General features: G+C 44.0%; 1 protein-coding gene across 1 annotated transcript; it reads right to left on the bottom strand.

The window, feature by feature from the left end:
* Positions 1-15,642: 15,642 nt before the first annotated feature.
* On the bottom strand, positions 15,643-67,554 carry LOC124716788 (1,5-anhydro-D-fructose reductase-like). Its single transcript, XM_047243336.1, has 6 exons — positions 67,480-67,554; positions 59,339-59,506; positions 44,048-44,248; positions 36,327-36,583; positions 19,615-19,774; positions 15,643-15,744 (listed from the first exon to the last, which is right to left on the bottom strand). Exons 1-6 carry the CDS (start codon positions 67,552-67,554, stop codon positions 15,643-15,645), a joined length of 963 nt encoding a protein of 320 aa, XP_047099292.1.
* Between the last annotated feature and the right edge of the window lie 4,535 nt (positions 67,555-72,089).

Here is a 72,089-nt window from a genome sequence, read left to right as displayed (position 1 = left end):
TGAGAATGCGCTAGGTGACGATCAGTTTGGCTTTAGGAAAAGTAAGGGGACGAGAGAGGCAATTCTGACGTTACGGCTAATAATGGAAGCAAGGCCAAAGAAAAATCAAGACACTTTCATAGGATTTGTCGACGTAGAAAAAGCGTTTGACAATATAAAATGGTGCAAGCTGTTCGAGATTCTGAAAAAAGTAGGGGTAAGCTATAGGGAGAGACGGGTCATATACAATATGTACAACAACCAAGAGGGAATTATAAGAGTGGACGGTCAAGAACGAAGTGCTCGTGTTAAGAAGGGTGTAAGACAAGGCTGTAGCCTTTCGCCCCTAATCTTCAATCCGTACATCGAGGAAGCAATGATGGAAATAAAAGAAAGGTTCAGGAGTGGAAATAAAATACAAGGTGAAAGGATATCAATGATACGATTCGCTGATGACATTGCTATCCTGAGTGAAAGTGAAGAAGAATTAAATGATCTGCTGAACGGAATGAACAGTCTAATGAGTACACAGTATGGTTTGAGAGTAAATCAGAGAAAGACGAAGGTAATGAGAAGTAGTAGAAATAAGAACAGCGAGAAACTTAACATCAGGATTGATGGTCACGAAGTCAATGAAGTTAAGGAATTCTGCTACCTAGGCAGTAAAATAACCAATGACGGACGGAGCAAGGAGGACATCAAAAGCAGACTCGCTATGGCAAAAAAAGCATTTCTGGCCAAGAGAAGTCTACTAATATCAAATACCGGCCTTAATTTGAGGAAGAAATTTCTGAGGATGTACGTCTGGAGTACAGCATTGTATGGTAGTGAAACATGGACTGTGGGAAAACCGGAACAGAAGAGAATCGAAGCATTTGAGATGTGGTGCTATAGACGAATGTTGAAAATTAGGTGGACTGATAAGGTAAGGAATGAGGAGGTTCTACGCAGAATCGGAGAGGAAAGGAATATGTGGAAAACACTGATAAGGAGAAGGGACAGGTTTATAGGACATCTGCTAAGACATGAGGGAATGACTTCCATGGTACTAGAGGGAGCTGTAAAGGGCAAAAACTGTAGAGGAAGACAGAGATTGGAATACGTCAAGCAAATAATTGAGGACGTAGGCTGCAAGTGCTACTCTGAGATGAAGAGGTTAGCACAGGAAACGAATTCGTGGCGGGCCGCATCAAACCAGTCAGTAGACCGATGACAAAAAAAAAAAAAAATAAATCGTACCGAAACCTTGAAAGCATACACACCAGACGCGATTCACAATTTTGGAGCTTCTCCAGTGGTTGAGTTGGCAAGTATCTTTGCTATGATGTCACCTGACGACTAGAATATGCAGAACCCCGTCATGCTGGAGGAACCGCCGTCAGTGCTGGCCTGGCCGCCGCCGCATGCAGAGTCCGCCGCGAGTGGGACCCGTCGGCGGCCGGTCGTCGCTGTAGCTTGTGAGTGAAACACAGCCATCCAGCTATGGAAGCTCACATTAGGAAATCTGCGTTGAAAGTTTCGTTCCCGTTCAGACATGACAGGCCGAAATTTTGTGAAATCGACAATTGGTTGTTGGGAAACATAGGTTTACAAGATGATGACTTTCACGGTTTGTTATATGATATCCTTGGTAATTCAGTGTACGTTAAAGTGAGATACGTTGAAACTTGTACCTGGATTATGACAAAAACAGGCGGTGTGCTGAACTTTCTTCATTCCAGTGGTGAATCTAGTTCAACTGCGATCAGCTACGCTGGTTTAGGGTTGCGATCTGTGGGCATGTTCAATCTCCCATTTGAACTGAAGTTCGATCTCATCAAACAAGCGTTAACGCCTCATGGAACGGTTTTGCAGGTTACTGGTGAGAAATGGACCAGCAATAAACATTTCAATGTTGGTAATAGTATGCGAAATGTTGGTATTGATCATCATAAGCATATCCCGTCGTATACTGTGGTTCAAGGCTTCAGAGTCTTAGTTGTTTATGATGGCCAATCAAGAACTTGCGTAGTATGCGGATCCATGATCATCTAAAGGCAACCTGCCCCCGCGTCAAATTTTTACGGAGGGAAAACCAGGCACTCTCTTCAGCAGGCGATGTGCGTCATCAACAGAAACCGTCGTATGCGGAGACCTTGTCAGCCCCATTACAGGAATCCGGGAATGGGCAGGGCCCTGACACATCCAATCACGGAGAAAATGAAGGAAATCAGGATTCAACTGGACATAGCGTACTGCCAACTGAACAGAGTTCAACGGTTACCCTGCCAAACTGTTAGAATCAGGCCTCTCCAGGAGATACTAATCCCCAGACCTTAAACGGTGGCAAGACACTTGAAAAAGAAATTACTATGCCTGTTACACATCCAGAGGTACCACTAAGTTGCTATCCCAATGCCATCATTAGGTGGTGACATGCTAGTTGACGACGACTCAAACCTATGAAACTTCCAGGCAGATTAAAACTGTGTGCCCGACCGAGAATCGAACTCGGGACCTTTGCCTTTCGCGGGCAAGTGCTCTACCATCTGAGCTACCGAAGCACGACTCACGCCCGGTCATCACAGCTTTACTTCTGCCAGTCTCTCGTCTACTACCTTCCAAACTTTACAGAACCTTCGCAAGAGAGCTTCTGTAAAGTTTGGAAGGTAGTAGACGAGATACTGGCAGAAGTAAAGCTGTGATGACCGGGCGTGAGTCGTGCTTCGGTAGCTCAGATGGTAGAGCACTTGCCCGCGAAAGGCAAAGGTCCCGAGTTCGAGTCTCGGTCGGGCACACAGTTTTAATCTGCTAGGAAGTTTCATATCAGCGCACACTCCGCTGCAAAGTGAAAATCTCATTCTGACTCAAACCTAAACCACCAACCAATCAGCGATCGGTCTGATCACCCAGTATCATGTAATGACAATTCAAAAAAGTCGTCTAAACAAACGAAACGGCCCCCTAGAATACAAAGTCAGGAAGAGACACAGAAATTAGAAAGGAAAAGAACACGCACAAGAGAAATCCTCGGCGGTTCTAGGTGCTTCAGTCTGGAACCGCGCGATCGCTACGGTCGCAGGTTCGAATCCTGCCTCGGGCATGGACGTATGTGATGTCCTTAGGTTGATTAGGTTTAAGTAGTTCTAAGTTCTAGGGGACTGATGACCACAGATGTTAAGTCCCATAGTGCTCAGAGCCATTTGAACCATTTGAACAGGTTATGAAGCCATCATCAACATCGGAAATGAAGGAGGAACAGCGGTTTTATTCAAAGAGTGTATTGCGTGTCGAGCTCAAGCCAGTTTGGAGTCTGGTCGGGGTATAACTGTCCAACTTCATGGTCGCATTTTAATTAACGTATATGCACCGCCTGGGACTAATGAGCAACGACACAGAAGTAACTTCTATCGGAATGGGGTAGTCGAACTGTTAAAGAACCTTGGGGCCGCCTCCTTGCTTGCCGGAGATTTTAACTGTGTGTTGCGCCGTGTAGATCAGACGCCCAATTTTAAGACTTCTCAAGAGCTACAAATATTGGCAACTGAATTAGAACTGCAAGTTACCTGGACTTACTTGAATCCCCACCATACCGGATATACTTACGTCAGTAAGACGTCAGCAAGCAGGTTAGAAATAATCTATGTTACAAAAGAATTCATGCGCAACATTGATGATTGTGAGATATGGCCTATAAACTTCTGCGACCATTTTGCACACAATATTTCATGCAGGTATATCCGACAAGACAACCTTTCGTGGCCGTGGGTTATGGCAACTTAACATCTCAGGATGCTGAACTTAAGCAACAGGTTAGACAGACTTGGCACAAATGCTTTCGCTCCCAAACGAGGTATCGGCAGCGGATCATTTGGTGGACCGAATACGCAAAACCCGTACTTCATAAATATTCATAAATGCATCATACAGTATGCAATAGCCCAAGCTTATTCTCTTCTTTGCGCGACCTTTATCAACAACCAGATGGCGTATATCCTGTTTAAAGTTGGCGTTGAGTCACAATGAAACTCAGTATTTGCTCACACAACCAAAAATTTCCAGGAGAGAAAAAAGTGATAAGTCATCGGTGAAAACAGTAGGACTGATTGCGTATGAAACTCACATCTTGGGGGCCATAATGTAGCCCTTGAATTTGATGTTTGGATGTATGGAGTTTCGGTGTGTAAGGAAATCCAGGAGCTACGACCTGCGGTCGCAGGTTCGAATCCTGCCTTGGACATGGATGTGTGTGATGTCTTTAGGTTCAGGTAGTTCTAAGTCTAGGGGACTGATGACCTCATATGTTAAGTCCCATAGTGCTCAGAGCCATTTGAACCATTTCGGTGATCTGACGGGAACTGGTATTTCTCCTTCATTCAGCGTTCTTATGTAATACCATTTTTCAAATCCTCCTATTTTCGTCTTGGCTTAACTGTCTATTGTCCACATTTCAGTTCTGTGCAGGGCCACACTACATAAAAAAAACTTTCTGATGAAAGTTCCTATACCTCAACGGTTCATAGCCTGGGAAAAAAAGTTGTGCATCCACAATACATGTTCGGAAGTCAATGTCACATTATACATGTACACACCAATATGTCAGTAATTGGGTTTGGAATTCTTTGTCACAAATAGAACCACCATGAGAGTGCATTAGTGTTGCTGGTGTTGTAACCAGGCCTAACAGAGTATATTACGGGGTGAAAAGTGTCAGATGTTGAGCAATCACTGTGAAGGAGACTGAATGCGGTGAGTACGTGTTTGAGTCAGCGTTCTTATATAATACCACTTTTCAAATCCTCCTATTTTCGTCTTGGCTTAACTGTCTATTGTCCACATTTCAGTTCTGTGCAAGGCTACACTACATAAAAAAAAACTTTCTGATGAAAGTTCCTATACCTCAACGGTTCATAGCCTGGGAAAAAAAGTTGTGCATCCAGAATACATGTTCGGAAGTCAACGTCACATTATACATGTACACACCAATATGTCAGTAATTGGGTTTGGAATTCTTTGTGACAGATAGAACCACCATGAGAGTGCATTAGTGTTGTTGGTGTTGTAACCAGGCCTAACAGAGTATATTACGGGGTGAAAAGTGTCAGATGTTGAGCAATCACTGTGAAGGAGACTGAATGCGGTGAGTACGTGTTTGAGTCAGCATTAGCAGCACCTGTCAGATTTCAGAGGGGGGAGGGGGGGGGGAGGGGAAGGGCTGTCCGGTTAATATAAATGATTGAAATGGCTCTAAGAACTAGAGATCGGAGGTCATCAATCCCCTAGACATAGAACTACTTAAACTTAACTAACCTAAGGACATCACACAGATCAACGCACGAGGCAGGATTCGAACCTGCGACCGTAGCAGCAGCACGGTTCTGGACTGAAGCGCCTAGAACCGCTCTGCCACAGCGGCCGGCTAATATAAATATTATAAGATTAATATTGTATGTACCTACAATAGTCAGTGTTATTTATAACACTAAACACTAATAAAAAATTATAGTGTGTTATCATCATCGATGTTCAAATAGCACAGCTGCATCTCTGTCGTTATATAATTTTGTAGCAAAAACTCCTTTTATGTGTTGTTTTTGTCTGCATTTAATGCCCCAGATTTAATGCAAAACACTGAGCTAGTGTTCATACCGTTTATTGTTTGTTATCTTCTCTTGCTGTACGGCCGCCTCGTTTTCCATTTAATGGCGTCACTAACTTCCTGCCTTACCTGCCCGTGCGTGGCAGCAGCAGCGCTTATCGAGAATTGCACTGTCGTTCTGTCCCTGGAGCGACCAATAGTATTTAGTATTTCCGGGTCGTCGTGTCTGGAGTTGAGTGGAGAGTTCAGTCCGGACACCGCAGCCGTTAAGTCGGGGATGGAGTTCCAGTGAGGTGCGGACAGCCAGTGTTCGCCGACCGCTGGCGACACACATGAAGTGTCCGACGGAAGGAGATTGGAGCGGGACGACCTTTGGTTGGTCGTTCGGTTGGTCATCTCATCGGGCGGCGTGTATTTGGTCTTTTGACCGTTTCTGGGCCTCATCAGTTGGTCATCTTGTCGGACGTGGGTCGGTTCCTTCCTTGCACAGAGATGTCGTGGCCAATGGGCAAGAGTTACCTCTGCATGGTTGGGTCCGAGCCAGGGTTCCCGGGTCGCTGTGTCTCCGAGTTCCGAACGGACGTGGAGTTGAGTCGGGCTGGAGCTGCAGTCAGCTTTGGACAGCCAAGACTCGCTCGACCATCGCCGACACACGTAACTTGATTGGGAACGACCTGGGTTGGTCGTTCGGTCGGTCGTTTCACCGAACTACGTGCATTTGGTCGCCGACTGCTTGTGGAAACTCTCTGTGTGTCGAATTGATTCGTCTTTGTTGTTCCACGGTGATTGCTTTCACGATTGTCCGAGTTCTTGCGCAAATGTGTTTACGTGAAGCTGTGTGTAGCTTCCGTGATTTCCACTGAGCAGATGAAGGCTGTCTGTGTACTGGAATAGGCAGTTGGTCGGTTGCGACAGAGGGAATTTATTAGGTTGTTGGTTGGTTCTTCAGCCGTCCTGTTGCAACCCGATTGTTTAGTGTTACGCTTGGCTGCCTGTCTCATCTAAACTGTGGTTCGAGTTTCCTGCCCAGGCCGGCCCTAGGAACATTTCTGAGCATCACTGTTTGTTGTTTGTCATTTTATGGGCCGAGCGGTTCTAGGCGCTACAGTCTGAAACCGCGCGACCGCTACGGTCGCAGGTTCGAATCCTGCCTCGGGCATGGATGTGTGTGATGTCCTTAGTTTAGTTAGGTTTAAGTAGTTCTAGGTTCTAGGGGACTAATGACCACAGCAGTTAAGTCCAACAGTGCTCAGAGCCATTTGAACCATTTTTTTGTCATTTTATGTGGTCGCATGTACTGTGCCAGGCCTTCAGCCGCGTGTTAATATTGTCTGTTGTACGTTTAGTATATGGTCTTCAGCCAAACATCATGACAGCTATTTTAAGGTTAGGCCTTCAGCCATGTTTTACTTAAAATTCTGGTTGCTCTGTTTTAGGCCTTCAGCCGCGTTTGTTTCAGAATCTTTAATATGTAAATCCTTGTCTGTAAGGTTTCTCTTTAATTATCTTGAATTCTTGAAACGGCCTTCAGCCGTGTTCTGTAAATGTTTATCTTAAGTTGGTCTTTAATTCAGCCGAAGAATTAATTTGAATTTTCCTTAATATGGCCTTCGCCAAAATTTGTATATTCTTGGCTTTTAAAGAATGTCCTTATCTGATCTGAAATATTATTTCGGCCTTTAGCGGAGAAGATATGGCAATTTTACTTAAGTAATGCCTTCAGCCGTTACTCTAAATCCTGCTGTTTTAAAAGGAATCATTTATTCTGCAGAAGTTACTTGGGCCCTCAGCCGTGAATTGATCTTTGTTGTTTTAAAGAGAAAACTGTGCATTGGTTTGAGGAATAAAGTTGTGTGTGTTCTTGTATAACTAACAGTAATTGACCTTGGCCCCTTTCCACAACCTGATCCCCTCTGTCATGCGAAACCAGGTTTCAAACACCTTGTCGATCTAACACAAAAGTAATTGAAGCTTCCACTCCCAAAAAATGCCGTATCTTTGCATCATTGCATTGCAGCATCTTTGACACTCATGTGCCTTGTAAACTGTGTATTTGCTTTCGGATACTGTGAATCAGAACATGTGGTGTCCACTGAAAATTTGTTTTGTGGGTGAACTGAAGTGATTTACAATGTAGTGCTACGCTTGTGACTGTGAAACATACAAAAATGCTAGAAAATGTATTTCACTGCAAGAAAAATGCGAAAACAAATGCGCCAGATGGTCATTTCATGTAAGTCGCATTCCAACACAAATACGTAGCGCACCCATATGGTCACAGGTCTATAATTTTGATTTATTGTTTATCCTAGGCAACTCACAGGAAACCAATGTATAATTTGTGTTTATGAAAGCACGAAAGAAACAGTCTGATGATGAATTGTGAAAAATTCGAAACTTTTTAAATAAAGTAACCTAAAACAAATTTGTGGCTGCTTGCTGTACACCATCAAATGCTTATTCCAGTTATAACAGGTGCGGGTCAGCGTGCGTCAGGACAGGATACAACAGCTTTATGACAACACTGCCTATGGAATCAGTGTGTACATCCAGGCCAAAGGGGGTGCAGCGTCATATTGACAAGTGGGCTCATACTGCCAAGTTCTTTACGAATTTGATTCGGTGGAGTAATCACTGAAATAACGTCACATACACTCTCAAGCCGTGAAGTTTCACTTGGTTTACTCCTCCCTTAACGGGTACCTCAGATTTTTGGTCTGGCAGCGTATATTCACTGTAAACACCTCTCTTTTTTTAATCGATCTTGGAGGCTAAGTGGGTGATTCGACACTCTAATCGTATTCGGTAGGACGCCTCACTGAGAAGCATTTTGAGGAATAGGCGGACAAAAATTTAAAAAAATGATTCGTATTGAAACAAAAAAACTTGGTATCTGTTTAGAAGGTTAATGATACTTAATATGATATTTTTGCTCGTAAGTCAAAATGGCACATCAAAATGACGGCCTTTTCACGAAAAAACTCATTCATTAGAAAAAATAGGTTCATAAAGGTTTGCAGTTTGCTATATACGTGTAATTCACCGTTCATTAATCATGGTGGATGGAAAATTTTTTCGTTGCCTTTACAATTAATTTGATAAATTATACATTTCAAGTCGTTGTTCACTGTAAGAGAGAGAAAGAGGCATCACAAGGAATTGGCCGAATAGGACGGAAACCTGTAGATATGATGTGCATGTACAGACAAACAAATGATTACTATTTCAGAAAAATTGGATCATTTATTCAAGAGAAAGAGCTTCACAAGCAAGTGAATAATGCGCTGCTGTACCTCTGATTCTTATGCAAGCATTTATTCTGCTTGGCATTTATTTATAGAGTTGCTGGAGGTACTCCTGACGGATATTGTGCCACATTCTATCGAACTGGCGCCGGCCTCGGTGGCCGAGCGGTTCTAGGCGCTTCCGACCGGAACCGCGCGACTGCTACGGTCGCAGGTTCGAATCCTGCCTCGGGTATGGATGTGTGTGGTGTCCTTAGGTTAGTCAGATTTAAGTAGTTCTAAGTTCTAGCGGAGTGATGACCTGAGATGTCAAGTCCCTTAGTGCTCATGCGGTGGCCGTGCGATTCTAGGCGCTACAGTCCGGAACCGTGCGACCGCTACAGTCGCAGGTTCGAATCATGCTTCGGACATGGATGTGTGTGATGTCCTCAGGTTAGTTAGGTTTAAGTAGTTCTAGCGGACTGATGACAGAAGTTAAGTCCCATAGTGCTCAGAGCCATTTTGAACCTTAATGCTCAGAGCCATTAGAACCATTTTGTCCAACTGGTGCGTTACATCGTCGAAATCCCTAGCTACCTATGATGCTCCAAACATTCTCAACTGGGCAGAGATATGGCAACCTTACTGGTCAAGGTTGGGAAAAACGAATACAAGTAATAGAAACTCTCGCCGTATGTGGAGGGGCAATATATTGTTGAAATGTTAGCCCAGGATGGCTTGCCATGACAGTGGGCTACCTGAAATGGAGACCAGTGTTAGAAGCATAGTTGGTATATGACATGGTCTAGCCTCTTATGGGGTAGTATAAGCCTGTGACAGGACTGGAGTAGGAGGTACTGGCTGGCTGGTTTGGGCAGGTGTTGCACCTTGGTCTGCCACAAGGATATGATCCGTGGGGCAAGGGGTTGGGATTGGGAGTGGGGTAGGGATGGACTGGGATGTTTAAGTTGGGTGTGCGTTGGAATACCACTTTAGGAGGGGTGAAGAAGTCCTGCACTTCAGGGGAGGTTGAGAGGTAATCAAAGCTCCGGTGTACAGCAGTTCCAGTTCATGGTGATGAGGGGACAGGACAGTCATTTTTAGCTGATCCTGGGGGGGGGGGGGGGGGGAGGAGAGGTGTCTGTTATGGGAGGGAATGGCAGATGTAGAAATAGAGTGCACTGCTGATGGTTACTGCGCTTAATGATTAAGAGGTATGGATGGAGATATCAGAAAGCTGGAGGTCAAGGTCCAGGAAGGTACAGGTGGTTACAGGTGGACCAGGTGAATTGGATGGTAGAAAAGGTGTTGAAGTTGGGAGGGAATGTGGAAATGGTGTCTTGGCCCTGCACCTGATTATAAAGATAGAATCAGTGAACCCAAATGAAAGATTTGGGAGTTTTGAAGAGTCCAGGATAGGTTCCTCTAGATGGCCCATAAACAGATTGGCATAGGTGGGTATGATGTAGGTTCCCATGGCAATGCCACAGATTTATTCGCAACCCTACCCTTCAAAGGAAAAGTAGTTGTGGATCACGATATTGTGTAAGGAATTGAGGTGAATTTGAAGAACGTTGCGAGAGGAACAGTTCGATAGCGGCAAGGTCAAGGGCATGACGGATGTTGGGGTGTAGGGAGGTGGCACCAAGTGTGGATACGTTGCCCATCACGTCCTCCCAGTTCACATACACTACATCGCCTTCAGCACGTGCCACTTCCAACTAGCTGTTTCAGTTGTGCCCTCCCCCCCCTCCCACATTCCTAGCTGCCCCTTCTGAGCCACTAGTCACACACCCCAGTCACTCTGCCTGCCTCCTGCATCCGTCTCCCTCTTCCCACCCCACCTGACACTGTTCCCACCACAAAAAGTACACATGTCGGAAAATAGTATAGCCGGCACCACATAGGGGCATGCACCTGACCAAATGAGTATGTGTGTGTGTGTGTGTGTGTGTGTGTGTGTGTGTGTGTGTGTGTGTGTGTGGTGTATGTGTGTATGTGTGTGTGTGTATCAAACATGGTCTCTCATCAATTCATTCAAAACAACCTCTTAAGTAAAATACAGAGAAGGTATAGCGCATATGAGAGACATGTGGGAAGGGTCGTTCGACTATAGAGTGTAGAAGGCATTTTTCGTAAGTTTCGGTTTGTCCCCTCCATCCGCCCCTTACGAAAAAGTTGAATGTTGGAGAAGTCTCTTGTAGGAAATTTAATGTACTTTCACGTGATGTGGTGGGCTTTTGGTGACAATATGTACATTTCTCAAATTGTAGTGAGTTGGAGAGGGAGTTTCTGACGTTTTTGTGGTAGAACGGAAAAATGGTTGCCATTCAGCACGCATCGGCTCCGATACCTTTCGTCAGGAGAACAAACGTTGTGAGCGTGGGGTTGATATGATATTCTTCAGCTCAAGGCATCAGAAATACGGTCTGCCAATCAACATTGCTCTTCTAAAACGGGAGAATGACGTCTCGTTTAAGGCAACCAATCCAGAAATCTATAGTATCGCGAAAATCTCTGAAACTGCGTGCTATGTGTAAAGAATGCGTAGGTTGGATGCTCCCACAGAATGTAGCGGAATTTGCTTTTAAGCTGAACACGGGGTCGTTCCCCCTTTCACTCGCGCACACGCTGTCTACTCCACGGGCGACCGAGGTTGACTCGTCCTCTGAAGGGACCGGCCTCCCGTTGTGTGGTCTGCCTCTCTCGAACTAAAATCTCCTGTGACCGTCGTGTCTGGAATGTACCGGGTGATCAAAGAGTCAGTGTAAATTTGAAAACTAAATAAATCACGGAATGATGTAGATAGAGAGGTACAAATTGACACACATGCTTGGAGTGACATGGGGTTTTATTAGAACAAAAAAAAAAAAAAAAAATAAAATAAAATAAAAAATAAAAAAGATACAAAAGTTCGAAAGATGTCCGACAGATGGCGCTTCATCTGATCAGAATAGCAATAATTAGCATAACAAAGTAAGACAAAGCAAAGATGATGTTCTTTACAGGAAATGCTCAATATGTCCATCATCATTCCTCAACAACAGCTGTAGTCGAGGAGTAATATTGTGAACAGCACTGTAAAGCATGTCCGGAGTTATGGTGAAGCATTGGCGTCGGATGTTGTCTTTTAGCATTCCTAGAGATGTCAGTCGATCACGATACACTTGCGACTTCAGGTAACCCCAAAGCCAATAATCACACGGACTGAGGTCTGGCGACCTGGGAGTCCAAGCATGACGAAAGTGGCGGCTGAGCACACGCTCATCACCAAATGACGCGCGCAAGAGATCTTTCACGCATCTAGCAATATGGGGTGGAGCGCCATCCTGCATAAACATCGTACGTTCCAGCAGGTGTTTATCAGCCAGGCTTGGGATGATGCGATTCTGTAACATGTCGGCGTACCTCTCACCCGTCACGGTAGCAGTTTTTCTGTCCAGCACCATCTGTCGGCCATTTTGTGAACTTTTTTTTTTTGGTTATAATAAAACCCCATGTCATTCCAAGCATGTGTGTCAATTTTTACCTCTTTATCTACATTATTCTGTGGTTCATTAAGTTTTCAAATCTATGCTGACTTTTTGATCACCCGGTATGTGTGTATGCCAGCCTCGAGTATTTCAACCCCGGTGCGCACTTGTTATTTGCATATCGTTTACATGAATTCATACAACATTGACTTTATCTTATCGAGTTCGGGTTCGAATGAAGCGTCTTGATGTGCGGAATATGATTGTGAGGGTGGAATATGTAAGCAATGAAGGTCAAGAGACCACGACGTCTTACAACGTGACTAGTACATCTTGTGCGGAATTTCGTTCACTGTTAATTATGTGTGGTCATCCTCGAAAAACGTATAGTGTTCGAGATATACACGAAAATTTAAAAAAAATTGCGAAAATTTTAATTTTTTGGGTTATTCTTTGTGTTGCTGACTTCTTACAATGCAGCAAACATGACATTCGGATTCAGTATCCCCAAAAACATATCAACCGTTGAGAAAAAACATACAGCACTTCTGTTACGAAAAAGAATGTTTTTTACCACCGTATGAATGAATTACTCGTGGTAACTAATATCTACATCTACATCTACGTGATTACTCTGTTATTTACAGTAAAGTGCCTGGCAGAGGGTTCAATGAACCACCTTCAAGCTGGCTATCTACCGTTCCACTCCAGAACGGCGCGCGGGAAAAACGAGCACTTAAATTTTTTTGTGCGAGTCCTGATTTCTCTTATTTTATCGTGATGATCATTTCTCCCTATGTAGTTGGGTGCCAAGAAAATGATTTCGGAACCGGAGGAGAAAACTGGTGATTGAAATTTCGTGAGAAGATCCCGTCGCAAAGAAAAACGCCTTTGTTTTAATAATTGTCACTCCGATTCACGTATCATGCCTGTGGCACTAACTCCCCTATTTCGTGATAATACAAAACAAGCTGCCCTTCTTTGTACTTTTTCGATGTCATCCGTCAGTCCCACCTGATGCGGATCCCACACCGCACAGCAATACTCCAGAATAGGGCGGACAAGCGTGGTTAAGCAGTCTCTTCAGTAGACCTGCTGCACCTTCCAAGTGCTCTGCCAATGAAGCGAAGTCTTTGGTATGCTCTACACATATGTAATCGTTCCAATTTAGGTTATTTGTAACTGTAATCCTTAAATATTTAGTTGAATTTACAGCCTTCAGATTTGTGTGACTTATCGCGTAATCGAAATTTAGCGGATTTCTGTTAGTACTCAGGTGAATAACTTCACACTTTTCTTTATGCAGGATCAATTGCCACTTTTCGCATCATAAAGAGGATAATGTTTATTACAGTTTATTGTTTCTGCTTTCTGCGTTTTGCAGTAAAGTATATCAAAAGCACTTTAGTGATTACCAGTTTAACAATAAATTTAATTTAATTCTGTTTACCTCAGAATAACAAGAACAAGTTCATATCGTTTAACATAACGAAATAAGGTTATAATTTGATTATGCGGTCAGCTGAACTATCCAAATTTGGGTCGATCGTCCCACGTGCTACACACTAGGTCAAACTCTATCTATCTCTTTACAATTACGCTAGCGGATGTAGCTGCGAGGGCAGACATGTACTGGAATTAAATCGTTAATGTGGGAATATGTTACATAGTAATCAGTACTGACATGTTTACAAGGCAAAAATTTATGGTAGTAAAAACCAAATTATTTTCAATCTTGGAAACTGAATGGATTTTTTTTATTTCAATGTCGATAAATAATTAAAATTGTCTGTCGTGGTTTCGTAGTGATTTCTTTTTTAGTACACGATTTATTGTCACGAATTTAACGTCATTAAAAAAGTTGCAATATAGCTGAGCATTTTCTAACACAGGTACGTTCCAGTCGCAGCCAGACTGCTGCTGTTGATGGTAGTCTTCTTCTCTACTAGTAGGGTTCAAACCACGGCCATTCAGGGTGCCTCCCGCTCCTGGAACAGAGATGTGACAGTTCCAAAAGGATCAATAAAAGCAGAGGCTATTAATCAGGGAATAATTTTATTACTACTGATTTTTTTGCAAAAAAACTCAGCAAATGAAATCACTTCGCTAGATTTTGAATGTTATCACTATCCAGACAACTTGCAAGTCTCTGGCACTGCGTGACGTAATCAGCACTAATGCTCTTGAAGGGCCTACCACGTTCTTCTGTCACTGCTCCAGTGGGACCACCTTCACGTCAGAGTTACTGTAGTTCGATTTTCAGATCATCGTATTTGGTAAGTTTTTAACTTATTTTTTTGTCGGTTCTGCTATCACCTGAGATAGATGATCTACAGATTCTGTTTCTTCACTGTTGTGATTTCTGGTGAACTATTTGTCAGCATTCCATATGTCTGCAGTCGGAAGCCGCACAGTAATTTGGCACGTTCGTGTTCGACAACTTCTACCGTTTTGTGGTTCCACCACTTACTTGCCATCAGAAGATGGCAATTTTGGCACAAGTTCCAGTGGATCATTTCTTCCATACCATTGTGCCTCTACTTGTAATAACCTGAGAGGTGTTACTAGTAACAGCTCAAGATGCGGTCTATTGGTTTCTCAGCTTACCTGCGGAATCTGCACTTCGGTTATTATGCCAATTCCTCCATTCCGGCTTTGATCCCGTTGGTTTTTATGTTCCTGTTTTATAAGTATGTTCCTCTGATATTTTTATTATTATTCCCGAATGATATTTTCACTCTGCAGCGGAGTGTGCGGTTATTTTAAACTTCCTGGCAGATTAAAACTGTGTGCCAGACCGAGACTCGAACTCGGTTTCGCAGGAGAGCTTCTGTGAAGTTTGGAAGGTAGGAGACGAGGTACTGGCGGAACTGAAGTTCTGAGGAGGGGGCGTGATTCGTGCTTGGGTAGCTCAGTTGGAATCCCGGTTTGAGTCCCGGTCTCAGCACAAATTATGCCGGCACGGTAGCTCAGCGTGTTCGGTCAGAGCTGCTCGCCCTTTGTAATAAAAAAAAAAAAAAAACCTGAGTAAAGGAATCAATGATCAACTTGAACGGATGTCATGTGACGTACGTCCAGACCAAACGAAAAAAAAAAGATGGTAGAGCACGTGCCCGCGAAGGCAAGGTCCCATTATTATTATTATTATTATTACGATTAATATTAATCAGACACTCATTCCTTTTTAATCGAAATGTCTAAGGTTTTGTTGCATCTATTTGAGTTAGTACCTAGTAGTTTTCTTTATCTCGAGTCTTGTAGTGTTCGTTCCTACAGAATAAGTTTAAAAGCTCTAACAGTCAAGTCTGAGAGTAGATAAGTTAAGCGAAGAAATACTTTATCGGAAAGATGTAATAAATTATATTGTGAATAAAATATTATGATGTAGTTACCCAGGTTGTGAGTGTTCGCTTCCCAATCTGCCTTTACGTCCCTTGTCCAACGCCTCCAGGGCTTCCATGTCTTCTGGAGAGAGCTCGAAATCAAATACCTGAAAGTTAGTAAATTATTTATTATTTTAATTGCCGGCCGGGGTGGCCGAGCGCTTCTAGGCGCTACAGTCTGGAATCGCGCGCCCACTACGGTCGCAGGTTCGAACCCTGCCGCGGGCATGGAATTGTGTCATGTCATTAGGTTAGTTAGGTTTAAGTAGTTCTAAGTTCTATGTGACTGATTACCTCAGATGTCCCATAGTGGTCAGAGCCATTTGAACCATTATTTTAATTGGCATACGTTTTACACCGGCAGATAATTTACTATCAAGGACTTGAAAAATGGCCTAAAACTGGAATTACGTAGTAGCACGAAAATTTAAAAAAGGTAACAGTTACAAGTATCACGGAATCATTCAAAACATGAAAGCAACTTTGGAAGCACGGTCAATAGAAATCACAGGAGATTGTGGGATAGCACTAGTGATTTGGACAGTATACAACAATGAGTAAATACTAGAGCATGTATATAAGAATGAGACAGTATGACTGTTGCACTGCCCTCATGGTCGTAATAGACTCTAGACTCAAAAAACAGCACTGGTGCAGATCAAGCTGCACCAAATTATCGAGACTCATTACACTGTGTTTCTGCATTAACACCCCATGTTACCCCCTCATACAACACCCTCTAATCGAAGCTCATTACCCTGTGCTACTGCATTAACCCTCTGTCACCTCTACGTCTCACTGTCTTATTGCCTTTTTTTTGGTCATTAGTCTACTGACTGGTTTGATGCGGCCCGCCACGAATTCTTTTCCTATGCTAACCTATTCATCTCAGAGTAGCACTTGCAACCTACGTCCTCAATTATTTGCTTGACGTATTCCAATCTCTGTCTTCCTCTACAGTTTTTGCCCTCTACCGCTCCCTCTAGTACCATGGAAGTCATTCCATTATGTCTTAGCAGATGTCCTATCATCCTGTCCCGTCTCCTTATCAGTGTTTTCCACATATTCCTTTCCTCTCCGATTCTGCGTAGAAGCTCCTCATTCGTCTGTAGCACCACATCTCAAATGTTTCGGTTCTCTTCTGTTCCGGTTTTCTCACAGTCCATGTTTCACTACCATACAATGCTGTACTCCAGACGTACATCCTCAGAAATTTCTTCCTCAAATTAAGGCCGGTATTTGATATTAGTAAACTTCTCTTGGCCAGAAATGCCTTTTTTGCCATAGCGAGTCTTCTTTTGATGTCCTCCTTGCTCCGCCCGTCATTGGTTATTTTACTGCCTAGGTAGCACAATTCCTTAACTTCATTGACTTCGTGACCATCAATCCTGGTGTTAAGTTTCTCGCTGTTTTCATTTCTACTACTTTTCATTACCTTCGTCTTTCTCCGATTTACTCTCAAACCATACTGTGTACTCATTAGACTGTTCATTCCGTTCAGCAGATCATTTAATTCTTCTTCACTTTCACACAGGATAGCAATGTCATCAGCGAATCGTATCATTGATATCCTTTCACCTTGTATTTTAATTCCACTCCTGAACCTTTCTTTTATTTCCATCACTGCTTCCTCGATGTACAGCCTTGTCTTACACCCTTCTTAATACGAGCACTTCGTTCTTGATCGTCCACTCTTATTATTCCCTATTGGTTGTTGTACATATTGTATATGACCCGTCTCTCCCTATAGCTTACCCCTACTTTTTTCAGAATCTCGAACAGCTTGCACCATTTTATATTGTCGAACACTTTTTCCAGGTCGACAAATCCTATGAAAGTGTCTTGATTTTTCTTTAGCCTTACTTCTATTATTAGCCGTAACGTCAGAATTGCCTCTCTCGTCCCTTTACTTTTCCTAAAGCCAAACTGATCGTCACCTAGCGCATTCTCAATTTTCTTTTCCATTCTTCTGTATATTATCCTTGTAAGCAGCTTCGATGCATGAGCTGTTAAGCTGATTGTGCGATAATTCTCGCACTTGTCAGCTCTTGCCGTCTTCGGAATTGTGTGGATGATGTTTTTCCGAAAGTCAGATTGTATGTCGCCAGACTCATATATTCTACACACCAACGTGAATAGTCGTTTTGTTGCCACTTCCCCCAATGATTTTAGAAATTCTGATGGAATGTTATCTATCCCTTCTGCCTTATTTGACCGTAAGTCCTCCAATGCTTTTTAAAATTCCGATTCTAATACTGGATCCCCTATCTCTTCTAAATCGACTCCTGTTTCTTCTTCTATCACATCAGACAAATCTTCACCCTCATAGAGGCCTTCAACGTATTCTTTCCACCTATCTGCTCTCTCCTCTGCATTTAACAGTGGGATTCCCGTTGCACTCTTAATGTTACCACCGTTGCTTTTAATGTCACCAAAGGTTGTTTTGACTTTCCTGTGTGCTGAGTCTGTCCTTCCGACAATCATATCTTTTTCGATGTCTTCACATTTTTCCTGCAGCCATTTCGTCTTAGCTTCCCTGCACTTCCTATTTATTTCATTCCTCAGCGACTTGTATTTCGGTATTCCTGATTTTCCCGGAACATGTTTGTACTTCCTCCTTTCATCAATCAACTGAAGTATTTCTTCTGTTACCCATGGTTTCTTCGCAGCTACCTTCTTTGTACCTATGTTTTCCTTCCCAACTTCTGTGATGGTCCTTTTTAGAGATGTCCATTCCTCTTCAACTGTACTGCCTACTGCGCTATTCCTTATTGCTGCATCTATAGCGCTAGAGAACTTCAAACGTATCTCGTCATTCCTTAGTACTTCCGTATCCCACTTCTTTGCGTATTGATTCTTCCTGACTAATGTCTTGAACTTCAGCCTACTCTTCATCACTACTATATTGTGATCTGAGTCTATATCTGCTCCTGGGTACGCCTTACAATCCAGTAACTGATTTCGGAATCTCTGTCTCACCATGATGTAATCCAATTGCCTTACCCACCCTTTAACCTCTTGATCCAGGTGCTATCCTCAGTTACTCCAGTGCTACTCAATTATCCCACCATAATCCCCTTTGGTTCGTTCCTTCACTTCTATTTTATCTATTGCTCCTCCTATCACCACCCCATCATTGAAAGTAAATGTCACATTACTACATTACTACTTACCTCCTTTCGTTGCAGGAACTGTTTGTTACCCCAGTTACGGCAATGTTACTACATTATGCCATCTGTGTTCTTCATTTAGCAACTATTAGTGTACTACATGCCTTATCTGTCCATTATCCAAAGAAACTGTTGCTTTACTACATTTCTGCGCACCTCTTTTAACCAGAGGATCTGCTTGTTATCGACGCAGCTCTACTATAATCTCATTACCCCACTATGATCCCCTCTAACTCTTTTAATTTCTTCTATGTCATTCCTTTAACCTCTGTTTTGCCTCCTGCTTACCAAAAGTTACCCTCGCCCTTTTATGTTATCCATATTTATCCCGTATTTCTACACCAAGTAATAGAAACAATGTCTATTTATTTTCAACTGACTTAACGTCGAACAAACTCGGCAACAGCCGGCCGGTGTGGCCGTGCGGTTAAAGGCGCCTCAGTCTGGAACCGCGTGACCGCTACGGTCGCAGGTTCGAATCCTGCCTCGGGCATGGATGTGTGTGATGTCCTTAGGTTAGTTAGGTTTAATTAGCTCTAAGTTCTAGGCGACTGATGACCTCAGAAGTTAAGTCGCATAGTGCTCAGAGCCATTTGAAACTCGGCAACAGATATTTTGATGCCACCCTTTATAGAAACGCTAAGTACGCTACGGTTAGGTTTCATATAGACCAAGCAAAATGTGTTACTTCTCTTAATAACTGCCATAGAAGTGTTACTTCTGGAGTTTTACAAACCAGGGAGATCCTTTTATAGGAAATTCAGAATATAATAAATTCTGAACAGCATCATACTGGTGCATACTCACCGCGAAGTTCTCTTCAACGCGAGTGGGGTTGGAGCTCTTGGGAATGACAGCGACCTCCAACTGCATGAGGAAGCGGATCAGTACCTGGGCAGTGGTCTTGCCGTGCTTCTGCGCTATGCGCTTCACAACTGGATCTCCCAGCAGGTCATACCTCGGCAGTCTGGAATTGCAAATGTAAACAAAACATTATGACCACTGTTTACCACGTGGCTAAACGCCGACTTGTGGAGCTGCAGTCACGTGACGTGTCAAACAACATATGTAAACAGAGCAAGACGAATGGACAATAATTCTAGTGATGGTATGGGACGCAAATGGTGACATCCACTGACAAAAGAGTCATTGTCAAAAGGCTGATTGCTGTGGCTAGTGACGGGAAACGGGGAAGCTGGTCGTCTGTTTGCGTACCACTGTTTGTGACATCTATGGGAAGTGGTTGAAGGATGTTGGAAACGTGAGAAGGTAGCAAGGTGTTGGATGTCTGCTCATCATCTCAGAATATGGAAGTCGGAAGTTGGACCATTCTGCAAAGAAAGACACATAGTGATCTGTGGCAGATTGGCCGATAGAGTCGAATGCTGTTGCAGACACACGTACTGCAGAACACGCCTTTCAGCGCAAATTGTTGAACGTGGGGTTCTGTAGCAGTCTTCCCATGTTGACCCAACAACATGAGTAATTGCGAATGCTATGAGCACAAGGTCACTGAGATAGGCAGTGCATGGACAGAAAGGTTTCGCCTCATCTGGCGAGTCACGTAATGTGTTAAACCTGGTTCGCAGGAGAGCTTCTGTGAAGTTTGGAAGGTAGGAGACAAGGTACTGGCAGGAGTGAAGCTGTGAGGACGGGGCGTGAGTCGTGCTTGGGTAGCTCAGATGGTAGAGCACTTGCCTGCGAAAGGCAAAGGTCCCGAGTTCGAGTCTCGGTCCGGCACACAGTTTTAATCTGACAGGAAGTTTGATATCAGCGCTCACTCTGGTGCAGAGTGAAAATCTCATTCTACCCTCAGTTTATTATACATGTTTAAAGTCGGTGATAGGCATAAAAGGTAGTCCGAAATCGTATTGAATGCTTTCTCAGAAAATTACTTTGAATAGTTAGTTCAGGAGCCCACTCGAAGTGTAAATGGTTGCGGAAACATACATGGCCTCTTAGCAACAAATAATCCTGAGCAAATAGGGAACATCATGACGGATAGAAGTATTAGTGACAACAAGCTTGTCGTAGCGTGACTGACTAACGTATTATCAAGACCAATCGAAAACATACACAAAATACTTCTGTTTAATAAAGCAGATAAAAATTCACTTGATGGTTTACGAAGTGATAGTTTTCACTCCTTACAATCTGTGTAAGGATAGCCCACATGTAGTTTGAACTCAAAGCAATAACATCGACGGCAATTGATTATAAAAGTTTCTACAATGAAACTCTGTTTCGAAATCTGGCAGAATATCCAATTCTGTTCATATGTAAAGAACCGAAAGCATCGGTTTGTTTCCCGTTACGAACAAAATTATTGTTAATCCGAATGAGTATAGTCCGTTATTCGTTGTATCGATAGATATTAACAGCGACAGTAAAACACGAAGAATAAACACTAAACAAACTGCGACTCAGTACCGCAAGGTGGTTGACGGTAGCAGAAAGTGTGGGCCAGGTTAGTGCTGTCGGTGCTCGAATGCTGGTTAATATACCTTTTTTGCTGTCCCAGGTGTATACATACCGATGAAACAAGAATCGCGCTACACTAATCTGGAAACGTTGTAACAAATGGGCACGTGAAATTCAGCTTTGAAGATAATTTGCTTGTAACAGGAAACAAATCGACGTTTTCTGTCGACACTGGTGTCGTTTGGAAGGCTTAATGAGCACTGTTTCATTGGGCTGACTCCAAGTACACAATGCAAAACGAAATTGCAAATATCTGCTGAGACACCGCTCGCGCTATTCGTCCACGAGACTCAGAGGGCCATAGACACGGGTTCCCAGCTAGATGCCGTGTTTCTTGACTTCCGCAAGGCGTTTGATACAGTTCCCCACAGTGGTTTAATGAACAAAGTAAGAGCATATGGACTATCAGACCAATTGTGTAATTGGGTTGAAGAGGTGTGATTGGATTGAAGAGTTCCTAGACAATAGAACTCAGCATGTCATTCTCAATGGAGAGAAGTCTTCCGAAGTAAGAGTGATTTCAGGTGTGCCGCAGGAGAATGTCGTAGGACCGTTGCTATTCACAATATATATAAATGACCTTGTGGATAACATCGGAAGTTCACTGAGGCTTTTTGCGGATGATGCTGTAGTATATCGAGAGGTTGTAACAATGAAAAATTGTACTGAAATGCAAGAGGATCTGCAACGAATTGGCGCATGGTGCATGGAATGGCAATTGAATCTGAATGTAGACAAGTGTAATGTGCTGCGAATGCACAGAAAGAAAGATCCTTTATCATTTAGCTACAATATATCAGGTCCAACTAGAAGCATTTAATTCCATAAATTATTAGGGAGTAGGCATTATGAGTGATTTAAAATGGAATGACCATATAAAATTAATCGTCGGCAAAGCAGATGCCAGACTGAGATTCATTGGAAGAATCCTGAGGAAATGCAGTCCGAAACCAAAGGAAGTACACTTGTTCGCCCACTGCTTGAATACTGCTCAGCAGTGTGGGATCCGTACCATATAGGGTTGATAGAAGAGATAGAGAAGATCCAACAGAGAGCAGCGCGCTTCGTTACAGGATCATTTAGTAATCGCGAAAACGTTACGGAGAGGATAGATAAACTCCAGTGGAAGACTATGCAAGAGAGACGCTCAGTAGCTCGGTACGGGCTTTTGTTGAAGTTTCGAGAACATACCTTCACCGAGGAGTCAAGCAGTATATTGCTCCCTCCTACGTATATCTCGCGAAGAGACCATGAGGATAAAATCAGAAAGATATTAGAGCCCACACAGAGGCATACCGACAATCTTTCTTTCCACGAACAATAAGAGACTGGAATAGAAGGGAGAACCGATAGAGGTACTCAAGGTACCCTCCGCCACACGCTGTCAGGTGCCTTTCGGAGTATGGATGTAGATGTAGATGTACATGTAGAAAATTCGCGTGACAACTCTAAGGAGAGATACCGTGCGTGCTGATGAGCCATAACATTATGACCGCCTGCTTAATAGCTTGTTTGTCCACCTACGGAACGAAATAAATCACTGATTCTATGTCTCAGTGGTGCGGCAGTTCGTTGGTAGGTTTGTGGACGTATGCGGCATTATAGTGCAGTGAAGAGCCAAAGAATCTGGAATATCTGCCTAAAATCATGAAGGCCCCCCCCCCCCCATGAAAGCAGAAATGCCGCAACACGACGTGGCATGGACTCGACTGATGTATGAAATAGTGCTGGGGGGAACTGACACCATGAATCCTGCGCGGCCGTTAGTGTACGAGGGAGTGGAGATCTGTTCTGTACAGAACGTTGCAAGCCATCCCAGACATGATCAATAATGTTCATTTCCGGGAAATTTAGTGGTCAGTGGAGGTGTTTGAACTCAGAAGCGCGTCCCTGGAGCCATCTGCAGCAATTCTGGATGTGTGGGGTGTCGCATTGACCTGCTGAAATTTCGCAGTCCTTCGGAATGCACAGTGGACGTGAATGGATGCAGGTGATCAGACAGGATGCTTGGGTGCGTGTCTCCTGCCAGAGTCGTATCTAGGCATGTCATGGGATACCATATCACTCCAACTGCACACGCCCCACACTATTACAGAGACTGCACCAGCATGAACAGTCACGCGCTGACATGCAGAATTACGGGATTCATGAGGTTGTCTGCATACCCATACACGTCCAACTACTCGATAGAATTTGAAACGAGACTCGTCCGGCCAGGCAACATGTTTCCAGTCATCAACAGTCCAATTTAAATGTTGACGGCCCCAGGCGAGGCGTAAAGCTTTGTGTCGCGCAGTCATCAAGAGTTCTCGAGTGGGACTTTGCTCTGAAAGCCGACATCGGTGATGTTTCGTTGCATGGTTCGCACGCTGACACCAGCATTGAAATCTGCAGCAATTTGTCGAAGGGTTGCACTTATGCCACGTTGAACGATTCTCTTCAGTCATCATGGCCCGATATTGCAGGATCTTTTTCCGGCCGCAGCGATATAGGAGATTTGATGTTTTACCTGATTCCTGATATTCACGGTACACTGGAAAATCGCCACTTAATCATTACCTCGGGGGTGTTGCGTCCCACCGCTCGTGCGTCGACTATAACACAACGTTCAAACTCACTTAAATCTTGATAACTTGCCATTGTAGCAGCAATAACCGATCTAACTACTGCACCAGGCACTTGTTGTCTTATATAGGTGTCGCCGACCGCAGCGCCGCATTCTGCATGTTTACGTAGCTCTGTATTTGAATACGCATCCCTATACTTTTCTTTGGCACTTCAGTGTAGTCTAGGCACAGGTCATGTAATTCGCATATACAGGGTGTTACAAAAAGGTACTGCCAAACTTTCAGGAAACATTCCTCACACACACAAAGAAAGAAAATATGTTACGTGGACATGTGTCCGGAAACGCTTACTTCCCATGTTAGAGCTCGTTTTATTACTTCTCTTCAAATCACATTAATCATGGAATGGAAACACAGCAACAGAACGTACAAGCGTGACTTCAAACACTTTGTTACAGGAAATGTTCAAAATGTCCTCCGTTAGCGAGGATGCATGCATCCACCCTCCGTCGCATGGAATCCCTGATGCGCTGATGCAGCCCTGGAGAATGGCGTATTGTATTACAGCCGTCCACAATACGAACACGAAGAGTCTCTACATTTGGTACCGGAGTTGCGTAGACAAGAGCTTTCAAATGCCCCCATAAATGAAAGTCAAGAGGATTGAGGTCAGGAGAGCGTGGAGGCCATGGAATTAGTCCGCCTCTACCAATCCGTCGGTCACCGAATCTGTTGTTGAGAAGCGTACGAACAGTTCGGCTGAAATGTGCAGGAGCTCCATCGTGCATGAACCACATGTTGTGTCGTACTTGTAAAGGCACATGTTCTAGCAGCACAGGTAGAGTATCCCGTATGAAATCATGATAACGTGCTCCATTGAGCGTAGGTGGAAGAACATAATGACGAAACTAAAATGAGCTCTAACATGGAAATTAAGCGTTTCCGGACACATGTCCACATAACATATTTTCTCACATTGTGTGTGAGGAATGTTTCCTGAAAGTTTGGCCGTACCTTTTTGTAACACCCTGTATAACGGGCCGCTGATTTACGTACACGGTGATGCCACCCGATAGCGACAGAGGTGGGTTCCGCAGGTTTTAGTGCAGGCGAATTTGATCGCTGATACATCAACGTAAGTTCATGCTCCTCAAAGCACTGTAGCACAGTATTTATCATTTCTGGGATGCCTTGCAACGTTCTGTTCAGAAGAGATCTCCACTGCTTCGTACTCCGACGCAAGGACAACTGTACTGCTGAAAAATGACATCGCCATGGGGGAAGCCATCAAGCATGATGGGAAGCAGGTGGTTCGCAGTTGTCTCCATGTCCCCGATTGCTACCACAGGTCCTATGAGAGCGCAGGAGAATGTCTCCTACCATAACACTGCTCCAATCAACCTGTGTTGTGGCGCGCTCCACGTTTCGAGCCACCATTAACCTCGATGAAAGTGTTTGTGGAGACGACCAGCGACCTAGTGTAGCAAAAAAGTGATTCATCCGGAGAGCCTACACGTTTCCATTGATCGACGGTCGAATTCCGATGATCCCGTGCACATTGAAAGTAACTGACGATGTCGCTGGGTCAACATGCGGACATGTAGGGGTGGACTGCTGCGGAGCTAAATGTTCAATAACGCACGATGAACGGTGTGCTCCTAAACGCTTGTGCGTGCACCTTCATTGTCCTCTTTCGGCAGAGATGCCATAGATGGCCACCTATCCAACTTTACAGAGCAGAAAAGCCTCCGAATCCGACGCTCTGTGTGAGATCCAACCACTTGGCGCCTAGTGGTAGTTTCCCTAGAAGAGCGTAGCGGTCCAAAGGATTGGAAAAGGGCACAGGTCAACCCCGTTTTCAAGACTCTAGACATATTTCTCTAACGTCATTCAGTTGTAGAATTTTGGAACACGTAATTTGATTGAGTATAATGACTTTTCTGGAGAGTAGAAAAATACTCTGTAGGAATGAGCATGGATTTCGAAAAAGACGATCGTGCGAATCCCAGCTCGCGCTATTCGTCCACGAGACTCAGAGGGCCATAGACACGGGTTCCCAAGTAGATGCCGTGTTTCTTGACTTCCTAAGGCGTTCGATACAGTTCCCCACAGTCGTTTAATGAACAAAGTAAGAGCATATGGACTATCAGACCAATTGTGTGATTGGATTGAAGAGTTCCTAGATAACAGAATGCAGCATGTCATTCTCAATGGAGAGAGGTCTTCCGAAGAGCCGCAGGGGAGTGTCGCAAGAACCGTTGCTATTCATAATATACATAAATGACCTTGTGGATAACATCGGAAGTTCACTGAGGCTTTTTGCGGATGATGCTGTGGTGTATCGAGAGGTTGTAACAATGGACAACTGTACTGAAATGCAGGAGGATCTGCAACGAATTGGTGCATGGTGCAGGGAATGGCAATTGAATATCAGTGTAGACAAGTGTAATGTGTTGCGAATACATAGAAAGAAAGATCGCTTATCACTTACATACAATATAGCAAGTCAGCAACTGGAAGCAGTTAATTGCATAAATTATCTGGGAGTACGTATTAGGAGTGATTTAAAATTGAATGATCATATAAAGTTGATCGTCGGTAAAGCAGATGCCAGACTGAAATTCATTGGAAGAATCCTAAGGAAATGCAATCCGAAAATAAAGGAAGTAGGTTACAGTACACTTGTTCGCCCACTGCTTGAATACTGGTCACCAGTGTGGGATCCGTACCAGATAGGGTTGATAGAAGATATAGAGAAGATCCAACGGAGAGCAGCGCGCTTCGTTACACAATCATTTAGTAATTGCGAAAGCGTTACGGAGATGATAGATAAACTCCAGTGGAAGACTCTGCAGGAGAGACGCTCAGTAGCTCGGTATGTGCTTTTGTTGAAGTTTCGAGAACATACCTTCACCGAGGAGTCAAGCAGTATATTGCTCCCTCCTACGTATATCTCGCGAAGAGACCATGAGGATAAAATCAGAGAGATTAGAGCCCACACAGAGGCATACCGACAATCTTTCTTTCCACGAAAGAGACTGGAATAGAAGGGAGAACCGATAGAGGTACTCAAGGTACCCTCCGCCACACACCGCCAGGTGGCTTGAGGAGTATGGCTGTAGATGTAGATGTAGTTCGATGCCCTCCTACCTCTCAGCGAAGATGCTCAAGACAGCAGCACGTGAACATTCGACCAGTTTGGCCGTTTTGCGGTAATAATCGGTCACAGGCTCCGCGTAAAAATAATCTGTATTTTGTCAAAGTTGCTTATCCGCGGGGATTTCCAGTTTGCAGCCCATATCTTCGCTGGAGTGATTCCCCGTCCGTGTCTGGACCGTTTACTTACTTTTGTTACCGCGCCACGTGCCATAACGCCACCAGCCGCGATCCAACGTCGCGGTGGGCATTGGTCATTAAGCTTTTGCTTGCCAATGTATATGTAATATAGAAAGGAGAAAAGTTGTTGCCAAAAATCTCTAAACGTACTTGACCGATTAACTTTCTAATTTTGACGCGCATTTCTGATAAATATTGAGTCATATATAGACCGTATTTTGTGTAAACAACAACGCACAGGTTTGTTTTAAACCTGACTGCGAGACTGATAATACTGTAGTGTGCTCTGCCGTGAAAACGTGGTTTTGTTTTCTGTTTTGCACTCAGTTTTAACTACGATGATAGGAAATTTAAATCGTTAGACGAATTGTTTCTCAAAGATATACATTATTTTTCGTTTTATATACATGATAAATTCAATACGTAACAATGTGCCGTTTTGTTTTCTTCCTCACAGTCAGTTGTCACAGAAAACAGGAAAGCTGTAGTCCTGGCTTATTGGTTTATGATTAGAATACTACTATGGAATCTGAATTTTTGGTAACAGCCGGCCGAAGTGGCCGAGCGGTTCTAGGCGCTTCAACCTGGAACCGCGCGACCGCTAGGGCAGCAGGTTCGAATCCTGCCCCGGGCATGGATGTTTGTGTTGTCCTTAGGTTAGTTCGGTTTAAGTAGTTCTAAGTTATATGGGACTGATGATCTCAGATGTTAAGTCCCATAGTGCTCAGAGCCATTTGAACCATTTTTTCAGTAACAATAAACAAGGCTTAAGGCCCGAGAGAGATGGGAAGAGGAACAGAGTGGGGGGAGGAAATGGAGATAACGAAAGGAGAGATGGACAGAGAGATGATGTTGGAGGAGATGGAGAGAGAAGGGGATGGCGAAGGAGTTGGTGGACAGGTAGAGGGGGCAGGAGGAAGAGATGGACGAAGAGTAGTGGATGAGGAGATGGGCATAGAGGGGAGAGAAGGTGATTATGACGTATATACAATTCCCTTACGTTTATGGCAGTAGCGTTAGTCACTTAATAATGACAGGGTTACCGATCCAGAATGTATCTCAGTCAGGTATTTTTCAGAGTACGCTGATACAGTACAGTCATACTTAGCAATCAAATACAACAGTTTTCTCGTCGAAAGATATGTATCTAGAGATTGGGAAGTTGCCCGACACACCAGTACCCAAGAAAGAAAATAGGAGTAATCCGCTGAATTAGAGACCCATGTCACTAATGTCGATTTGCAGTGGGATTTTGGGACATATACTGTGTTCGAAAATTATGATGTACCTCAGAGATAACGATTTATTGACAAATAGCCAACACGGATTCAGAAACTATCGTTCTTGTAAAACACAACTAGCTCTTTATTCTCAAGAAGTTGTGAGAGTTATCGACCGAGGATGTCAAATTGAATCCATATTTTTAGATTTCCAGACGGCTTTTGACACTGTTCCTTACAAGTGGCTTCTAATCAGTTGTATGTCTATGGAGTGTAGCCTCATTTGTGTGACTGGAATCGTAATTTCCTATCCGTAGTAATTGACGGAAAATCATCGAGTGAAACTGAAGTAACATCTGGCGTGCCCCAAGGAAGTGTTATATGCCCTCTGATGTTTCTGATCTACATATACGATTTAGGAGCAAATCTGAACAGCCTTCTTAGACAGTTTGGAGATCATACTGTCATTCACAGACTTGCAAAATCATCAGATGATCAGAATAATCTGCAAAATGATTTAGACAAGATATCTGTATTGTGCAAAAAGTGGCAGTTGACTATAAACAATGAAAAGTGTGAAATCTTCCACACGAGTGCTAAAAGGAATCAGTTAAATTTCGGCTACACGAAAATCACACAAAGCTAAAGGATTTTAATTGAATCAAATGTAAATCCAACGTAATACTTAAGGATTACAGTTATAAAGACGGCGATTTGCTGACAAAACACTTCGAGATGCAACAGGTCTATTAAAGAGAGTGCTTACACCACACTTGTCCGACCTCTTCTGGAGTACTGCTGTGCGGTGTGATAGCCGTATGAGGATTGGCACTGGACATCGAAAAAGTTCAAAGAAGGGCAGCTCGTTTTGTATTATAGCGGAGAGAGCGACTGGGATATGATACGTGAATTGGGAAGGCAATCAATAAAATAAAACTTTTTTTTATTTTGTAAAATCTTCTCTCGAAATTTAAACTATCAATTTTCTCCTCAGAATGTGTAAATATTTTTTCGTGCCCACCTACATGCGGAGTAATGATAATCATTAGAAAATCGATGGTCGGAAGGATTTAAGTGTTCGTTTTCCCTGTGCATTGTTCGAGAGTTGAACGGTAGAGATATAGCTTGAAAATCGTTCGATGAACTCTCCGTCAGGCACTTATTGAAACTGTAGAATTGACATGTAGATTAATATGCACCCGTAGATGTCGACTGTTGGCACCAGCTAAACATTGTGTTGTGCCTTCCGTACACCTACAATAATTAAATAATATTATAAATTTGTTTCGTTTGTAATCTACACTGAGTCATAGGATAACTCCTAGTACTGTGTCGTACCTTATTTTGCCCGGTGTCGCGCAGGAACTCGACGTGTCATGGACTCAAAAAATGTTGAACCACGCCGCCTCTATAGCCGTCCATAACTGAGTGTCACTGGTGCAAGGTTTTGTGTGTGAATTGATCTCTCCATTATGTCCCATGTTGAGCGATCTTGGTGGCCAAACCAGTCGCTCGGATTGCCTATGTGTTCTCCAGTCCGACAGCGAACAATTGTGGCCCAGTAACGTAACCATCTCCAGTCAATGATCGGTTCAGGTGGACCAGAGGACTCAGTCCATTCCATGTAAACACAGTCCTAACCATTATGGAGCCACCACCAGCTTGAACTGTGCTTTGTTGACAACTTGGGTCCATGGCTTCGGGGGTCTGCGCCAACTAGAATCCTGCTATCAGCTCTTGCCAACTGAAATCGGGACTCATCTGACCGAGCCACGATTTTCTAGTCACCTAGCGTCCAACCGCTATGGTCGCGGGTCCAGGAGAGGCGCTGCAGGCGATGTCGTGCTGTTAGCATAGGCACTCGCATCGGTTGTCTGTTGCCAGAGCCCATTACCGCCAAATTTCGCGGCAGTGTTCTTAGGGATACGTTCGTCGTACGCCTCACATTGATTTCTGCGTTCATTTCACGAAGAGTTGCTTGTCTATTAGCACTGACAACACTGAGCAAACGCCGCTGCTCTCGGTCGTTAAGTGAAGGCGTTGTCGATGGTGAGAAATACACTACTGGCCATTAAAATTGCTACGCCACGAAGACGACGCGCTACAGACGCGAAATTTAACCGACAGGAAGAAGATGCTGTGATATGCAAATGATTAGCTTTTGAAAGCATTCACACAAGGCTGGTGCCGGTGGCGACACCTACAACGTGCTGCCATGAGGAAAGTTTCCAACCGATTTCTCATACGCAAACAGCAGTTGACCGGCGTTGCCTGGTGAAACGTTGTTGTGATGCCTCGTGTAAGGAGAAGAAATGCGTACCATCACGTTTTCGACTTTGATAAAGATTGGATTGCGGTTTATGATATGGCGACATTGCTGTTCGCGTTGGTCGAGATCCAATGACTGTTAGCAGAATATGGAATCGGTGGGTTCAGGAAGGTATACGGAACGCCGTGCTGGATCCCAACGGCCTCGTATCACTAGCAGTCGAGATGACAGGCATCTTATCTGCATGACTGTAACGGATAGTGCACCCACGTCTCGATGCGTGAGTCAACAGATGGGGACGTTTGCAAGACACCAACCATCTACACGAACAGTTCGACGAGGTTTGCAGCAGCATGGACTATCAGCTCGGAGACCATGGCTGCGGTTACCCTTGACGCTGCATCACAGACAGGAGCGCCTGCGATGGTTTACTCAACAACGAACCTGGGTGCACGAATGGCAAAAGCGTCATTTCTTCGGATGAATCCAGGTTCTGTTTACAGCATAATGACGGTCGCATCCGTGTTTGGCGACATCGCAGCGAACGCACATTGGAAGCGTGTATTCGTCATCGCCGTACTGGCATATCACGCGGCTTGATGGTATGGGGTGCCATTGGTTACACGTGTCGGTCACCTCTTGTTCGCATTGACGGCACTTTGAACAGTGGACGTTACATTTCAGATGTGTTACGACCCGTGGCTCTACCCTTCATTCGATCCCTGCGAAACCCTACATTTCAGCAGGATAATGTACGACCGCACGTTGCAGGTCCTGCACGGGCCTTTCTGGGTACAGAAAATGTTCGACTGCTGCCCTGGCCAGAAAATTCTCCAGATCTCTCACAACTGAAAACGTCTGGTCAATGGTGGCCGAGCAACTGGCTCGTAACAATACGCCAGTCACTACTCTTGATGAACTGTGGTATCGTGTTGAAGCTGCATGGGCCTGTACACGCCATCCAAGCTCTTTTTGACTCAATGTCCAGGCGTATCAAGGCCGTTATTACGGCCAGAGGTGGTTGTTCTGGTTACTGATTTCTCAGGATCTATGGACCCAAATTGCGTGAAAATGTAATCACGTGTCAGTTCTAGTATAATATATTTGTCCAATGAATACCCGTTTATCATCTGCATTTCTTCTTGGTGTAGCAATTTTAATGGCCAGTAGTGTAATACTTGAAATTTGGTATTCTCGGCACACTCTTCACACAGTGGATCACGTCTAGCTCGAACTACCATTCCGCGTTCAGAGTCTATTAATCCCGTGGTACGACCATAATCCCGTCGGAAAGCTTTTCACACGGATTATCCGAGTACAAACGGCAGCTCCGCTATGCACTGTCGTTTTATACCTTTACGCGATATTACCGCCATATGTTTATGTGCGTATCGCTATCCTATGACTTTTATCAAGTCTCCGTATGTTGTTGAGAAATACGAAATCAAGTCGTAAGCAGCGCGACTGCGTCACTGTTTAAATACAGCACATCTGTAGTTTCCCAGTTTTCTCCCTCGTCACGCTCTGTTAGTATGGCGTGGTATGGTGGTGGGAGAAGAGTGCATCCAGGCAAGAGGGTTATTGTACACGCGCAAGAGCAGTGTTTGGTTGCTGGATTCTTGGGTATCTCTGCTCTAGAGGATTGTTTGCAAAATGAATTTTCACTCTGTAGCAGTATGTGCTTATTTACACATCCTGGCAGAGTAAAACGCGATCTGCCCTCATAGGTGCACTTCCGCCAGCTACTCTCACCTACCTTCCACCAGTGGCAGTAGTCTGAGGTATGCAGGAGGACGTCCGTCAAGTTTGCAACGTAGGAGAGCAGTGGGGGTATTAGCACAGTTGGTGGAGCATGCTCCAGTGAAAGGCAAGAGGCCATGTTCAACAACCAGTCTGACGCACAGTATTAATCTACCGTGAAGTATCAAATGTAGATGCATAGTAAAATTTGTTGTAGAAAATCGACTATGGACAGACAATATACCAGGTTTTGCGAAAGTCCTCAGTTAGGTTCCAAGCTGATAACAGATGTGACTCTATTATCATACAGATGGGATCTTATTATCTTCTGAGAAACATTCATGAAAATATTTATGTAGTGACTTGGGCAACGGCCTTGCCGCAGTGGATACGCCGGTTCGCGTGAGGTTACCTAAATTAAGCGTTGTTGGCCGTGGCCGGCACTTGGATGGGTGACCATCCAGCCGCCATGCGCTGTTGCCATTTTTCGAGGTGCACTCAGCCTCGTGAAGCCAATTGAACAGCTAGTCGACCGAACAGTAGCGGCTTCGGTCAAGAATACCATCATAACGACCGGGAGAGCGGTGTGCTGACCCCACGCCCCTCCTATCCGCATCCTCCTTGGAGGATGACACGGCGGTCGGATGGTCCCGGTAGGCCACTCGTGCCCTGAAGATCGAGTGCTACAATTTATGTAGTGACTTTCATTTCCAGTAGTTCATCTGTAGGGATCAATTTCAATTATTTTGTCAGATCACTTGAAATGGCTTGGTCCATACCTTGTTATCTGATCCACAATTGGCGTTTCAGTGAGCTAAAACGTATTTTTGTGCCATTATTTTTATGACGCTTCTTTGATTTGCGAGAAAGCTGTTCATTTAGTAGCACACAGAGTACTTAAGAACCGATTGGCAGCTAAGATGTTTCTGGTAGAGAAACAGTCCACGAATTCTTACCTCTAGCCAAAAAGAACGCAGTAAAGAATATTTTTCATGCAGACACTGGAATCTCATGGGCAGTTGTCTAAGTTGAGCCTACTTGGGATGCAGAGAGGGCTGTACTAACCCTCCAACCAACAACAGGTCCACCTCATTCCATTCTAAGGTGAGTGTTGATTCGTGCTGCACAGCCAAGAATGAGTACGTCTCTGATACGAATCATAGGATGATATATGCTTTTAGCATCTCATGTTGTAACACTTATATTGATTAGAAGTAGGTTTATATTATGTAACTTTGTGTCTGTAATTATGAAGTGCTTATTCTTTGTTAGTTATGGTCATTGATTTGTGACAGAAAATTTTATATATATATATATATATATATATATATATATATATATATATATATATATATATATATATGTGTGTGTGTGTGTGTGTGTGTGTGAAATGAGATTAATGATCGTTTAAAACAATGAAATTTTATAAGATGTGCAAGTTTATAAGTTAAACAATGTGTATTGGAAGACGGTTCTTGCTTAGGGCACTTGTACTGTAAAATGTAAAAGATGTAGGGAAGTGCCTCCATGACGGAAGTGGCCTGGCGCGATGTAAAGGTGGTTTTGGCGGTCGAACTGGGCGGCTCCTTGTTGTGAACGGTACGCAGTCAGTGGCTAGCCATTGCACGGTACACATGGACGGTGCCAAGGGAGGCAATTGGAAGACGCTTCGCAAGAAATTTTGCCTCGGATGTGGATTTACCTGTTGCATGGCACTCTCGGCAATTAGGAATGGCTCTAACACATTAAAAATCCGTCGCCAAGAAGAAATTTTATAGAGCATTCAAACATCAAGAGCCGTGAGTACAGTTAGCCGCCACGTCGCTTGCCACCACAACTTCGCCACTGCTCCACCAACTTCATGCATACAGATATGTATCAGAGCATGGACCAGTTAATTTGTGTGTGTGATTTTAATAATATTCCAAGTGCTATAAACCTGTGTTTAGAAACCTAACTTTTATCCTGATCATGCAGGATCCCCTCCAAGTATCCTGTTTCAAACGAACTAGTGATTTTTTATGTTTGTCAAATGTGCAACGATTAGCAAAAGTTGAAGTTAAAATCACAAAAGTGAAGTTAGTTAGAAATTTGCTAAAGTACTCTTAGTTTATTGCAAAGTATCGTTTTGCAAAAATTTTGTGCCAGACTGTGTAACTGTCTAAAATACCTGCTTCACAGGTGATGAAAAAGGCATATAAATTAAACTTATTTAAAATATAATTTAGCCTTGATTACTATTATGAATGATTTTTTTAGGTTAATTGAGCTCAGTGTTGAACAAATTGCCTTGAAAAGAAAAAAACATAAGTTATTCCAAGTGAAGCTAAGCATGAACTTTAGTTGAATTAATTTGACTACTGATACAATATCAGTTTATGGGTCCCCACCATATTCTTCTCATATTAGAAAGATAATTGGAATGTAATTGCTACTAAGAGAAACAAATATAAGCAGAGCCATACTAACAGTGTATTTATGATATTATTTATCTTTATTTGTCAGAAACCTCTCCTGGCCAATTTCAGTTCTGCACTTCTTGCAGGAACATTTCAGTACTGATCCAAGCAACAATCTTGAGTGTAGCTCTTATTAGTGTGAGTTTCGTACAATTTTGCTTTCTATTATTACTGTTACGTGCGTTATTGGTGACTGCTGCTACATACAGCTCAGAGTGCCCTGTGTCAGTTTGTATCCTAAGTCCTATTCAAAGGGAAATCTTAATGAAAGTCACTTAAACAACAAATATTCAATTTTCTTAAACATATATTTTCAAATTAATGTGCCTAATTGGGCTGGCGACCGTTCCATTTTTCATTCGTATATGAATTTTACTACTTTCATTAACCCCAAAAATTAAAGCCTGTTTAGTTTTTTCTATTAATTGCAATACATTCAAAATTACAGTCCAATACCCTTATCCATTAGACAAACACACGCTCAAAATTCCAAAATCCTTTCAGAGGGTACGGCAACGGCCTTGCCGCAGTGGTTACACCGGTTCCCGTGAGATCACCGAAGTTAGGGCTGTCGGGTGTGGTCGGCGCTTGGATGGGTGACCATCCAGGCCGCCATGCGCTGTTGCCATTTTTCGGGCTGCACTCAGCCTCGTGATGCCAATTGAGGAGCTACTCGACCGAATAGCAGCAGCTTCGATCAAGAATACCATCATAACGACTGGGAGAGCAGTGTGCTGACCCCACGCCCCTCCTATCCGCATCCTCCACCGAGGATGACACGTCGGTCGGATGGTCCCGGTAGGCCACTCGTGGCCTGAAGACGGAGTGCTTTCAGAGGGTAACATTAGCTTATGTCATGGTAGGCTAATGTTATAATGGGTCTTCAATGTATTAATCGCTCCACAATGAGTTCTCATAGCAATGTCATGACCATTTTACCGAGCCGCCAAAAGTCACAGGAAGGTTTCTTCAAATTGAAAATTGCCACGAACAGGCTCCAAGTGTTATGGCTTGATACAGCATATGTCATTAGCACGGACATGATACCTGAGCAGTGTGTTACACATTGAATAATGCAGACGTCACATGATGACGCACAGCTCATAGTCCAGCCAAGACCACATGAGAATTTGTGTTTTTGGGATCAACAGCATCACTGGTGGATGCCCAGTATTGCGGAGACAATGTTTTGCAAATATTCAAACTTGTCATACTGGATGGTCACAAGTGTTTGATGAACGTATATCACACAGCCTCCGCTATCGATGGTGTACTTGTGAGTCAGGCTACCGCGTGTTTAAATGTTGGACATCAGGGACCCATTCCAATCAGGTGCTCTGCATAAGGTCTACAAGTCGATGAGCGACTCGTGCCCTTGTACCTTTACATGACGTCTGCCTGCTCTGTGTGTAAGTTCACAGTTAACGAGAGATCAGGATGTACGTACTTGCTGACATCGCCGCCCTGCTTCTCGACGAAGGAGTAGATCTGAGGCGTGCCCAGCGGACCCCAGGCGCAGACGGTGATGTCCAGCGCCCGGCAGAAGGCCCTGAGCTCACGCTGCTGGAAGTAGGCGTGCATCTCCACCTGCAGGTTGGCGGGTTTGATGCGCGCCGATTGCCACACCCGCTTGATCTGGCGCGCGTTGAAGTTGGACAGCCCTATGGATCGCGCGCGTCCCGCGTCCACCTGAGCCTCCATCGCCTGCACAAAGCGAGCCCACAAGTAGTTCGATCACAGTCTTACACTGACAACACTGCTGCGCATTGCTGACACGTCAAGAACGGACTGGAATTTGGTGCAAACAAAGAGGGAACTGAGCCGTGCGCGGCTCGCGGTTATGCCGTTTATTCGTCGTCATCTTGTTTTTGTGGTTCTGTCGCCTCGTTGTTCTTTTAATTCGATTTACTGGCGTCACTGAGTTGCTGGTTTGCGTGCCCGTGAGTGGCAGCAGCAGCGCTTATCGATATGTGCACCGTCGTATTGTCTCTGAAGAGACCGCGAGTATTTCCGGGTCGTCGTGTGTCTGGAGTTCAGTTGGGAGTTCAGTCGGGGACGGAGCGCCACTGAGGCGCTGACAGCCAGTACTTGCCGACCGCTGGCCACACAAATGAACTGTCCGTCGGAAGGAGATTGGAGCTGGACGACCGTTGGTTGGTCGTTCGGTTGGTCGTCTCATCAGGCGATGTGTATTTGGTCTTTTGACAGTTTCTGGGCCTCGTCACTTGGTCATCGTGCCGGACGTGGGTCCCAATGGGCAAGAGTTACCTCTGCGTGGATGGGGCCAGACCAGTGTGCCCGGGTCGCCGTGTCTCAGAGTTGTGACTTCGAGTTGAGTCGGGCTGGAGCTGCAGTCAGCTTCGGACAACCAAGACACGCAGGACCGTCGCCGACACACCTAACTTCAGTGGCAACGACCTGGGTTGGTCGATCGGTCGGTCGTCTCATCGAACGACGTGTATTTGGTCGCCGACCGCTTGTGGAAACTCTCTGTGTGCCGAACTGATTAGTCGTTGTTGTTCCACAGTGATTGCTTTTGCTATTGTTCGAGTTCTAGTGCAAGTGTGTTTACGTTGAGCTGTGTGTAGCGTCTGTGATTTCCACTGAGTAGCCGTGCGGTTCTAGGCGCTACAGTCTGGAACCGAGCGACCGCTACGCTCGCAGATTCGAATCCTACCTTGGGTATGGATGTGTGTGACGTCCTTAGGTTAGTTAGGTTTAATTAGTTCTATGTTCTAGGCGACTGATGACCTCAGAAGTTAAGTCGCATAGTGCTCAGAGCCATTTGAACCATTTTTCCACTGAGCAGATGAATGCTGTCTGCGTACTGAAACAGGCAATTGGTCGGTTGCGACAGAGGGAATTGATTAGGTTGTTGGTTGGTTCTTTAGTCATTCTTAGGTCGTGTTGCAACCCGATTGTTTAGTGTTACGGTTGACTGCCTGTCTCACCTAAATGGTGATTAGTTTTCTACCCAGGCCGATCGTTGGAACACTTATCAGCGCCACTGTTTGTTGTTTCTGATTGTCGTTTTATTTGAAATTACAATTAAATCAATACCATTAGCTGCTGACAGTCTTTGATATACATCAACAGGGACTCGAACCCGGGATCTCCCTCTTACATGGCAGACGCTCTATCCATCTGAGCCACCGCGGACACAGAGGATAGTGCGACTGCAGGGATTTATCACCGGCCCGCTCCCCGTGAGACCCACATTCTAAACTTATAGTCCACACACTACTTTCGTGGCGCCCCTGCCTTTATACGCATTACTCGCCGCAGAGAATCCAGCGAGTCCCGTAAGAGTTCAGGCAAAAGGTGTGCATCCGCACTGAAGAAGGTCATCAGCCGGTTAGCCTTAACGATATGAAGATGTCATCTGTTTTTCCGGACAAGTCCGAAACAACAGATGCCATCTTCATATCATGCCCTTTTATTTCGTCGCAGGTACTGTGCCAGGCCTTCAGCCGTGTATTAATATTGTCTGTTTTATGTTTATTATATGGCCTTCAGCCGAATTTCATGACAACTCTTTTAAGATTAGGCCTTCAGCCGTATTTTATTTAAAATTCTTGTTGCTCTGTATTTAGGCCTTCAGCCACGTTTGTTACAGAATCTGTGGCTTTAATATGTAAATTCTTGTCTGTATGGTTTCTCTGTAATTATCTTGAATACTTGAAAAGGCCTTCAGCCGTGTTCTGTAAATGTTTATCTTAAGGTGATCTCTAATTATTCTTCAGTAATTGTTTGGGCCTTCAGTCGACAAGATGCTTCAAGTTTTCTTAAAATGTTTTTCTGTTGTACTGTGTAAAAGCATTTCTTTAAAGCCTCTCTTTTTTTAAAAAATTTTTTATTGCGCTTTCAGCCGAAGAATTAATTTCAATTTTCCTTAATATGGCCTTTAGGCAAAATTTTTAAATGCTTGGCTTTTAAAGGATTTCCTTAGCTGATCTATTATTTCGGCCTTTAGCCCAGAAGACATTACAATTTTATTTAAGTAAGGCCTTCAGCCGTTACTCTAAATCCTAGTGTTTTAGAAAAAATTATTTAAACTTAATTTGGAGAAGTTACTTGGGCCCTCAGCCATGAATTGATCTTTGTTGTTTTAAAGAGAAAACTATGCATTGGTTTGAGGAATAAAGTTCTATGTTCTTGTATAACTAACTATAATTGACCTTGGCCCCTTTCCACAACCTAATCCGCTCCGTCCTGCGGAACCATATTTCAGGAATCGATGGTATTAAATCATTACAACTTCACCTGAACTACACAGTGCTTGCCACAGTAACAGACAAACGCAGTTGTCTGAAAGGAACTTCTTGTAGGTAAAACAACACTGCGAATAACATCATTATTCTACCCAATGCCCTTCAACCTCTATGCACTTGGTCCATTTCTTGACAAGTATCCTAATTCCGCCCTTCAAGAAGCTCTGTGCCATTGTCCACATCAACTCCTGCACCACCTCAGCAGGCTTATTCTCCAACAAAAACTTGGATTCATTCTCGTCCTTCTTTGTCAGACTAAAAAAGTGAACATCACTTGGAGCTGCGATAGGGCTGTACAGTGGCTGCTCCAGTAGATCGAAATTTAGAGTGCTGTGGATTGTTTTACCATCAATATGAAGGCGGTCACAGCCGTGAAGCAAAATCACACATTTCGAGGCTGCCTTCTACGAGCTCATCACTCACACTTTCAGTTAGAGATTTCACAATAGTTCACAGTTACTGTCACCGTTCATTGCTTCATCATTAGAGAGTAGTGAATCACCTGCAGGGCTTTCATATTCAAAAATACTGTGATCGCCTGCTTTCCTGCAAATTTTTGGGCTTTCTTTTCTGTAGACGATGTTCCCACTACATGCTCTGCCAATTTCTCTGTGGTTCGTGCTAATGGAGCCCACCTCGTCAACATTTACTATGTGACTAAGAAAGTGTTCTCTTTTATCTTGAAAACACCTTAAATGTGATTTCGACACTTCCAAATGCTCGTGTTTGCGTTTGTCTATCAGCTGAAGTGGTACATAACGAGAAAAAACTTTCTGATAGCTTAAGAGTTTGGTGGCTAATGTGAAACCAGTGCACAGTATTGTCAATTTTGGCATGACGAGCATCACGAATTATTCTCTCAGCTGTGTCTACGTTGCTGTCCAATCTCCAAGTGGATTGCCTACTCTAACACCCTTTTCAACATGTCAATTCTCATCGTTTTTTAAAGCAGTTTAACTACTGGAAAATCTTTCTGCGACAGTGACACCGATCTAGCCTTTTGAGAGTGCAGAAAACTCACTATACGCAGGTTGGTCAACACAGCCCTCAGATTCCAGTCAAGTAGAACATCGTTTATTGTATAGGGTGTCCGAAAAGTCTTTCCCTGATTACATAAATTGATAACTCAGGCTATAAGTAAGATACAAATATGAAACTGGTATCTAATTGTTTACAAACTATCAAAAAAATGGTTCAAATGGCTCTGAGCACTATGGGACTTAACTTCTGAGGTAATCAGTCCCCTAGAACTTAGAACCACTTAAACCTAACTAACCTAAGGACATCACACACATCCATGCCCGAGGCAGGATTCGAATCTGCGACCGTAGCGGACACGCGGTTCCAAACTGAAGCGGTTAGAACCGCACGGCCACACCGGCCGGTTAGAAACTATCAAAGTTTTTTTCACACATCAGTAAACTTCCACATGAGCACCCTTGGTAGCACGTAGCACATCTAGGCGATATTCAATATCCGTCCACACATTAGCCAACATCACTGGAGGGATCGATTCAACGACTGTGGTTATCCGTTGCCGCAAGGTTTCAAGATCTGGTACACGTGGTCGGTGGACCTCGTCCTTGAAATAACCCCATAAAAAGAAGTCTAATGGGGTTATGTCAGGATAGTGTGGAGACAAAACCGTTGGCCCATCACGACCAATCCATCGCCCAGGAAAGGTCATATCGAGATAGGCACGGACGTCCAAACCCCAATGAGGCGGTGCACCGTGTTGCTGAAACAAGACATCGGGGTGATACTGAAGCAGCTGAGGAACAGCATACAGTTGCAACATGTCCAGATGCACTGCAGATGTGATGGTAGCCTCAGCGAAGAAGACTGGCCCGATAATTCGATCGTGCAATAGCCCGCACCAAACATTCACCTTTGGACTGCCTCTGGTGCACTCCATGACCTCGCCAGGGGATTGTGAACCCCAAGGGCGCACATTATGGCGATTCACCACAAAAAAGGCCGCTTCGTCGGAAAAGGCAATTCGTCTGAGATAACCATCATCGTTCTCAATACGTGATAGCATTTCGACCGCAAATTCATATCGACGTGTACTGTCATTGGGCAACAAGGCCTGAACGAAACTTCCTGGCAGATTAAAACTGTGTGCCCGACCGAGACTCGATCTCAGGACCTTTGCCTTTCGGAAACATCCCCCAGGCTGTGGATAAGCCATGTCTCCGCAATATCCTTTCTTTCAGGAGTGCTAGTTCTGCAAGGTTCGCAGGAGAGCTTCTGTAAAGTTTGGAAGGTAGGAGACGAGGTACTGGCAGAAGTAAAGCTGTGAGTACCGGGCGTGAGTCGTGCTTCGGTAGCTCAATTCAGCGCACACTCCGCTGCAGAGTGAAAATCTCATTCAAGGCCTGAACGATTTGCGCTTTGTATGCACGAAACAATAAACGTTTGTGTAAAATGTCATGGAGAGAGCTTTTTGGTATCTGTAATTCACGTGAGGCCCTGCACACCGATTTCTTCGGACTTCGCAGAAAAGACTACCTTACAGCTTCCACCCTGTCTGCTGAGGTTCTTGGTCGACCAGACCTCGGAAGATCAGCAACCGATCCTGTGTTCTTGAACCTCTCATACCAGACTTTAATGCTCTTGACATCAGGTGGATTCCTTCCAAATGTTGTCTGGAAGTGTCTCTGCACTGTGGTTGGTGATCGTGGCTCATGGTACCACAGGACACACTGTGCCTTCTCCTAATTGGTTAACATGGCTTCTTGGGCACTGCACCTCATCCTCTACTTACGTACTGCGAACCAAAAACAGAAAAAAACTTTGATAGTTATAAACAATTCGGCACAAGTTCCATATCTGTATCTTACTTCTAGCCTGAGTTATCAATCTATGTAATCAGGGAAAGACTTTTCGGACACCCTGCATATCATTATGGAAACGATGACACTACAAATGAAGTATTAGCTCTGGCACAGATACGACCACTAACTGCAGTGGACACCATTGAACAATTCATATCTTCGCAATTCAGTACCCAGTTGTTTTAAAATCGGAAAAGGAATATGTCTATGGAAAATTTACAGACTCACAGACGTACAACAAACACTATTGTTCGAGCTGTCGCCTTCGTTCTCAGCACACTTGGTTAGCCAAGGGGTTAGTTTTCTGATACCTTAGCAAGAAAAGACTCCCTTATTCTCATTCGGTCATTTTTTGACAGGATTATGGATCTCAATCGTCGACAGAAAACCTTTATTCACTTATAGACAATTTCAGAGAGGCGAATAGATGAAACTCTGAAGGACCGAATAAGGTCTATGAGCAGGGTGATTAATGATATCACAACTGAATAAATGCAAGAGGTGTTTTGTGGCTTTGGCTGCGTGGAGACGCACACTGTCATGCAACAAAGTGCCATTCGCTTCGTTCAGATTAACCCTCCTTGTTCTCTATATCGCCCTTAGAGGTCTCATAGCACTGCACAGCATTAACTGATAGGACCAATACGGAATGAGGAGACTCCATTTACGATCTCAAAGATAGAGGCCATGAGTTTTTGGGCCGAAAAGACGGTTCTGAAATTTTCACTGTTGTTGCGGAGAGATGTCGCCGCTGTACTGATTGTTTTTCAGTGTCCGAGTGCAGCAGCCACCCACGTTTTGTTACAGTCACAGCAGAGTCAATCAGTGGTTCATCTTGCAGTTGAAAGCGTTCAAGAAATTTAGGTGAAGATGCTGTTCTTTTGACTTTGTGTTTGTGAGTTCTTTTGATACCCACTTTGCAAACAGTTAATGGAAACCAAACGTTTCAATAATAATTCCATGAGATGAAATCTGGATACATCTGGAAACATTGTTTTCATCTAGTCCAATCGATGGTCTCCGACGATCATTTCTTCAGCCTTGTTCACCGTCTCATCGGTCATGTTTGAATGAAACCCTCTCTTACGTTCATCATGAAGATTCATTCCACCAGGTTTAAACTCACGATGCCACTTTAACGCATTAGTACGACTCGTCAGCCACTCCCACTGATTTCGTTCAAAATGTGAAAGGGCGTGTTTCCATTGGAGGGAGAAACGCAGTTTCGAAGGAGAAACCGAGTAATACTCTTCACCTCACAACTGACTGAAGCCAGAGAAGAGACACTCATTTCAGCAAGACACTCAGCCGACTGAGAAGAACTGCGATTAGGGGCGCCATGTCACTGACTGTGCGGCCCCTCCCGCAGGAGGTTCTAGTCCTGCCTCGGACATGGGTGTGTGTGTTGTTCGTAGTACAGGTTAGTTTAAGTTGGTTTAAGTAGTGTGTAAGTCTAAGGACCAATGACCTCTGCAGTTCGGTCCCTTAAGAACTCACACACATTTGAACACTTGAACTAAGAAGATCGTGTGTGCGTGTAGAATGCACAGCTTATCCGTGAACTCAATGCTGCTAACTTTGTTGCAAAAAAAAAAAAAAAAACTGGTTTTGAGCGTCAGAGATTCAGTGCTCTTGCTTTCTGTGCGTGACTACGTCTTTCTTTCGCTTTCTTTCTTTCGCTCACGCCATAGTCCCGTAGCGATCGCAGCGTCGGCCTGGTTACAACGGATTTGGCAGTGTTAGTGTCAGGGGTGGCCGGATGCCCTTCCTGCCGCTACCCCGTACCCCCCAGGACGGAATCAGTGTACCCCAACTGTCTGCGTGTAGTGTACATCGTGAAATAGTGCGGACGTGTTTCAAATGTCTGCGACGCGTGCAACTGGGGCGGAACGTGGGGACCAGCCCGGTATTCACCTAGCGGGATGTGGAAAACCGCCGAAAAACCACATCCAGGGTGGCCGGCACACCGGCCCTCGTCGTTAATCCGTCGGGCGGATTCGATCTGGGGCCGGCGTGTGCGTGACTACGTATTGCGCCCTTATTTGCAATAAGCACAATACCTTCCATATACTGATGTGATCTGTGGTCATGTCTAGCAGCACCTGCCCGTCTTTGTCCTTGGGGTAGCCTCCATCGTCCACGTCCTGGAAGCCGATGGGGTTATGCACCAGGTACAGGTCCACGTAGTCCACCTGGAGGCCGGACAGGGACTTCTTGAGGTACTTCTCCACCCCAGAATGCCGCATACCGATCAATGGCAGCTGAAAAAAAAAGATTACCAGCTCAGTATCCCCGATAAACAAGATCAGTTACAAAGGGATTATCTTCTACGCTGGAGCACCAAAGGAACTGGTATAGGAATGTGTTTTCAAATACAGTGATATGTAAACAGGCAGGGGACGGCGCTATGGTCGGCAACGCCTGTAAAAGACAAGTGTCTGCAGCAGTTCTTAGATCGGTCACTGCTGCTACAATGGCAGGTTATCAACATTTAAATGAGTTTGAACGTGGTGCTATAGTCGGTGACCGAGCGATGGCACACAGCATCTCCGAGGCGGTGATGAAGTGGAGATTTCCCCGTACGGCCATTTCACGAGTGTAACATGAATATCAGGGATCCGGTAAAACGTCAAATCTCCGACATCGCCGTGGCCGGAAAAAGATACTGCAAGAACAGGACGGACAACGACTGAAGAGAATCGCTCGACGTGGCAGAAGTGCAACCCTTCCTTAAACTGCTGCACGTTTAAATGCTGGGACATCAACACCATGCGAGCCCTTCAACAAAAGATCATCGATATGGGCTTTCGGAGCTGAAGGCCCACTCGTGTACCCTTGATGACTGCACGACACAAAGCTTTACGCCCCCGTCTGGACACATCAATAATGACATTGGACTGTTGATGACTGGAAACGTGTTACCGAGTCGGACGAGTCTTGTTTCGAATTGTATCGAGCAGACGGACGTGTACGGGTATGGAGACAACCTTATAAATCCATGGACATTGCATCTCAGTGGGGGACTGTTCAAGCTGGTGGAGGCTCGGTGTGGGGCGTATGCAGTTGGAGTGATATGAGACCCTGCTACTTCTAGATGCGACTCTGACAGGTGGCCCTGACAGGTGATCGCCTGCATCCATTCATGTCCATTGTTCAGTCCGACGAAGTTGGGCAATTCCAGCAGGGCAATGTGGCACCCACACGTCTAGAATTGCTACAGAGTGTCTCCAGGAACACTCTTCTGAGTTTAAACACTTCCGCTGGCCACCAAACTCCCCAACATGAACATTATTGTGCATTTTTGAGATGCCTTCAACCTGCTGTTCAGAAGAGATCTCCAAGCCGTCGTACTCTTACGGATTTACGTATAGCCCTGCAGAATTCGTGGATCCAGTTCCCTCTAGCACTACCTAAGACATTAGTCTAATCCATGCCCCGTCGTGTTGTTATAATTCTGCGTTTTGTGGTGGCCCTTCACGATATTAGGCAGGTGTACCAGTTTCTTTGACTATACAGCATGGTACGAAACAGTAAGAAAACCTTGTAAGGATGTTGCTGGGTAGGTTGGCTGCGAAATGATTCTTAAGAAAAGATTTCGATACATTGAGCTGTTTCTTTTCAGCTCTGTCCAAGCTAACACTTACTGACCCACTCTTTTGTCAGGATAACATTTCCTTTATGCTCTCTGTACGCTGGCATGCGCTGAGGGGACAAAAGTCATGGGGTACATCCTCATAGCGTGTCGGACCTTTTTTTGCCCGGCGTGGTGCAGGAACTCGACGTGGTAAGGGCTCAAAAAGTCCTTTGAAGTCCCTTGCACAAATTCTGAGGCACGCACGCTACCTCTGTAACTGTCCATAGATGCGAAATTGCGGCCGGTGCAGGATTTTTGCGCGAACATTGTCCCTGAGCCGTGGTAAAAATTGCTGTTTTGAAGGGCGCGCCGCAGCGCGTAGTATGAAGCAGTCGCCCTCCGTTCCTGGCGGTGGCGCCGCTGTGGCAATCGCAGCTTTGGTGTCTCCCTCTGGTGGGAAAGGGGAAAGGTTGCCTGTTCTCGTGCATTTAAGTGGCGCTATCAGCTCGCCAGTCGGTCAGTCTGGGGCAGTCTAGGTCAGTCTCTCGTTCCCAGCTTGCTAGTCTCCCTCTCGTCCGCATTTGTGAGACAGTTAGTGTCTGTCTGTCGTCCGGAGTGCTAGTATGTCTTTAGTTCGGATCAACCTTTAAGGCCGACAAAATGAGTGTCTTTCCACTCCTCCAGTAAGAGAACTCTGCGAGTGGTCGCCCGGCCGGGGCTTAGTTCCTGCATCTGAGTCTGCGCGTTAGGCCGCCAGTCTGCTCGAGTTTGCTCAGGCAATGGTCAAGGCGGTTGGATAGATCGGTCGGTCGGTCGCGCACTGAGGCACAAGATGACTTGTCCGTCTTGAGCGTCGGCGCATGTGAGTCCAGTGGGACGCGCCGTATAGCGAGGGGTAGTGGCTTCACGGTCGACACGAGAGCAACAGGAGTCAACCCACGACATCGGTCTGGCCGGTGCGAGCTGCGACGCCGTGAGATGGGAGATCGGCGCGTCTTCCTGCGTCCGTTGAAGCGGCTGGCAGTTGACGGTTCGGGAGAGCGATTTGGGGGTGCTGCGCCAGGTCTTCTCCAGAAATCGCAGTTTATTAGAAGTTAAGTGATTGGTGATGTTTCATTTACTTGTTAAATTCTATTTGTTTTCTTGGTGTTTTGGGGTCGTCCCATCATTCTTCTCCGTTAACCCTCCTGTGGGAAGGTGGTCCGTTTTTCCCTTGTGGAGTAGGGGCCGGTTAGAGCAACCTGCGGTTCGGGTTGTTCGGTAATCTGCCTATCAATCTGCCGTACGTTAGTAGCTGCCTCTGTCATGTTTGTCGGATTTGGTGTGTTAACGAATTTATTGCTTGGAGTGTAACGGCCTAATTCCTGAAATATGTTTTAATCTTACCTATCATCTTGAGAGGCGGTATCTGTGTACTCTAGAGCATGTTAACTTGTTTGGCCAACCTTGTATAATTTTATATAAGATTGCATTTCATGGGCTTTTATTTAAATTGTCATTTTTGTATATAAAGTTGCCATCCTTTCACCGTAAGGCTTGCTCAGAAGTTAAAATCAAGTTGCACCTTCGGTGGGAAAGTTAATATTTTAATTTTAGTGTTTTGTACCATTTCCATCCCTCCCACGGGGTGCATAGTTTGTGTGGTTGTGTGAATTGTTAAAACTCTTAGTTTAAAGTAATCTGGTGTGTTGCAGATTTGCATCAATGCAGTCTTTCAGAGGTTGTTGTGAGCGGTAGTAACTACGGCCGTGTCAAAAGGGAGCGGCAAGGTTCTCAGCCCGAAACCCCATACAGGCAAAAATTTGTTTCTTTCTGCCTCTGAATAAAATGTAACTTGATATTTGCAAGGTGCTTTCTGATTATAATTTTAAATCTGCTCACCATTAAAGTGAATAAATTACCATTTGTTAAAAAGGAATTTGCTTATGATTTCATCAGTTACTCCCTGGCAACTACTTCCATTCTTACATAGTGTGATTGAATGTGTTAACGTTCTTGATGAATCGCTAGTAAATAAGATAAATTGTTAAGAATATTCTTTGAAAATAAATCACGGTTCAGTCCCATAAATGCTCGATGAGGGGCCAAATTATTCACTCAAACTGTCCAGAGTGTTCTTCAAACCAATCGCGAACAATTGTGGCCGGGAGACACGGCGCATTGTCATCCATAAAAATTCCATCGTAGCTGCAAGTCGTCTCCAAGTAGCCGAACACAACCATTTCCAGTCAACGATCGCTTCAGTTGGATCAGAGGATGCAGTCAGTTCCAATGTAAATAAAACCCAGACCATTGTGGTGTCGCCACCAGCTTGCTCAGTGCCTTATTGACAACTTGGCTCCAGGGCTTTGTGGGGTCTGCGCCAGACTCTAACCCCACCATCAGCTCTTACCAACTGAAATCGAGACTCGTCTGACCAGAGCACGATGTTCCAGCCTTCTAGGGTCCAGCCGATATGGTGAGGAGCACAGGAGATGCGCTGCAAGCGACTTCGTGCTGTTAGCCTAGACATTCGAGCTGGTCGTCTGCAGCCATAGCCGTTTAACGCCTGATTTTGCCCCGTTGTCGTAACGGATACGTTCGTCAAGCGTCCCATATCCATTTCCGAGGTCATTTCACGCAGTGTTGCTTGTCCGTTAACACTGGCAAGTCTACGCAGACGCCGCTGCTCTCGGTCGTTTAGCGAATGCGCCGGACACTACGATGTCAGTGGTGAGAGGTAATGCCTGAAATTTGGCATTCCCGGCACACTCCTGACACTGTCGATTTCGGAATATTGAATTTCCTAAACATTTACGAAATGGGATGTCTTATGTGTTTAGCTCCAATTACAATTCCGCTTTCAAAGTCTGTTAAATCCTGTCGAGTGGCTACAATCACGTCGGAGACCTTTTCACATGAATCACCTGAGTACAGGTGATAATCCCGCCAGCAGTGGGTCCTTTTATAACTTCTGTGTGCGATACTGCCTCCTTGTCGAAATGTGCATATCTGTATTTGATACCTTCAGGGTGTATTATACGTCGTGCCGTTTACATTTTATTTTAATTAACATTGGAATACTACATGTAGATCATGTTACGTCAGTGCTATTTCTGCAGTACACTGTTTCCGATATTTATTTCTACATTTTATCTATGTTTTCAAAAAAATTATAAAAAAAGCGCAGTATTGTTGAAGGGTGGAAACTTGGGCAGTTTCGAGTCTTTGACATAGCGCACAACAAAGTAGTGCCATGAGTGTCACTACAGCCAAACAAGAAGCCTGTCATTCGCAAATTCGAACAGAGACCTTTTTGATATTATGAAAACAATTAGGTATTGTTGCTAAGTAGCACCGTAATTATTCATTTTAGGTAAAGAGGACAACTAATACTTTTTTGTATTGTTTTGAACTTCGCAATGTTTTGAAGTATTAACGTAAGAGAGCAGGGCGATCGGCGACCAATGAGAGCGTTTCTTGGTGAGGGCAACAGACTGGTGGAAGAAGCACGAGACAGGGTCCTTTGTGGGACTGAAGCAGGCAGAAGGTTGTCAGAGGTGGAAGGAAGCATGCTGTGTGTGGTCTCCATATGGTACGACAGTGGCAGCCACCATGGAGTTTTTGGCACAGTCCACTGGAGGAAGGATCTGTTTTACGTAATACTATTCAACATAATGAATACAATGCCCACGTAATCCTTAATATATTTAATCCATGCTTCCATACTAATATAATTAAAGGCAAAAATAAATATGTCTGTTATTTTTTCACAAAAAAAACTGTTTAGCCGATTTCGATGAAATTTGGTATGGAGATAACTTGAAGCTTGAAGAAGAGCATAGACTACTTTAGAAAATATGATGTACAGTTTCTTCAGTTGCACGATGCATAGATGCGCCGCACTGCTGGCCACGCCTCCCTGCATACACTGCTCAGTAGCGGTGATGTGCATGCCGCCATATGGTGCACTGGGGCTATGCTTACTAGAACACAGGACATGTGAGAGCAGTTGGCAATGTTGCATGTCCAGCACCTAACTTACCATCACTCATCATAAGCGGAGCTATGGCTGACAGCTAGTCAGTTAATGAAACTGAAATTATTTACTTTCGGTAAAGAGAACGAATACTATATTTTTTTTACTATCCTAAAGCCATGTGGGTATGTAAAATATTACTGTAACAAAGTAGGGTGGAGGATGAGCAATGAGAGAATTTTTGGTTCGTGCAGCAAAGTGGTGGAAGAGATACTGAAGTGGGTTCTTTGAGAGACAGTTGCAGGCAGAAGGTTGCCGGAGGTGGAAGCTCACCACTGTGTGTGGGTGTGCCATGGGACTGCAATGCAGGCAACAGGGGGTCTTCAGAGTGGTGCGGTGCAGGATGAATGCAGCACCTGGCTCCACTGGATGCCACAATTGTGGGCGACGCATCCACTCCTATTTTAGAGACTCCACCCTGTATTATGGGCTAGTGGGCTAGTTTAGCGTGTAACGCCTAGGCTGCAATGATTAGATGGGTACTAGACTCAGAGGTAAATGTGACTGCTGTTTGCTAGTCACATTGAGGAAAGCACACTTACATCTTGTGAAATGACGCCTTCAGTTTCAAAGACATGCTGGAAGGACGTTTTTGCTAACTGACCTTAAGGCTGTAACGATGGTACAGAATATCATTTGTGTAAGCTACCGCGATTGTTAAGGATATGCGACTGATAAAAGATATTTGAACATGGGAGTTATTATCTCCCAAAGTTCAAGATGCAAGCTAACCTTACATCCACAAAGAGAATCACAATCCACCAATGTGAAAACTGATCCCAACCTTACAATCCTAACTGATGACAAAGGCTTCACCACTGTTGTTTTGTACCACAAGGATTACTTGGCAGAAGGACACTATCAGCTGTGAGATTCATCCACCTACAAACCGTGCCACAGTGGCCCAATTGCAAAAATCCAGCAGATTCTCCAGTCTCTCCTCAAATCGTTAGGCCCATTCCAGAACCTCCCCAAAGCCCACCTCTCTCCTCACCCCTATTATCTCCCATACTCCTACCTTCTAGTGCATAAACCCAACCACCCAAGTTGTTCCATTGTGCCTGGTTACTGTGCCCCCACTGAGACAATCTCTCCTCTTGTACATCAACACCTTTAGCCTTGCCCTCCTATATAGAAGATACCATTTTTTCTCCACTGACTCTCCACAGTTCCTGTTCCATTACCACATGGTGCTCTGCTCATCACTATTGATGACTCCTTCCCACCTTCCTTTATAATAATTTCCGCAATGCCTGAGGCCTTGCTGCAATTAAACATTACGTTCCCAACGCCTGAAAGATTCCAGACCTACAACCTCCTTCCTAGTCACCATGAGAAACTCTATCCTCACCCACAATTAATTCCTCTTTGAAGGCCCACAAACAAATCCAGGGTACAGCTATGGGCAACGATATGGAATCATCCTATGTGAACCTATTCATGGGCCTTTAAGAGGAATCCTTCCTAAACACACAGAATCCTGAACTCACTTCACCTGGTTCTCCTCAAATCAACAAGCCACCTTTCTCGATGTTGACCTCCACCTCAGAGATAGATACATCAATACTTCTGTCCACATCAAACCCACCAACCACAAGCAATACATCCACTTTGATAGGTGCCACACATTACATAGCCCAACCCAGCCACCCATGGCCATCACATCCTTATAACAAGCAGTCCTTCTCGAAATATACCAAGGGTGTGACTGAGCCTGTAGAGACCATAATTATCCTCTCAACCTGATCTCCTGTGCCTTATCTCTCCAATCACCCACCAGCACCCAAAGTCCCACCATTGGACCAAGGAGTAGCATTCTGCTCAGTACCACCCAGGACTGGAGCAGTTGAATAGCATTGTCCACCAGGGTCTCAACTACGTCATACCCTGAAAGGAGGACTGTCGCACCCACTATCCTTCGCAACCCTTCCACATGGTATTCTGGTGTTCACTGAACCTATACAATATCCATCTAACAGACATAGATGCAAGATCTTACACTACCAACTACTCCAGTTTGGTCACAAGCATTACCTATCCCATCAGAGGCAGCGCAACCTGTGAAACTAGTCATGCGATCTACAAGGTAAGCTGCAACCACTGTACTGCAATCTACATCGGCATGACAACCTACATGCTGTCTGTGTGCATGAATGCCCATCGACAAACAGTGGCCAAGAAACAATTATATCACCCAGTTGCTAAGCACGCTGCCCAATACGACATTCTTCATTTCAATGACTGCTTCAGAGCCTGTGCCATCTGGATCCTTCCCACCAACACAAACTTTTCTGAATTACCCAGGTGGCAACTCTCCCTACAGCATATGCTAAGTTCCTGTAACCGTCCAGCCCTCAAACTTTGATAGTCATTATCTTATCCCATTGCCTGTTTCCATTCCAGCACTACACACACCTCTATTCAACCAATGCACCCACTGTCTTTTTAGTGCTTTCCTATTCTGCTGCTTTCTCTGAAACTTCCTTATTCCAAATAAGCTGTTTTATTGTTTGGTAGAAATTGCCTCCCTTCTGTAACCTCCTACTAATTTCGTTAGTTATTCTTCCATCCCTAGATGTTTCACTCCCTACTTTATGGGGTTCTCCATTCAAGGTAATATTTCCGTTGGTCCGTTTCTCTCTTCCAAATCACTCTTATCTTTATTTATCTTTAATCCATACCTTTTCATTATTTCCTTCCACGCATCCAGTTGTAACTGTACATCTTCCTCTTTATCACCCCATATTACATCTGCAAAAATCATCTGTTTGTCTTTTTCTTTCACTATATCTTTAACTGCCCTATTCATTCCCACCATCATAACATTTAAAAAGTGCAGGAGATAGAAAACTTCCTTGTTTAAGTCCTTGTCTTATTTCCATTCGGCCATAATGAATTATTTGCTTTCAAATCTTTCAGTTGTGCCTCTACACCAGGTATGCTTATTACTATGTCATCCATACAGAGACTGTCCTCTATTCAACCAATGCACCCACTGTCTTTTTAGTGCTTTCCTATTCTGCTGCGCCCATCTTTAGTTCTTCCATAATTTTGGGGAGTCTCTGCCCCCTGCCCCTCCATCTAATTTTCTCTTACCATGCCCATACCATCTTTATCTCTTTTTTTTCAATTTCTCCCCTCATATTTTCTTTTTTAAGGTCCTTTCTAATCTCTGCATTCCTTATTCTGTCCATTCTTGTTTTTCCCTTAACTGCTCTGAGAAATTTCATTTCCCCTGCTTGCAGTCTGCTCCAGTCCCTTTCTGTCATTGCCCATGTTTCTACACCATAGGTTTTTATACATAAGGAGTAACACAGGGTTTATAAAAAAAAAGGCTAATCCCACGCAGCGGTATGAAGGGGTACTCAAATGACGGTATGTTTGTACGATTCTTCTGTGTGAACGATTTCTTGAACATGAAATTTAAAATTTCGGTTTTCGTTGTGGTACCTTCTACTTACACCAGACTAGTCAACAAGGGTCTGAATGGAAGCCTTAGACACGATTAGCTATTTGACATACGACCAGAATATCCTCGGGTTCTCTGCCAGGTCTTTTGCTAAGGTGTGACGGTGGTAATTGTTGTTTGCTTAGCGCATAGATCTTTTCACAGACGCATGAATCTCTACTAACCTTCGCTTGTCATTTGTGCGTCACCTTTTGAAGCGAGAGTGCAACAGCCTCTGCTTCCTCAGCATCCGCCGAACTTCTTTGATGTTCTCAACTCGTCACAATTCCTGTTCCGAGAATCCATTACCTTGCATTTGTTTACTATGTGACTATACGCAATTATGTGGAAGACTATCGAGATGTCAAGGAGTATGGCATATCCAGGTGAAATCATTCATACAATAACAATCGCTATAATAATAATGCTGAGCCGTCTGTAGGGTTGCCAGGTTGCCTGCGGCATGTTTCCTCTGCGTTGTTGAAGTCCCAGCGGGTATCTCACTATTTTCGTTGCTGGCTTAGCAATGGCTGTGAATTGGTCGTTTTGCCGGACTTAGGTCGGTCTCTTCCCGGTGCAGGGATGTCGGGTAACCAGTGGGCGTGTTTCCTCTGTAGGGGTGGGTCCGACCGAGTGTTTCACTTGCGGCCTTCGTCGGCCATTGCCTTGTGCCTTTTTAGAAGCTGCTAGTTAGTGTATTTCGGCACATCACTCCCGGTTCTTGTTTGAGGGGGAGGGAGGTTCAGACGTGTGTGGCTCGTGTTCCCGCCATCTTGTATTCTACACCCTCTGTTTTTAACGTACTTCCACCTCACTACGTTAATTTAAATCACTACTGTCACTGATTTGCTGCTTTGCCTGACCGTGACCGGCGCTAGCAGCGCGTATCGATATATCCACTCTCGTAGTATCTTTCCTCTACTGCTATTACTTCCCAGTCGTTGTCTACCGTAAGGGAGTTCGGGTCGCGAGTTCGGACTGCCAGTCAGTTGGAACGCGTCTGGAGCGCGGTCTGGACCTGCCAGTTGGAGAGTTGCAATGCGGCACAAGTGCAGTCGGGTTGGAGCAGCAGTGAGGTCTGCGTCGACATGGCTCGCACGACCGTTGCCGCCACGCATCACTTGAGCCGGGATCGTCGGTCGGTCGTCCTACCAGACGACGCGTTTTGGCTGTGTTCATGTGTGTGTGTGTGTGTGTGTGTGTGTGTGTGTGTGTGTGTGCATCGACTCCCGATTCGTCTTCGTGCGTGTTTAGTTACTGTTGGGTATCGTTCAGGTCTTCGTGCAAGTGTTTGTCAGGTTGTGTGTTTTCTTTTTTTTTTGTCATCAGTCTACTGACTGGTTTGATGCGGCCCGCCACGAATTCCTTTCCTGTGCTAACCTCTTCATCTCAGAGTAGCACTTGCAACCTACGTCCTCAATTATTTGCTTGACGTATTCCAATCTCTGTCTTCCTCTACAGTTTTTGCCCTTTACAGCTCCCTCTAGTACCATGGAAGTCATTCCCTCATGTCTAGCAGATGTCCAATCATCCTGTCCCTTCTCCTTACCAGTGTTTTCCACATATTCCTTTTCTCTCCGGTTCTGCGTAGAACCTTCTCATTCCTTACCTTATCAGTCCACCTAATTTTCAACATTCGTCTATAGCACCACATTTCAAACGCTTCGATTCTCTTCTGTTCCGGTTTTCCCACAGTCCATGTTTCACTACCATACAATGCTGTACTCCAGAAGTACATCCTCAGAAATTTCTTCCTCAAATTAAGACCGGTATTTGATATTAGTAGACTTCTCTTGGCCAGAAATGCCTTTTTTGCCATAGCGAGTCTGCTTTTGACGTCCTCCTTGCTCCGTCCGTCATTGGTTATTTTACTGCCGAGGTAGCAGAATTCCTTAACTTCATTGACTTCGTGACCATCAATCCTGATGTTAAGTTTCTCGCTGTTCTTATTTCTACTACTTCTCATTACCTTCGTCTTTCTCTGATTTACTCTCAAACCATACTGTGTACTCATTAGACTGTTCATTCCGTTCAGCAGATCATTTAATTCTTCTTCACTTTCACTCAGGATAGCAATGTCATCAGCGAATCGTATCATTGATATCCTTTCACCTTGTATTTTAATTCCACTCCTGAACCTTTCTTTTATTTCCATCATTGCTTCCTCAATGTACATATTGAAGAGTAGGGGCGAAAGACTACAGCCTTGTCTTACACCCTTCTTAATACGAGCACTTCGTTCTTGATCGTCCAATCTTATTATTCCCTCTTGGTTGTTGTACATATTGTATATGACCCGTCTCTCCCTATAGCTTACCCCTACTTTTTTCAGAATCTCGAACAGCTTGCACCATTTTATATTGTCGAACGCTTTTTCCAGGTCGACAAATCCTATGAAAGTGTTTTGATTTTTCTTTAGCCTTGCTTCCATTATTAGTCGTAACGTCAGAATTGCCTCTCTCGTCCCTTTACTTTTCCTAAAGCCAAACTGATCGTCACCTAGCGCATTCTCAATTTTCTTTTCTATTCTTCTGTATATTATTCTTGTAAGCAGCTTCGATGCGTGAGCTGTTAAGCTGATTGTGCGATAATTCTCGCACTTGTCAGCTCTTGCCGTCTTCGGAATTGTGTGGATGATGCTTTTCCGAAAGTCAGATGGTATGTCGCCAGACTCATATATTCTACACACCAACGTGAATAGTCGTTTTGTTGCCACTTCCCCCAACGATTTGTAATTGGCGTTATTTCCACCGATGACTATTTTAGATGTTGTCGGCATTTTGCGGGGAGTCGGTCGGTTGCTGCGGACCAGGGAAGTTATCTCCGTGCGGTGCAGTCGGCTGGGTCCACTGGCGGTCCCTGCGCAGTGTCGGAGCGTGTGTAGAGCTGCACGATTGCTACGAGCTTCGTGGTTCACCGACCCAGGACGTCAAAGTTGAGTAGTGGTTTCAACTATCCAAGCCACGTTCATTCATGTTGTGGTGGTTCGTTTCGGTGGTTCGCTGTTGGGGAGGTTTTCCTGTGAGCAACATCGCGTCTTTCTATTGTTGAAATTTAGCCACCATGCGGTGCAATTAACTATATTGGTTGAATATAATTCGAGTGCACCAGCGGAATTTTCTGCCTTGTGGCCATTAGTGTTCTGGTTACCTGCCCTGGGCACTGACGTAAATTCAGGAAGTGTTCTTTTTGGGTGAAGTTAACTATATTACCATATTTCAAATTCAAGTGTACCAGCAGAATTTTCTGCCTTGTGGCTGTTAGTGTTACGGTTACCTGCCCTGGCCAAAAACATAATTTCAGGCAGCGCTATTTCCTCACCTGTTGTCGCTGTACAACATGGTGTGTAAATTTGACAGCTAATACATACTTCATTCTGGATTATCACGTTCCCAACCTTTTGCATTTGAGTTCTCATGTACTGATTGATTGCAAACAAGTCCTTGTGTCGGTCCTGGCCCCTGGTTGGGTTCCGATGGACCAAGTGTAGTTGGGCCCACCACTTGTCTCTAAGTGAACGAGGGCAGACCGACCTCCCTGGAGCTTCTGAGTGCCGTTGTCTCTACTGTCTTTCCCGCCAGTGTTTAATTATCTGTTTTCAGCTACTTACAATTTAAGGCATATGGTTATATCTTTCTAAAAAATTTGGGAAAATAATTGTGGGCTTTCAGCGTTGCAACTTATTCTTAAAATTATCTTTCAAGCTTAAACATTGCGGCCTTCTGCCTTTAAAAGATTATGGTAATATATTTTTAAATTTTTTAAACTTAATTGTGACCTTCGGCCATTTGTATTGCACCTTGCATATGTTTATCTACTTTGCCTTGAGGCCTTCCACCTAGCTGTGATATATGATTTTTTTAATAATTTTGTTATTTTAACTGCATTTTTATCTTGTTGATTTTTAAGGTATTTTATTTGGAGGCCTTCAGCCAAGAAAGAGTTGCATTTGATAAAGGTTCGGCTATGTGCCGCTTTGGTTGTAAATGTATTATTAAATTACGATAAATCACATTAGAAGGTGAATCTGACCCCAAACTTATTTGGCCCTTTCCAAAATCCTGATTACCGGTTTTGCCCTGCGGGTTTAGCGGGCGTCTCAAATGCGAGTGCAGGCAGTAATCAAAAATAAATAATAACACCCGTAAGACATCTGCACCTAGTCGGAACTATACCAGTGAAGTAAACTGCATACAGTGTTTTACGTTGGCAGACAGTGATTGATATTTAGACTTAAAGAAAACTTGCAGGTTTGCTGATATTACTGTAATTCTGTCACAGATGTCAAAGATCTGGGATGAGCAGTCGAAGGGAACGGACCTCTTGATTAGAGGTTATGAGATGATTTTTAACATTTAACTCGATCAAGCGTGACTTTCAGCCACAGTAACGGAAGACAATGGAAGGTAGTTCAGTTAGATTAGGCGATGTTGAGGGAGTTAAAGTAGAAAATGAGGTACTAGGATTATTAGATGACTTTTGCTGTTCGGGCAGCAAAATAAGTGACTAAGGCGGGAGTGGAAGAGCCATAAAATTCAGGCTAGCTGTAGCAGAGAAAGTACGACTGTAATAACGCAAATTTGTTAACATCGAATATTACTTTGAGTGTTAGGAAGCCTTTATCTGGGAAGTGAAATATAGTTAATAAACAATTCAGACAAGAGGAGGAACAAAGATTTTTAGATGTGCTGCTACGAAATAGTGTGGTGTATTCTTTAGGTATATCGGCTATTTAATGAAGTGGGAAGGAAAGACAGATAAACCTGAGTAGAAGAAAGGTTCGGTTGACAGGACATATCCTGAGGCAATTAGGAATCCTCAGAGTAGTAATGGAGGGAGGTTTGTGCGAGAGAGGATCGTGTACGGAGACTGATGCTTGACCTCAGCAAGAAGGATAAAATGGACGTAGGATGCAATAGTGGTGCAGAGACGAAGAGGCTTGCAGAGGGTAGCCCAACATGGAGAACTCGATCAAACGTGACTTCAGTTCAAACACTACAACACGAAAAAAGCTAAAGGTAAAAATGTGTGGAGATGAATAGATATAGAATTATTGATCTGGACAGTAGTTCCAGCTGAAACATGCAAATATAACATGAGACGCATTATCTCGCTGGAGAACTCATCAAGCCAGCCCAACATACAGAAGCATGCTGCGTTTAGGTCCCTGATACACACCGTACACTCTCTTGATTTAGAAGAAAACAACCTCAGGGATGAGCTAGATACAGTAAAAAGCATCGCGATAAACAGTGACTACACAGCCAAACCAATTGACAATTTAGACAGACAAATACACAAAACTAAGACAACAAATAGCCAGACTGTGAAACAAGAGAAAATATTTGCCAGTGTTCCATAACTGGGGCACATATCACAAACAATCGCTAATCTTTCCAAAACAGAAATGTAACAGTTATCTTCTCAATTAATAATAAGTCACGAAACTGTCTCCTCCATTAACATAAAATCAAATACGGAAAAATTCTACAGCAGTGGAATGTAAAAGGTATCACGCCCCAGTTGTCCTGCCTACTTCGTAAGGAAAATGGGCAGGAACTTCAAAACCCGTTTTCAAGAACACGCAAATGCTTTCATGGTCAACCACTTCGAAAAATCAGTTACTGCACAACTTGTGTTGGAAGCGAAACATATCATCAACAGTCTAGAAAACAATTTGGTAGTATTGCATAATGAAACCAATAATAGGACCCTAAATCTGCTACAACAACTGGAGATAAACCTTCATAAAACAAATAAACCAGAATCTGTTTTAAATGAGCAGACAGATTTCACAAGCGACAGTTATTTCAGTAATTTGAAGATTTGCTCTAAAGTTATTTGCTGCACGTGTCAATTGTTTGATAATCAGATCTCTAAGAAATTCATCTTCGATCATGCCATGTACAACACCATCTGAGAAGTGGTTACAAAAATTTGTATGCAGATATACCTCTTGAGTGAAGAGGTATCTATTAACAGAATGGAGAAACCATTACATGATGGCGTTAAAACCTCGAAAACACTTTTCTTGGATTATGTGCTGGTTAACACTGCTCATTTTTTCCATTGTTTCGGACATATTTTCCGCATTTGAATTACGGAATTTATAACCTAGCATCAAACCTTTTCATGACGGGAACAGGCATTTCACTTCATTCTAGAGCAAAAACAAATCATGTATTAAGGCAACTTACACCTGAGAATGGACCCACAGGTTCCGAAATGCATGGTGTATTGAATAAAGTACGAAAATTTGTGATTGAAGGCGTCTTTTAACTCATACTTCCAAACGCTAGTTGGCTTCCTACCTTGGTGACGATGAACACGTCTTCTCTCTTCAGCTTCCCAGAGTCGAACCACTTCTTGAGGGTGTCTCCAATCTCCTTCTCGTTGCGGTAGGAGTAGGCGGTGTCGATGTGCCTGTAGCCGGCTGCCAGGGCCGCGTCCACGGCTTCACCCACTTCGCCCACCTTGGCCTGAAATTGTGACGAGGTTGATGAGGCAGACCGTCGTTTACCTGTGGGAAAGGTAGTTCTGCAGCTAACGTAATAATTTCCTCACTGAGTGTTCAGGAATGAGAACTAATTTTGGAGCAAGTTATCAGCCCCCTCCATAACAGTAATAAAGTTTTCTGCTCTGTGATGGTTATGGAGGCTTCCTCTGGAAGTTGCGTATGCGCTATCGAGCTGCTTCCTCTGCAGTGCGACTTTCAAACGAGTCTTCCATGGCAACACAGCATTACGCGCACCGGCATTGCTGCTTGCCCACAGTAAACAACAGCCATCGCCCATTGGTGTCGAATAGTTCCGGCGGGGTGGTATTGTGGAATACACGAAATGTTGTACGGCGACCGACCAGAGAGTTACATATTGTCTAAAGTTATCCCTGAAACTGATACCGTTCAGTAATCCTGCTCTATTTTTCTGTCTCTTTATTTTAGTAGTATATACAAAGTCTTACTTCTCTAATCAAATAAAACGTAAGCATAGCGAAATAATTTTTATGTTTTAAAATAAAACATAATTCAACTGGAGCAGTTACTCTTTTAAATCGGCCTGTAATTATTTTGGGATTGTTTTGAAATGTTAATATCCTTCATTGCAGTGTCAGGACTAAAATGTAATCAACAGGCAGCTAGTATGAATTGTAGGAAAAGCCTGAAGTTTCCTTCGCCCTGTATTTTCATGTATAAAGCATAGGATTTTATGCTGGAATTATTAAAAGAGTGTTATGTGAAGATATTTACGCATTTTATGTATCACCATGTGTTAAGCTAAAATAAATCTTATTGCTTATTAATTCATGCTGATTTTTGAGTGAATCGAGTGTAAGAGCAATGTTGACTCACAGGACATTGTTGACGACAAGGGCAGTTACCCCAGTGGTCAGCTGTATTTCTTACAGCCTATACCCTCCATACCCAGTAGCACGTTTTTTGAAATGACAGCTGTCTTTGTGGTGTGCGTATTTTGATGGAGTAAGGAATTAGTGAGACGTTGAGACCAACCGTTTTCGTGTGTGGAACTCCTTTCATTTTTAAATTAGTACTTCATTTCTTGTCATTGTCATTGGCATAAGCACCTCACAACGTGCTCCATTTGTTTTCAAATCTCACTTCGAAATAGTGTGGTGTATTCTTTGGGTATATCGGCTATTTAATGAAGTGGGAAGGAAAGATAGTTACAGATATACTTGAGTAGAAGAAAGGTTCGGTTGACAGGACACTATCCTGAGGCATCAAGGAATCGTCAGAGTAGTAATGGAGGGAGGTTTGTGCGAGAGAGGATCGTGTACGGAGGCTGATGCTTGACCTCAGCAAGAAGGATAAAATGGACGTAGGATGCAATAGTGGTGCAGAGACGAAGAGGCTTGCAGAGGGTAGACCAACATGGAGAACTCGATCAAACGTGACTTCAGTTAAAACACTACAACACGAAAAAAGCTAAAGGTAAAAATGTGTGGAGATGAATAGATATAGAATTACTGATCTGGACAGTAGTTCCAGCTGAAACATGCAAATATAACATTTTCCAGTTTAAATTATGTTCAATATGGATATCTAGGAATTTTTAAGCTCCCACCTAACTTCTTATTACTTTCTCAGCATGTGTTACACTATCACTGATGTTGTATCTCTAGATGTTCAGAACTGAATACGTAGTATCTTTTTAAAGCTGAGAGTGAGACCACTAGCAGAATATCACTCAGTTATACTTCATTGACATTGTTCACCAATTCTTCTGTTTCCAGATGAATGCTTGGACGGATAACATTTATAGTGGTCATCTGAAAAAGGAACTAAATCTGCTTGTTTATTTGACGCAATATCGTTTACGAAGATGATCAACAATAGTAGAATTGAGCGTTGCGGCACCCCATATGTGATTTCTCCCCAATAAGAATTATGTACCCTGTCTATGTAGATTGAATTACTAAGTGCAACTTCCTACATACTTTTTGTTTGATGGGTATGACGTTATCCATTCGTTGGCTGTAAGATCGGTCCCATAACACTTCAATTTATCTCGGAGAGTACTGTGATTCACACAGTCAAATGCATTAGATAGGTCGCAGAAAATACCAACGGCGCTATTTTATTATTTAATCTGGTGAGTGAACGTGTAAATGACATTCTTAGTAGAGCGACCTTTCTGAAACCCAAACTGTGTTTTGCTGAGTATATTATTATCACTAAGGTGAGATACTATTCTAGAATACATCACCACCTCAAAAATTAAAAAAGAATTGTCAGCAGTGAAACAGGTCGACAGTTACTGACATGTCAAATGTTCAAATGTGTGTGAAACCTTATGGGACTTAACTGCTAAGGTCATCAGTCCCTAAGCTTGCACAGTACTTAATCTAAATTATCCTAAGGACAAGCACACACACCCATGCCCGAGGGAGGACTCGAACCTCCGCCGGGACCTGCCGCACAGTCCATGACTGTAGTGCCCCAGACTGCTCGGCTAATCCCGGGCGGCTATTGACATGTCTCTTACCACCTTTCTTAAAGATGGATTTTGACAACGGCATATTTCAGTCTCTCTGGAGACGTGCGTTGAGTTAGTGAAGCATTACCAACTTCAGATAACACCAGACTTTTCATATGGGAACAAATTTTTAGTACCCCATTGGAGATACCGTCAAAACCAGATAAGCTTTCATTTTTGAGAGAATGTATAATATTCTTCTTTTCACAAGGAGAAGTTGGTGATACATTTATATAACTGAACTGTATGAGAGCTACATTTTCAACATTCTGCTGTGCCTTTTCTGTTGAACTGTTTGTTCTTATGCTTTCTACTACGTTTAAGAAATGATTATTAAATACATTTGCTAACTCTGGGTTATTATTTACAGCCATTACATTTAATTCAATTGTGACGTTATACTGTTCTGTGGCTGGTTTCCCTGTCTTTCATTTCGTTACATTCTATGTAGCCTTAAGTCTGTTGTCTAAATTACTGATTTCTGGCAGTATCTGCATATTCATTGACTTTTAAAACATTTATCAGTAACTTTGAGTAGTTTTTGAAGTGTGTAACTACTGCAGGATACCTATTTGTTCTTGCCAAGAGATACATTTCCGCTTTCACATTTCCGCTTTCCTTGCACGAGATATTCTAATTCCTATAGCGATTCATGGGTTTTTACATGGCAGTTTAGTGTCCTTTCTGATTAGCTCATTCAGAAAGCTATTTTCAATTAATGATATGAATTTATCATGGAAGAGATTAAATTTTATGTTTGTAATTGGTTTATTAAAAATTTCATCCCAGGTCATCTCGTGTAAAGTTCTCTTAAAAACGTTTGTCGTGGTGTCATTAATTATTCTAACTGATTTCCACTGAAGAGCGTCCATACTAAAATGCACTATTATATTTGCCCTAATTAACTATACATCATGATAAAAGAGAGTATCTGTTATGGAATCAATAGTTCTTCTCTTACTTTGAGCTTCACTAAAGCAAATATTATCCAATAGGGTCCTACTGTCTCCTTTATCCATCAGTTCAAAATTTCCCAGTGAAGATCTATATACCGTTACAATTAAAAATGAACTATTTTTCAGTACTAATTCACAAGCACATATTTCTATGTGCTGATCATTATAAAATCTAAGTGCCTCACGTTTTTGAAGTTGTGTTGTGTCTTAATATATGTAACAACTCTTCCTTTTCCCATGTCAGATTTGCATCAGTCAGCTGCTACAGTGTAATCTTTTATATGCAACTTATCTAACCTCTGGCTATGTGGTGCTTACACAGGCAGAGCAAGTCTATCTTTTCAGAGCTCTCTACATTTCCCGAAAAGACAAAAGGCTCTTCTGTCTCATTACTCAGTCTTCCAATATTTTGATGAAATAAATTAACCTTAAGTTTCTGTGCAATCTTAATCGTTTAGTGGGGCTCTTGTGTTATATTCGTTTCATTCAAAATATGGTGCCTCAGTCCTGTTTCCCTCAGTAAACAAAGGCGCTCCTCTGACACCAGGAACCACAGGGCTCTTGCTTGGCGTTGGTGGCCCCCATATATCACCTGCAATAAGCTCAGTCAGTCTACCTTTCTCTATCTCCTATTCAGATGTAGACCAAGCCTAGTATATCCCCATCTCCCATTTGTAGCAACGCGCACGCACTCTTTACAGTCAGCACCAACCTGCTCATCTCAGTGTTTGCAAAGCTCACAGCATTGTTAATCCAGGACTGGCCACGGTACTGCAGAACCTCCGCAAAACTCACATCTGTGTGTGTGGTTGCTGCTCTTGTTTCATCCAGGTCACCCCTAATGCCATAATTGCTATTCTTAGTCAGGCTGTTCCCTCCTCTAACTACTGTAGTAACCTGATCCTCTTCGCAAAAACCACTGCGCAAATTGTCGATGTCCTCTGTCACCTGGCTGACAATAGGCCTAGTACTTGGCTTCACAGTACTTGTGACCTGGTACCCTGTTCCTGATTTGTCCTGTACCATGCAGGCTACCCCCCCCCCCCCCCCACCACCATCCCCCCTTCCCCGCATGGTTACTACCTAGCAGCAAGACATTTTTTTTCCCATTCTCACTTTTTGTACCAACCTACACGAGTCTCTTTCCTAGAAGTCTGCTGCACCCTACTATGACCTGCAGCTGGATGAGGATCTTCCCCTCCTACTTCGGGTAACAAGTCAAATTTATTCGATACTGTTAGCTCAAATGTAGATGAAGTTGAAGAACTATCCCCCTTTCGCCCATTGCTTCTTACCTTTACCCACTTTCCAAGATCTTTTTCCTCCTTCAGCCCTTTCTAGTGAGCTTCTTCATCCTGAAAGGCTCACATCTTTCCCGCCTGCTCAGCGATTCTCTTCTCTTTTTTGCAAAACCTGCAGTTCCGCGGGAGAGCTTCGTTGAGTTCCAAATTCAGTTAACCACTACAGCCACTCCAGTCATATTTCAACCCATAGTCTGCAAAGTCTAGTCTTTGACTATCCTGCAGCAAACACGCACGCGTATTGCGCATTACAACACAGATTATACTCTTAAAATAGAATTAAACCACTTAATACACTTCACGCTACACGAATTATCGTTGTTATCTGCAGAAAAAATTAGGTATAGGATAGTGCTTCACATGTATAATATAACGTAACGTTATTCATTTCCACTTACATCATGAACTGAGCATTCACTTGACTGCAGTACCCGTTAATTATTACCATGTTCTCCAAAGCATGGTGAGATAATCTACACTCATGCTCATAAATGAGAATAATTGCAGAATGTGGTGCCACACAACGTGGCACTACACAAAACTGGTGCTAATAGAATAGGCACATAGGGAACACACACGACACAGATCTGTAAGTCCACGGTATTGGTGATAAGTTGAGAAAACCGTCCAGAAACACGTGTGCTACAAAACGCCACTGTTTCCTGCGCATGTACTCCGACATCAATGTGGGATATGATCACCATGCACACGTACACAGGCCGCACAACGGGTTGGCATACTCTGGATCAGATGGTCGAGCCGCTGCTGGGGTATAGACTCCCATTCTTGCACCTGTGCCTGTCGGAGCTCCTGAAGTGTCCTAGGGGTGTGAAGACGTGCAGCTATGCGTCGGCCGATAGCATCCCAGATGTGCTCGATTGGTTTAGGTCTGGAGAACAGGCAGGCCATTCGCATGATATATTATGTTTCAAGGTACTCCTCCACGATGGCAGCTCGGTGGGGCCGTGCGTTATCATCCATCAGGAGGAAGGTGGGACCCACTGCAACCCTCAAAAGGCGGACACACTGGTACAAAATGACGTCCCGATACACCTGACCTGTTACAGTTCCTCTCTCAAAGACGTGCAGGGGTGTACGTGCACCAATCATAATCCCACCCCACACCATCAAACCACGACCTCAATACAGGTCCCTTTCAAAGATATTAAGAGGTTGGTATCTGCTTTCTGGTTCATGCCAGATGAAAACCCGGCGGGAATCACTGTTCAGACTCGTCTGTGAACATAACCTGGGACCACTGTTCCAATTACCATGTACTGTGTTCTTGACACCAGGCTTTACGGGCTCTTCTGTGACCATGGGTCAGTGGAATGCACCTTGCAGCTCTCCGGGCGGATAAACCGTGTCAGTTCAGTCGTCTAAAGACTGTGTCTGGAGACAACTGTTCCATTGGCTGCGGTAAGGTCTCGAACAAGGCTACCTGCAGTACTCCGTGGCCGTCTTCGGCCACTGATGGCGAGATATCGGTCTTCTTGCGTTGTTGTACACTGTGGAAGTTCCGTAATGTAGTGCGTGGACACGTTTCTTATCTGCTGGAATCGTTGCCATAATCTTTAGATCACACTTTATGGCACACGGAGGGCCCGTGCTACGACCGGCTGTGTTTGACCAGCTTCCAGTCGCCCTAGTATTCTTCCCCTCATAACGTCATCAATATGTGTTCTTTGAGCCAGTATCAACACAGAGTCACCATTAGCACGTCTGCAAACGTCTGCACACTTACTCGCTGCACCGTACTGTGACATGCACCAACACACCTCTGCGTATGTGGACTGCTGCCAGCGCCACCGTGCGACGACCGCAGGTCAAATGCACCGCATGGTCATACCCCGAGGTGATTTAAGCCCGCAAACTACCCACCAGTATCAGCATTATCTTTATTTTATGAGCATCAGTGTTGTTATCCTTATGACAACTATAGTAATGTAGAACTTCAAGCACACAAGAAATAATAAAAACGTAAAAGAATGCATACCTCAGTTTGCATCACATAAAAATGTTTCATCAAATGGCCGTTAATTTAAATTTTTACTTTTTGCATTAAACGTTGCTAAATATTTTTTGGTTATTTCGCTTTGAGGACTTGGTGAAACACTCATTTTGATACATTTTTCGCTAGTTTATTTGTTTTTCAACGTAGGATTCGGCTTGTTAGCCACTGTCTAGCATAACTCACAAGAACAATAATAAAATCATCCTCGTCAGTTATGCATAAATATATAGGCATTAGTAGCAAAAATGTGTGTTTTATTTTTGTTATTCTAGCCTCCATCTGGCCTCACAATGCTCAAGACCGAGGAATTTGCTAATACGCAACGAAATGAAATAAAATCCCTACTACAAATAAGATAATTTTCGAAGTGGCTGTGTACCCAATCAAAACAACCGATAAGAGGGACACCAACAGATTCGTAGGGAATGTCTGTTGGTCAGCATGTGTGAGTAAGCTTGCCATACTCAGCAACACAGTAAGGGACACAAATGAGAACTTCCAGTTTTTACGCCGATCAGCTAAAATTTTACCAAGGGAACGACGTGCACAATGCAGTAACCAGAAAACTTATGTTAATCAGTCTTAGGGCTACATGCTGTTCACTTATCCCACCTTTCTGAATAACTACACAGCCATTCACCTCGCTTATGAGGTAAACTAGACTGTCTTATTTCGATGTTAATCGTATTCGTACGTCAGTCGAGTACTGACAGTTGACGACAAACGCCTATTGTCCACGCTGAATTGCCTTTGAGCTGGAGCCACAGTGCCTCGTTTAAATAATGGAATTTCTAAAACGTCAAAATGTTTTTACAAATACATTGACTGTACCATTCAAGTCACTTTCACAACTGGCTTAGGCTACTATTTAAATTAGGCAAATGCACTGTGTAATGACAAATATGTAATGTCGTGCACCTAATTGTTACTCGGACGAAAGTATTGTAAGTCAGATTCACATTCCAGTTTATTGGTCAGCGACATATAGACCTAACAATAATGTAATTTTGATAAACGAGTTAAAAGAAGAAGTCAAATTAGCGGGAAAATATTAAATACGGATTTTAGCCTCCCGTGCAAAAGGTCCGTACGATACTGTTGTTTTAACCATGAATTACGGGAGATTCTTTACAATACGGGACGGTTGGTAACCCTGCGTATGTGACACTTTAAGGTGGAACGTACCTGCCAAGTACCCAGGCCTACAATGGGCATCTTCTGGCCGTTGTAGAAAGTGATGTGCTGCAATGTGCCGACCATGTCGTCCTAGCCTTGAGCTGCTGCGAGGCAAGTGCTAGACGCAAAGTTTCTACGTACTCTCTCGTTCCCACATAGATTCCAGTGTTTTGTACCTGTTGCAGCACTTGAAACAGTAATGCTGTTATCTCGAGAGGCGTATGCAGCGCAATTAAAAGGCAAGTTGAGTGAGATTAGATATGAACCGAAATAGGAGATTATATAATTGGGACTCCAAAGGAAACATTTGAAGCACTGTGCGATACCGCAATGCTAGACTTATCAAGGAATGCCCATGTTTCCCCTCCAGCAGTTGCACAATTACGCACAACAAAATGAAACACACATGTCTGTGGAACACTTTGCGACATATCATTTCAAAACCTGTAAGGATATATTTTCACAACAGTAAATTATAAGCAACGCGGTTTTCATTTTAAGAACGATTTTCAGTACATTGATGTGAGAGTCTGCCACAGCTTGGGTCGGATACTCTTGTCATTTATGTGCCTCACCATCATAAACGTAAGTGTATGGTGGCAAATGTATTGTTGAATGGATTTAATATGCTTGCTATTGGCCAACCTGGAACGACCCTAGGGGATCAAAGACACGATCAGCAAGGGCTAAATAACACCACCTGACAGGACACAGATTCTTCGCCAGCAGATGAAGACTAGGAAAATAGTCTCAACGTCTCTCAGAAACCAGCAGAAACAAATGATTTATAGAGAAGAATTCAGCAGTGGAATTCGTCGGGATGACTATGATAACGCATATAATACGAAATACATACGCTTATTGAAATGAACTAACGCAGTCCTCCGTGTATTGATTGCTGGATTTCGTCATAGCACTGCTCATTCGGTGACTTATTATCACCGCTATTATTATGTGATGAGACTTGAAATTCATTCACATATACACACATCAAAAAAAAGTTTTGAATCACCTCGGTTCCGAGAGTTCCGGAACCTGTACAGGAAATTGGAATAGACATCAACATAAACATCATTTCTGCCCTTTTTAATGCTCATGAAAACTACACATAGCATGTTGTGCCACCATACAGCGAGACCTTCAGAGGGGGTGGTCCAGATTTCTGTACACACTGTTATCTCTAAAACCAAGTGCCATGTCTGATGAATGCCTGTATTCGTCGTGGCATATTATCGACAAGTTCATCAAGACACTCTTGGTCTATATTGTTTCACTCCTCAACGGCGAACCGGCGTAGATCCCTCAGAGTAGCTACGAAGGCTTTCCCGGCGTAATAATTGATAATATTGTTCTCGGGTATGCAGCCGGATCATAACGTCTTCATGACACAATATTTCCGCGGTCCATCTGGCCGCTGTCTTCAGGTGAGAGTGCTGGTGCACGAACTTGCCGGAACTGACTTCCCGGCGCAAGCTGCGGCCCCTATATAGGCCAGCAGAAGACCCACAACACGTGCGCGAGAAGGTGCCGTGACTGCCCTCTAGCGCAGTAAACATACCGCGCCGCCAGTGGTGGAAATAGGCGAAATCGAGATATCGCTGTCAAAAATTAAAAAACTTTTTATTCCGACGATCGAAACACAGACCATTGTTTTTTGATGTCAGATAACACCGGGTCCCAAGTCTTACTTAAAAGATAGCCCTTGTCTCTATTAAGAAGATTGTCAGATAAACGAATCTCTATGGATTCTTTTAAAACACAGTCCCAATAGCGAGATGCAGGGGCAACCATTTGTGTCTTGTCATAGAGCATTCTGTGTCCTTCGGTGAGACAGTGCTCCGCCACTGCAGACTTCTCAGGTTGAAGCAGCCGTGTGTGCCGCTGATGCTCAACACATCGGTCCTGAATGGTCCGGATTGTCTGCCCAATATAAGCCTTCCCACAGTGGCAAGGGATCTTGTACACGCCGGGCTTCCTCAAACCCAAGTCATCCTTTACAGAGCCAAGGAGCGCACTAATCTTGGCTGGCGGACGAAAAATACTTTTGATGTGGTATCTTTTCAGAATTCTTCCTATCATCGAGGAAATGCTCCCAGCAAAATGCAAAAAGGCCACCGATTTGCAGGTATCTTCTGGTGGTTCAGGTGAAGGTCCATACTGGAAAGCACGACGGATCTGTTTATCTGTATAGCCATTCTGCTTGAACACAACCTTAAGATGGTCCAATTCTTGTGTCAAGCTTTCTCCATCTGAAATGGCATAAGCTCTTCTCGCCAACGTCCGCAGGACCAACGTACGCTGGAACGATGGATGACAGCTAGAAGCATCAGGTAACGGTCCGTGTGCGTAGGCTTTCGATAAACACTGTGTCCCAGTGTCCCATCATCCTTTCTGTACACCAGAACATCCAGAAACGGAAGCTTCCCATCACTTTCCACCTCCATGGTAAACTTGATGCTAGGATGCAGGGAATTAAAATGATCTAGGAGGCGGTCAAGAGCTTCTCTCCCATGAGGCCACAGCATAAACGTATCGTCAACGTACCTCCAAAAACAAGTTGGTTTTAAGGACGCCGTCTTCAGCGCCATGTCCTCAAAATCTTCCATAAAAAGATTGGCGACTATTGGGGACAATTGGCTCCCCATAGCCACTCCGTCAGTCTGTTCAAAATATTTGTCATTAAATAAAAAGTACGTCGACGTCAGCACGTGGCGACAAAGCCTGGTTGTTTCCTAATCCAGTTTCTCCCCAATTAATTGCAAGGATTCTTCCAGAGGAACCCGGGTAAAAAGTGACACGACATCAAAGCTCACAAGTAAATCCGAGGGACTAAGAGACAAGGACTGCAATCTCTGAATAAACACCATAGAATTGGAAATGTGATGTTCGCATTTACCGACGTGAGGGCCAAGAACAGATGCTAGATTGTAGGTAGGAGCACCCAAATTACTCACGATCGGACGAAGCGGGACCCCTTGCTTATGAATCTTGGGTAGACCGTATAATCTCGGTGGCACGGCAGCACCAGGACGAAGCTTTTTAAGAACGTCGTCAGGTAAAGAACTCTTCTTCAGCAGTGAAAGCGTCTTCCGTTTAATCTGTTCAGTTGGGTCGTCCTGCAATGTTCTGTATGCTGAGTCTTCAAGTAAGAGATCCATCTTTCCCAGATAGTCATCACGTGACAGAAGAACCGTTGCGTTGCCTTTGTCTGCTGGTAGAACTATCAGATCCTCGTCTCCTCTAATGGACCGGACGGCTGCCCTTTCGAGTGAGGAGATGTTACTCCGTGGAGGCGGCGCCCGCCGCAATGTATGTGAGACCTCTTGCCTAATCTCTTCAGCTTGGTCCTCCGAAAAGCTGGACACTGCTTGTTCGACTGCGCAGATGATTTCGGTGGTAGGCACATTCCTCGGTGTAGGGGCAAAATTCAGGCCTTTCTCCAACACTGACAGCGTGGCGTCGTCCAGTTCTTTACTCGTGAGGTTAATCACTGTCCGTCGACGGGTGTCGTCATCAGATGTCGTGGGTTGAGAAGAAAGCCGTTGAAACTTTGAAGACTGTTTCATGACAGCGCTCCTATGCGTCCAATCTGATAGTGCCCAAGAAGAAATATCCACCCATTCCCAGGATGCGTCCGACAGCAGCGACGATAACTCCAAGTGCAAGAAAAGTAAATCCTTGAATATGAGATCCAGTTGTCTTCGAGTGAAGCGAATGCGCTCCTTGACTAAGGCGAAACTGGCACGCTTCTTGATGTTGTTGGCCGTTTTCGTATCAATAAAATGCACAAATCTAGCAAACTTAGGTATTACTCTTCCATCGCGGCATCTCAGCAAGAAGGCGAGGGCACTCAGCAACTTGCCTTTCCTTTTACGAAGTTTATCAAACTTCTTCACACGTTCCACCATCTCCTCCCCGTAGAGGCTTCTGATGTGGCTACGAAGGCTTTCCCGGCGTAATAATTGATAATATTCTTTCGGGTATGCAGCTGGATCATAACGTCTTCATGACACAATCTCTAAGAGGGCTGCTCAGATTTTCTCCTAAATTGTTTTCGTAGATCAGGGACAACAGCAGGCCCCTAACACTTCTTTGGCAAACATCAGATATACTTCTATTTTACTCAATAACTTTCCATCAGTTATTACGAACAGTGATCTTTCTGACTGGAAATCACAAATCCAGCCACACAACTCAGAGAACACTCCATAGGCACGCAATTTAACTAAAAGTCACGAGTGAAGACTGGTGTCAAAAGCCTTCTACAAATATAAAATTATGGATGAGATGAGTGGAAGGGGAAGGACAGCAAATTTGAATTAATTGTAAAGAAGAAATATTTTTGTTAATACAGTTTATTTCTATTTTATCCACCCTCTTAAAGTAGAATAGTTAAGATTTACATTTTCATTGTGACAAGATGAAATAGTGAGCACTCGTTTGCAGGGCCCCTTCGGACTCCGCAGTGGTGCTGGCGGGGGCTCGCACTGTGCAGCTCCTGTGCCGGCAGCTGTGGCAGCACGCCGACGCGTCACCCGATGCGGTCACACAGGCCCTGGCAGGCCTGGTCCCGGGGGAGCCAGCGGGGCCGGACAGACCCCTGCCTCTTCTGGATTTCC

Source organism: Schistocerca piceifrons, chromosome 9, assembly GCF_021461385.2.
Source record: "Schistocerca piceifrons isolate TAMUIC-IGC-003096 chromosome 9, iqSchPice1.1, whole genome shotgun sequence".
NCBI lineage: Eukaryota > Metazoa > Arthropoda > Insecta > Orthoptera > Acrididae > Schistocerca > Schistocerca piceifrons.
Note: the sequence above shows the minus strand (reverse complement) of the source record. Positions and strands in the feature narration are given on the sequence as shown.

Excerpts from the sequence above, each read along its gene's own strand:
- LOC124716788 (XM_047243336.1), bottom strand. The coding sequence starts at position 67,554 with ATGGTCGGCACATTGCAGCACATCACTTTCTACAACGGCCAGAAGATG. Across the intron at positions 59,507-67,479 it reads TAGGCCTGGGTACTTGGCAG|GCCAAGGTGGGCGAAGTGGG; the intron begins GTACGTTCCACC and ends TCACAATTTCAG. Across the intron at positions 44,249-59,338 it reads ACGTGTTCATCGTCACCAAG|CTGCCATTGATCGGTATGCG; the intron begins GTAGGAAGCCAA and ends TTTTTTTTTCAG.